Source organism: Cyprinus carpio, chromosome B1 (genome assembly GCF_018340385.1).
Source record: "Cyprinus carpio isolate SPL01 chromosome B1, ASM1834038v1, whole genome shotgun sequence".
NCBI classification, from domain to species: domain Eukaryota; kingdom Metazoa; phylum Chordata; class Actinopteri; order Cypriniformes; family Cyprinidae; genus Cyprinus; species Cyprinus carpio.
In genome coordinates, this window is record NC_056597.1 from 35,362,185 (window position 1) to 35,434,273 (window position 72,089).

At 35.7% G+C, this 72,089-nt stretch overlaps 3 protein-coding genes across 4 annotated transcripts in view; 1 reads left to right on the forward strand and 2 right to left on the reverse strand.

Moving 5' to 3' along the window:
* The window catches only part of LOC109066193 (GTPase IMAP family member 8-like), a 3,943-nt gene extending 3,196 nt beyond the window's left edge, over positions 1-747 (forward strand). The window contains exon 3 of the mRNA XM_042717270.1: positions 1-747. This exon is cut by the window's left edge and continues 647 nt beyond it. Coding sequence (XP_042573204.1) covers positions 1-312 — 312 coding nt within the window. The 3' untranslated portion in view covers positions 313-747.
* Positions 748-5,996: 5,249 nt separating this feature from the next.
* On the reverse strand, positions 5,997-45,031 carry LOC109066172 (adhesion G protein-coupled receptor E3-like). 2 transcript variants are annotated; one of them, XM_042717269.1, is made up of 16 exons: positions 44,813-45,031; positions 44,322-44,648; positions 23,292-23,669; positions 23,136-23,192; positions 18,011-18,042; positions 17,704-17,775; positions 17,375-17,564; positions 9,996-10,112; positions 9,459-9,640; positions 9,215-9,376; positions 8,934-9,140; positions 8,624-8,856; positions 8,418-8,484; positions 8,252-8,343; positions 8,003-8,165; positions 5,997-6,241 (listed from the first exon to the last, which is right to left on the reverse strand). In XM_042717269.1, exons 1-16 carry the CDS (start codon positions 44,850-44,852, stop codon positions 6,149-6,151), a joined length of 2,412 nt encoding a protein of 803 aa, XP_042573203.1. In that variant the 5' UTR covers positions 44,853-45,031; the 3' UTR covers positions 5,997-6,148. The 2 variants fall into 2 exon arrangements, with proteins under 2 accessions (XP_042573203.1, XP_042573202.1); XM_042717268.1 differs by having other exon boundaries at positions 23,292-23,690.
* A 12,814-nt stretch (positions 45,032-57,845) lies between these two features.
* The window catches only part of LOC109072811 (adhesion G protein-coupled receptor E3-like), a 15,494-nt gene continuing 1,250 nt past the window's right edge, over positions 57,846-72,089 (reverse strand). Inside the window, exons 2-7 of the mRNA XM_042716082.1 lie at positions 66,793-66,870; positions 66,460-66,649; positions 59,093-59,209; positions 58,757-58,938; positions 58,262-58,660; positions 57,846-58,184 (exon numbers count right to left, since the gene is read on the reverse strand). Coding sequence (XP_042572016.1) covers positions 57,948-58,184; positions 58,262-58,660; positions 58,757-58,938; positions 59,093-59,209; positions 66,460-66,649; positions 66,793-66,870 — 1,203 coding nt within the window. The 3' untranslated portion in view covers positions 57,846-57,947. The remainder of the gene's footprint in view (positions 58,185-58,261; positions 58,661-58,756; positions 58,939-59,092; positions 59,210-66,459; positions 66,650-66,792; positions 66,871-72,089) is intronic.

The following is a 72,089-nucleotide window of genomic DNA, read 5'->3' on the forward strand; positions in this document are numbered from 1 at the left end:
GAAGAAGAGAAGAGGAGGAGAGTAGAAGAGGAAAGAAGTAGGCTGCTGAATAAAGCTAAAGATGCAGTCTTAATGGGAACCGGTGTGGTAGTGGGTGCAGGAGCAGCAGTTGTAGTTAGTGGTGGGGCACTTAGTTCAGCTTTTATCTCAGGAGCAGCAGTTGCAGGATCTGCAGCTCTGGCCTCTGCTTTGCAAGGAGCGGCGCTATCTGAAGCAGTAATGGCAGGAGTAGTAGCTGCTGGAAATGCAGCACTGAACTCTGCTTCTGGTGGTGTTAATGGGAATGAGGAGAAAGTAAAATATGGTGAATAAAAAGTAAATTGAAAACGTTTCTTATGATCTTAATGATACTGTTTTTAGTCCTGTAACAACATTCAGTCCTGTTTAATAACAACAAAGGAAGTACAACATCACAGCGTGTCTCTTCTTTCAGCATTTCTGGTAGTGTACAATTGTAGTAGTGCACACTTTTTGAGTCAAACTAAAAGTAAAACAAAAAAGCCATAATTTCCCTATAGCCAGCCAATCTTAAATGTTAAAAATTCTGTTCACCTGCCAGAAATACAATGGATGTGATATCTGGCACTGAACATTTTCCACTGCATTTAAAGCAGTTCATGCATCCAGTTGTCATTTTATTCTTGCAGCAGAAAAAATTGAACTGGGAGCATTATCGGCTCTGAAGCGACTGTAGATAGACCTCAGAGGATTTAAAAAAACTAGTATAAATGGTATCAAGTAAATAAATAAAAAAAAAACAGAATATATATCCTGTTATATTATGACAGTGTTTACAATAGATTTGAGATTCAGAGTTTTACGCAATGATGTGTGATTTGGTAGTTTAAATATATGACATCTCTTTGTGTTAAAATAATATGATTTATTAATTATATTTTGAGTATTGTAATCAATTGTAAGCTATTATGATCAAAGTGATTTCCATCCAATCAATTCTGGACGCAACACATACTGTATTTAAGCAGAAAATATAAGATGAATACCATCTCGAGGTTAACTAAAAAATGTTATAAATGTTTAAGTTTCCTTCTTGGGTTCTAGCCAGGGCCATAGCTTTGGTTTGAGGGCCCCGGTGTAGGCTGTACCTGTAAATAGCACAAATCAATAAATAGAAGAAAGATACACATTAAACAATGTTTACGTTTTTTTTTTCAAGTTTGTAGGTGTCCAGCTACAGAAACTGAATAATCAAATGTAAAATAAAATTGCCTTCACTGTATAAATTAAACATAGATTAATTCTTGTTAAAACTACTAGTAATTCAGTAAAGAGCTGTGAGGGATTTTCTCCCATCTTATTTCTTGGATCAACATTAAGGCCGGGACACACCAAGCCGACTTCAAAGAACTAGCGGCGACAAAATCCGACACACCGCTCAGACTACAGCCGACTGTAAACTAACACGTGCGTTCTGTGCCTGCATCAGAGGAATTAACTGATCAGCAGTTAAAAGGAGAAACCAAAACAAAGATATACGAGATAAATGCAGATATACAAACGTAAACAAATCAGTGCTTACCATTTTGAATATCAATTATGTTGATAAAATATATTTAAAACCACTATATTATTATTTTTACTGTTATTTTATCAAAAAAATTCAGTCTTCTTTCAATGAATGAATGAATGAATGAATAAAAAAGTGTTAATTATTTCAAATATTTGACCGCCAGTGTGTATATAAAATAATGCATGTGATCTAAATAGCAAATTACATTTTTATTAGGCTATAATCAGGGGCGTCATACACTCATTATTAAACATTGCAAGTAATGCTACTGTAATGGGGTGGAGGGTAGCATTGGTAGTGGCTCTATATTAGGCTTGTTTGGGACTACAAATGTGTTTGGACTACAGATCCCATGAGTCCAAGTACTATAAAGAGGGAAATCAAACTTTTTGGTCTTTCTCTTTGTGAGACCATGTGTTAAGCAGGAGAAGCTGTGTGGTATGTTTCAGTGCTGTGTAATAATGAAACGAGTAGTAGCCTTGTGAACATTATTAAAGTAAATTGTGGAGGTAAGGGTTGTGACTCTCATGGTTCTGGTTAGTGTGTTCAGTTTTAACGTGTGTTTATTTATTTTTTATTGTGAACTTAAAGGAGATATACTAGTGGGTGCCTCAGAGAATTTAGTAGAGTTATTCATTAACACATTGATTTTAATTGAACTATTGGAGTATGTGAAGTTAGTTAGTTTTTTTTTTTTTTTTTTTTTTTTTTTTTTTACCTTTTGTATTACAAGTTGTGTGTTCTGTTTTATTGTTAAGTGTTTTTAATTCTAATATTCTAAAGGGGCAATCATGAATTGTATTTTCTTTGTTTTTACAGATGATGCATGATTGCCTTTTACTCTTATCTAAAATATTTGTCTCTATATTTTGTTTCAAAATATAACACTTAAAAAATAAACACATTAATAAACTTGAATTAATTTATTGATTGATATTTATTTGTGTTTTTGTTTTGTTTATTTGTGTTTTTTTTTTTAACCAACCAACGACAGAGGGGTTCCCATTCTCGTACACATGGTTGACTCTTTTAAGGTGATGGGGAGCAGTTTGTAGTGGTTTGAGTCAAGTGAGTGTTGGGGTTTTCTTTTACACTTGTAGTGTTATTTGGTTTTGTGCTGTGATTGAGCGTATTCTTTGCAGTGGAATTGCCATTGTATAGGATTGGGGAACCCTATGGTCTGTGGGTTAAACCTTTGTTTCTTTTGTTTCTTTGCCATTTCTTATTACCTTTTTGTGTTTAATAAATTTGTTTGTACTTGCAAGGAAACATGCTGTGGTTGTTGCCCTCGTTTTACATCTTCCCCATTAAGGCCTGGGGAGGGTTACATTACTATTCATTACTACTCATTTTCAAAAAAACATCTAAAAACTCATCTTTTTCGCCTGCACTTAACCAACTAATACTAGTACTTACCTTTTTTCTTTTCTATCATATTCACCAAAAAAAAAAAAACCCTGGCTACGTGTTCTGTACTAGACTAACTGAGACTTGTCATAGCACTTGTATACCGTTGTTGTTCTCGTTGATCTGATTGTTTCTACTGTTCTCATTTGTAAGTCGCTTTGGATAAAAGCGTCTGCTAAATGATTAAATGTAAATGTAAATTCATAACACTTTCGTTGCACAGAAAGAGGGCAAATAACATTTAGCCTACATTATCAAAGAACATTTTTACTGGCATTCTAGTTCGAGCACTCTCAAAAACTCCCATTAAAATCACTGAAGATGTTTACACCATTAAATTAATCTCTTAAAGATTCGTACACATTTGCACTTTGTTGTTTCTGATGAGAGAATTCACCAGAGAGAGATATTCAGTCAGTGAGGCAGTGAAGAAAACACCAGCATTTTAGCGATGATGACTCATCTGAACACCTCTGATTGGCCATTGCTATGGCATTTATATAGTGTCAAATCTCGTGCACATAAAAAACAAGACAAGAGCACATGACATAACATATCCCCACGCGGAAAACCATCCTCGCGAGAGCGCATTTTTGCATTGCGAGCGTTCTCCACTGTATCCGCACACAGAAAACCAAAAAAAAAGGCTCTCGCGAGAACGGTGCTAAGAAGCCCTTGCTTCACCACCTCTACACCCTCTTTCTTACCTTTTTAGGATATGTAGAACCTTCTTTCGCCAAAAAGAAGCTTTTGTGAAACAGAAAGGTTCTTCAGATGTTAAAGGTTCTTTATGGAACCATTTATACAAGAAGGTTCTTCTGTGGCATCGTGAAGCACCTTTATTTTTAAGAGTGAAGTTTCAGGAAAGCCACACATTTGTGAGTAATTCACATTCACACACTTTCTCTATCTCTTTAGCATTGTTTATTATTTTGTTTAATTAACATATTTTCTAACAGAAATCGTCCCCTTGGAATTATAAGGTTCTATCTAACATTTTTGTCAAAATTGAGTTATTCACATATTCTTATTCTGTAAACGTATTTACATTATGTGATAGATTTTTTTAATGTTGTGTACATTATGGGACTTTTTATTTAAAAAACAATAAGGTTCTATCTACACAGTCGAATGGAACACAAAAACTTTGAAGCTCAATATTTCAGAACTACTCAGAATGCAGATAGAACCTTATAATTCCAAGGGGACGAAATGCATTCAAATAGTACAGGAAAACACCAATGTGACCTGTACAAAAGCAAAATGCAGTTCACATTTCAATATAATATTCAAGCTAAGTAACAGATTAATTTTACACTGAAGTTATTAGCTGTTCATGTTCTTATTTTTATAGTTTAGTTTTAAATGTAAATTCACAATATCAATAAAACATGTGTCCCTCATTCCTGAAAATACATTTTGCTATTTATATACAGCACAATATTAAAGTAATGTACTGTAAAATGGGCCTTTATAGAAGAAACAGTCATTCGTTTGGAGCTTTCTGAGCTCAAAAAACAAAGATGTAATTGTAAAGTTATAAATGGTTACTCCCGCACAACTGCATGTTTCCATACAACTAATTTATTTCCCTCTACCATGCGCACATGAAATAGTTTTCTGGAGTTTTCAAATGTGATTGTTTTGAGAATTTAACAAAAACCAATAATAACAACAACCAATAATAAAAATAACACAAAAATATATATATATATATATATATATATATATATATATATATATATGTATATGTGTGTGTGTGTGTGTGTGTGTGTGTGTGTGTATATATACACAGCAAAATCCCCAGTGTTAATTTAACACTCTGAGTGTGGACTCATATAAACACCGAAGTAGTGTTAAAAGTAACACTGAAGCAGTGTTAAAGTTAATAAGATAATTAGGTGATTAATTGAGTGATGATTGACCATTATTGAAGACACCTGATGTTAACAAGCACAATCACCAAACGAGAAAATCACCATTTGTGTGTCACCATTATAGTGGTCAGTGTTTGCTTTAGTTGGGATCTTGACCCTTGACTTTTTAACATTAAATTTTGTTTGGCTGATATAACTGAGTTATAACAGACAGATAAGCTGAGAGTGAAAGTCATTAGGTGGTGATGATTATGTTTTAATGTAATCATTATGTGCCTTGAATCATTGAACTCATTCAGAGTCTTTTCTCTGAGTTATACTTACTTGATTGAATATAACAACTTTTGAAAAAGTCTGTATCTGCTATACATTTTGTAAGGGTCCCTTGCAAACTGTTCTGATTTCCTTTTCAAGATTCATTATTTTAGGCACACACAGACATCAAGAATCAGTGTATGAATCTCAACAACGGTGTCAAACAGCATATTCAGATAAACAGATCAACTCTGAACATCACAAAACTAAATACTAAAAAGTCACATAAAAACGGCAAAAATGATGAGTTTTTATTGGCTATTGTTGTGATGCTCACGCTGATTCTTGATGTCTGTGTGTCTAAAAAAAAATATATTTATTTATTATGTAGCTGTAACTTTTAAAAACATCTGTCTGTTTAGGCCAAAATGCAAGGTCTTGTATTTTTCATTTAACTTATGTAATAAATAAAGACAATCCAACTCAAGTATTCAGACCTAAAACATAACCAACAACACACAAAAAACCTAAAGTTAACCACTTAGTCTGTCTGTTATAACTCAGTTACCACAGCCACACAAAACCTAAAGTTAACCACTTAAGGGTCAAGATCCCAACTAAAGCTAATACTGACCACTATAATGGTGACACACAAATTGTGATTGTATTCTTTGGTGATTCTGCTTGTTAAAATCAGGTGTCTTCAATAATAGTCAATCATCACTCAATCAAACACCTAATTATCTCATTAACTTCAACACTGCTTCAGTGTTACTTTTAACACTACTTCGGTGTTTATATGAGTCCACACTCAGAGTGTTAAATTAACACTGGGGATTTTGCTGTGTGTATATATATATATATATATATATATGCAGAATGATCTGAAACAAAAAAAAAAATAAAACAAAAAAAAAAAAAAATAAAGAAGCTATAAAATAAGACACTGTAGAATAACATGTTTTTCTTTCATTTGCAGAATGATCTGAGACTATAACATTTAGCATACAAAAAAATATATTTTGTTATATAAAATCAGCTGTATATTAATGGCACTTGAGCAGAATTTACTTATTACTTATTCAGTGGTTATTACTCTAAATGTGATGGTGTGGTCCTCTGTGTTGTTTGACCAAAGACATCTGAAGAACTTCCTGTACTGCTGCCTGACCTGGAAAAGAATGAAACGAGAGGAGCTGAGTGACTTCATGATATCAGTTTAACCTCTGAAACTCATGAACCAGAATGGAGTTTGTTTGGAATAAACAGGTTAGAAAAAGTGGGTTTTAGATACTAGATCTCCATTTTTAGAAACAGGAGTGAGTATTCAAATATTCATGCTTTCCTTTACTTCCATAACCCTTGCGGGATGATAAAATGTCTTATTAGGACAAAATGAAGAAGGAAAAAATAAAATAAAAAAAGATTTTAAACTCTGATGCTATCTTTAGAAAACAGAGCCTATTTTTGAAGTAGTTTTAAAATTTAAAGTCATTTTAAATTTGAATTTTTAACAGTAGGAGTTTGAATAATTTTAATTAATTTGAACATTCCATCACAGGAAGAAAATGGAAGAGTATAGGACATTGCACACTAAGTCCAAAATTTTCGTATGCTCTCTTTCGTATTCGTTATCCTAAAAATTTGTCACGCACAGAAACCTTGCACATTGAGTCTGATGTGTATTCATTAATCCGTAGTGAAAAAATTCACAAAACAGTAATAAATGGAATCTTCAAGCAGTGAGGATGATTTTGTTGTCCACTCTCTTCTTAAAAAGAGATAAAGAAAAGAAAATATTGGGTCCATCCAATCCCAAAATATAGAGAGAAAGGTATTAAGGAGCCATGGGATTATAGCGGGCGATTCAAAGTTTACTTCAGGATGTCAGGGGCTCAGTTTGGTGCTTTGCCTGCCATACTAGACCCACATATTAAAAAGAAGACCACCAATTTCTGTGAACTCATTGTGCAAGGATCTTTACAGGGCTTTGTGCTGCGAGACAAAGTGGATCAACTCGACAGTCGCCATTCTGGATTTTATTGTTCGCTTGTACGGTGGCTCTGAAATGTCAAAACACCTTTCAAAATTCTTGCTACAGATGCGAAAAAAACCCGCAGAAAATCAAACCCAATCTGAATTTTTTTATGACAGACGAAAATTTCAGAGGCAGTGTGTGAACATGATTGACACAGCATGACACCATTTTTTAACATGCAAAAATTTGGGACTCAGTGTGCAATGGCTTTAACAGTTTAAACAAACTGCCTCTGACATTCCTCTCTAAGACCCTGTTTACAATAATGCCTCTTCATTTTAAAACGGCATTTTAGAATGAAAATGATCCTCGTCTACACTGGCGTTTTCACTGCGTTTCAGAAATGATCTCCGTCTACACCAGGGATCTCCAACCCTGCTCCTGGAGAACTACCATTTGCAGACTTCAGTTCCAAGCCTGCTCAAACACACCTGTCTGTAATTATCAAGTATCACTAAACACCTTGATTAGCTGGTTCAGGTGTGTTTGATTGGGGTTGGAGCTGAAATCTGCTGGACAGTAGCTCTCCAGGAGCAGGGTTGGAGACCCCTGGTCTGTACTATACACAACTGAAAATTCATGTCACATGACCATTCATACAGGTAAAACCATAGTTATGTAAATATAGATCCCCTATTATTTAAATGGTGGATGCGTCTGCCTGCTTGGAGCGGTCGAATGGGGAATCTACCTATACATATGTCTACAACAATAAGCATGATGTTATTGTTTACACGGTCGTCAAGGATACGCAGAGCGAATGTGAGCAGCCACACAATTGTTTTCCAAAGTCTCCGTTTTGGTCAGTTTACACTTAGTCACAGATCACCAAAATAAGAACAGGACCTCAGTGAAAACATCCAAATTACACATGTAAACTGAGTGGTGTCTGACCTTATTATTGAGGACACAGTAGATCAGGAAGATGAAGGTTCCCTGCTGGGAGTTCAAGATCAGGAAGATGATCTCCAGCACCTTACTGCCATTAATAAAGAAACCCAAAATCCAGGGGCAACCAAGAACCACACACTGAGCCAGTGTTTTAAACACCATAATCCTGCAGAGAAACAGAGAAAGAATTAGTGTTAATGTGCCTTTATTGACTATGTGATTTTCTATAGAGTGATTAAATAATAATGTTACTTGGTTTGCTTAATCTGTGAAACATCAGCATTGAGACTTTTGAAAGCAGAGTTCAGACTGATGATGATGTTGATGAAGAGAATTGTGTTTAACTGCAAAGTAGAAGAGTAATTAATCACCTTGATTTCCTTTTAATATAAATAAAAGTCATGAGAAATGTTTTTACCGCTAGTATGACACAAACAGGACCCAGAAAACTCCAGATGAAGCCTTTATCCATTTTAATCCAGCAGCTGTTTAGAGAAAAATCAATATAACTGAATGAATTTGTCAGAAATATTATTTCAGGTGTTGACTGGTGAAATATTGCAGATTTTAATCTTGTGTGTGACACTGATACAGCCTGTGTCTATATTTTATCAGATCACTCACTGTTTGCTGCCATAGCCTTCAGGAACCAGACCGACAGACACACACACCACAACCAGAGCAACCACATATCCAATCACACACAGGAATCCAGTGCTAAGCACCTTCCTCTTTTTGGAGCTGATCTGTGATAGGTTCTTCACACAGATGAAGAGCAGCACACCTTCAATGAACATCCACACAAAGGCGGAGAGAAAGAGGAAGTGCAGAAGGCCTGAGATCACGGCACACAACACCTGGAGATCATGAGAGATGGTTATGATGATTCTCAGTGCTGCTGTACTGAGCTGTAGGGCTCCTTCATCATTCTCACCTGCTGACGCCGTATGAGGCTCAGGAACTGCTGTGTGAGCAGCAACAGAAGGTGAGCCAGCAGAAGACTGATGCAGATGTTGATTCGAGCCACATTATTCACTAAAGGACTCCACTGACAAAGGGCAAAGGTCAACAGGGCCAAACTGAAGAACACCAACCCCACGATCACACACACCAAATTCAACAGATCCAGCAGCGGGTCACTCTGAGAAAACATGTCAGAGTTCATGAGAGCCAAATCTGTGCTTTTCTTCAGTGTTCACTAGAAATGTTCTGTACCTCTGTTGGGCGGCTGGTTTGCATGATGAGAGTGAATGTGGACAGATGAACACAGGAACACACAGTGTAGCTGCTGTTGGTCTCTAAAACAGAGCAACCATCTACAATCCACTTGCTGATATTCCAGTACACACAGGACAGAGAACCACTGGGATCAAACTCCTGAAAAAAAAAACACTAAATATTAGATGTTTTCAGATGTTCATCAGTTCTTAGGTTGGACAAACACATTTCAGTCTCTCACTCTGATGTGTCTGAAGGTGAAGTTGACTGGTTTGGTGAGTTTAGTATTGGTGGTTTTGGGAAGAGTAGCTGAGATCACAGTGGACATCATGGTTTTAATTGTGTCATTTGATGTGTAGAAGAAGTCTGACTTCAATAGATTCTCCATCGTGACGTAGCTCATGAAAGCCACAGCAGCTGATCCTGTGTGACAGAAACAGAGAAAGAAACTTACATTAAATACTATATCAGGGGTATCGAATGTCAGTCCTGGAGATCCGCAGCCCTACAGAGTTTTTCAACCCTAATCAAACACACCTGAACCAGCTAATCAAGGTCTGAAGCATTATTAGAAAGCTACAGGCAGGTGAGATTTGATTAGGGTTGGAGCTGAACTCTGCAGGGCTGCGGCTCTCCAGGACCGGAGTTCACCACCCCTGTACTATATGCTACAATAACAACAACAACAGCAACCAAAAAGTAAGTAAATGTGGTTTAGTGGTAATGGTATAATGTATCTTCCCACATCTTTTAAATCAAACTAAAACATTTCACATACTTTCAGTGTTGTTCTTGGATATCCCAATGAGATCGATGTCCACAGAAGAATTTGTCGTGTCAAGTCGAGGGATTTTATCTAAGGTGACCTTTGGTCCAACCATGAAGACTTGACCCTCTGATTAAACACAAACAAGCAGTTATGTGGTAATTAATTGTATGTACTATATATATATATATATATATATATATATATATATATATATATATATATATATATAAATATAAATATATATACACACACACACACACACACACACTTTATATATACAAATGAAAGTTCACTTAAATCATTTACTTTGCAAAGTACTTTGCAAAGGGAAATGTCTGATTTGGTTTTAACCATTCTAGTCTAATTTAATCTACTATTTGAATACATGTAAATGTAAAAAAATAAAAATAAAATAAATTCTCATTATTATTGTCTTTCCTGTGTGACCTAGTTTCTGTCTCCCCTTTGATTTCGCCATTTGATTCACCTGTGTCTCATTAATTATCATCATTTGCCCTCCTATTTAAGTTATAGTCAGTTCACTGTTTCTTGGTCCTGTATTGATGTTATGTTCTCTCTATGTGTGACGAGAGGTGATGAGCCTCTGCTGTGCGACAATCGGACGGTCGGATTAATTTCTGACATGTCAGAAATTTTGACACCCTTCATGAGGGTATCGCACAGTTGAAGTGGAACTATGTATGAACCGACTAAACTCAGTGTTTTTTTCCTTCACTGCATCTGCGTGAAAACAGAAATGAAACCATGGTGACATGGCATGTGATTTGGATTGAAACAATGGAGGCCACACTGTTCCGGTTATAGTGTGAGCAGTCAAGACGCAGCTTGACGATCGGGCCGTATAGTGTGAGCACATAAATCCTGTGCTTTGGCTTGACATTACATGTGATTTACTTGTGCAGTGAGAGTTGGTATTTACCAAAACGTTGCAAAAATCACACAGTGTATGCCCAGCCTAAGGCTGCGGCTGGAAGTCAGTTGTAGTTTTAGGCCCGGTCCACACTGAGACAATTTGGTATCACTTTATAATAACGTTCAGTTGTAAGTCATTAATAAGTGGTTAGTTAATGATGAACTAATCATTTACAAAAATATATAGATGATTAGCAAGTGACATGCTAACATTTTATATATGTTTTGTAAATGCTGTTACAAGTCATTTACAAGTGATTAGTAAATAATGAACTAATCATTTATGAAACATGACTATGTGTTCATAAATGATTAATAAGTGATATGTAAATTATTTATTAATGTTTTGTAGATTCAGTTATAAGTAATTTTCGAGTAATAAGATAATGATTAACTAATCGTTTAAATGACTATACGTATCATAAATGTTCAATAAATTGTTACTTTTTTGAATGTTTTGTAGATTCAGTTATAAATTATGTACAAGTGATTAGATAATGATAAACTAATAATTTACAAAACATGACTATACGTTTATAAATGATTATTAAGTTATAAGCCCGCAACAATTTACAAATCTGTCTTAAGTTATCTTTAAAAAAAATAGCGTATTATAAAAGGATCAAACAGATCCTTAGTAAATGGTTATGAAGTTACTAGTTAATATATTATTAATCACTGAAATGTCAATGTACCATTATCTCAATAAACAATTGTTAATCATGAACAAATGATGATCAAAACATTAGTAAATGATAAGTATATCATATTTTGATGCATCGTTAAGGTTGTAAGTTGGTTGGTTAAAACCCACGAAAATGCAATTATGCTAAAGCTATTTTTTTTAAGAATAATAAATTAATAGTTGTCAAATGAATAAACATTTTAAAATGACTTAAAGTAAGGGGATTGCAATGCGTTAAGTCCTTTCACTCATCAGTGCAGACTTGTGTTCTGTGTGGGATCTAGTGATGTGAACTGGTTTTACCTTCCACTGAAGCTCACATCAGGTGCACAGAGTTAAAGACTCAATGTGTTTCAGAGAAGACAGCTGTCTATACCCTCAACAGTCAGTACTTAGTACTCACTACAAAGTGTTCAACACCTGTTATAGATGATGTGTAAACGCATGAATAAATCATTTACAACCCTTTCTGCATCCCCTAATCTAGTGTAAACTATTCATCACTTGTAAATGTGTAACATATCATTTGTAGACCTTTCTTACCTGTTACACATTATTTGTATATGTACACAAGTCATTTATAACACTTTCTGCATCCCCTAATCTAAAGTGTAAACTATTCATCACTTCTAAATGTGTTACATATCATTTGTAGACCTTTCTTACCTGTTCCAATTATTTGTATATGTATACAAGTCATTTATAACACTTTCTGCATCCCCTAATCTAAAGTGTAAACTGTTCATCACTTCTAAATGTGTTACATATCATTTGCAGATCTTTATAAATTATGTACAAACTGCAGTTTGTAAATTTACCATGTATTTGCCATATGCAAAGGTTGTGGTATGTCTTTTAGTTACAGGATATACAAATCTATACAAATCCCTTATATGATAATTAAATTATAAATATTTTTTATGCAAATATATTTTACTATTATATAGATATATTTGAGCCCCTAACACATCCCTTATACACGACGTTTTAGCCACTTCACAAAAATAAAAAAGCAATATAGATATATTGACAGTGACTATTAATATACTATTGTATAAAAAGATCATTTTAAGCTCCCTACTCCACTCTATAATCTTAAACATAACCATTTTGACAATATACAAAGTGTAACAGGCAGATAAATGTACGTTAGTCACAATAATTTATTTAAAACATTACAAAAAGCAGTATAAAGAACAGATAAAACGATGCGTGTGCTACATTACCAGTGATCTGACAGCAAAACAATTTTGTGTGAGTTACAGAATGAAATTAAGTGTTTAACCACTACAAACATTCTCCTGATCTGCATTTCCATCCTTCAAAGCGTCGCGCCGCATCTCACTCAAAACAATTTGGCATGTCGCAAACAATCTATGGTGGTCGCAAATCACAAGTGACAGCCAATAAGGGAGAAAGGAGCAAGGTTTGACGTCAATGCCGCAAACCAGTGTCGCTGTGTAGGAGCGCCAATTTTGAAAGTTTTAATGGATGAGACGGCAGCTATGTACTGTTATTAATGTATAATGATTATATTACGGAAAACAAATCTTTTTCTCACACGGTGGTATCGTACGACTTCTGAAGACTTGGAATAAAATGCACAAAATAATGGACTACATTTATGGTGCGTTTTCATGTTATGGTGAGCAGCTGTCCCAAGGGAAACAAAATAAAAAATAAACAATTAAGTGCTGATTAAATGGTGACAGAGTGTTCATTTATTTATTTAAAAAAAAATTAAGTTCAAGCTTGGGTAAAGTGATGGAATGAGATGGATCATGTAACGGGAAGATCTGCAAGCGATATGTAACACATTTACAAGTGATGAATAGTTTACACTTTAGATTAGGGGATGCAGAAAGTGTTATAAATGACTTGTGTACATATACAAATAACTTGCAACAGGTAAGTAAGGTCTACAAATGATATGTAACACATTTACAAGTGATGAATAGTTTACACTTTAGATTAGGGGATGCAGAAAGGGTTGTAAATGATTTATTCATGCGTTTACACATATAACAGGTGTTGAACACTTTGTAGTGTTTACTAAGTACTGACTGGTGAGGGTATAGACAGCTGTCTTCTCTGACACACATGGAGTCTTTAACTCTGTGCACCTGATGTGAGCTTCAGTGGAAGGGGTTCACTTCATCACTAGATCCACACACTCCACACAGAACACAAGTCTGTGCTGATGAGTGAAAGGATGTAGCGTGAACCAGACAAATTAAAGATTAGATCGGGAGCCTGGTTGAAACATGAGCCGAATTCCACAGAAAGGCAGGATGTTGTAAATCAACTCCTAGCACCACAGTCTGATAACCAACCAACTCTTACAGAGAAACAGCTTTCAACATTAACACCATTAGAACAATTATTGACAATTTCAGTTCGAAGAAGAGACTGTCTAATTTGGGGCAAGTAATCGAAGAGATGGACAGTCTGACCCTCACATGTAAAGCCATGAGAGTAAACAAGATCGTTGGATTGACTTCCCCCCACCTAGCAGAACCAGACTGAAATTCCTAAGGAGACCGGTTAACCCCTCTGGTCTTCACAGGACATATCCTTACTCCCCAGAATGGCACAGAGAATGCCTTCCAATGCATAAATCCACCAAAATGAAATCAGAAAAGACTTCTAAATGGATATCAGTCCATTGCTTAACTCCATATCATACATGAACCCACACATTTGATTATAATGTTTCTAATCACTTATTGTGTGTCTTTTTAAATAACTCTTGAATAGCTTAAGGGATCATATTCATGTTTAGTATGTGTGTGTTCGAATCTTCTTGCTTGAAACGTTTCTGACCATCAGTTATTTGTCAAATGTATCATATTCTTGTTATAGGAATCATGTCCAAATTATACCCTGCAAGAGCGGGGAAAATTCGGACCATGTGCTTGATAAGATAACATATGATTTATGAATGGGTGGGACAAACAATGCAACACCCCGAGAAAAGACAATATCTAATTGGTCAAGACAACATTTGAGGTGTGGCCAAAATGCCAGTTTAAATACTCAGGACACCATCAAATTTTGCTTTTAGCTTTTAGCTTCCGTTTAGCTTTTGCTATCAGTCATGCTGGCTTTTAGCCTCTGCTTATAGCTTTAGCTGTTAGTCATGCTTTTAGTCATCACTTTTAGTGTTCTTTGAGCGCGGTTCCAGCGTGCTTCGGCCTGCACGCCTGCTGCTACTTAGCCACGATGAGAAGAAACACCACCTAGTCTCGTCAAACTTTACTTCTGTTCTTTTACTTTAGTTTCTTTTCTTTTCCGTTTGAGAGTTTCGTGTTCTGAGTTAAGTTTTGTAACACCGTGTCTCCGAGTCTGACCTCGAGTGCCCGTCTGAAACTTCAGCCAGCCCACAACTCCGCATCGCCCAACCACGGGCTTCCCAAGACGTCACTTCAACGACTACTGAACTTCCAGCCAATCAGCAACCTCGGGAAACCCCCTTTTCAACGACAACAAAGGGAACCCCGTTACACAGGCATCACAAGTAACGTACCTCCAGACTCTGATCTGTACTGGTGTTATCTAATATAATTTTAACCTCATTGATGAACTCAGTGCGAGGGTTAATTAAGTGATTGATGGTTGTTCATGTCTATGCAATTTCACATATTGCTGTAAACTTAGGATTTCACATTCTCATCCTCTTAAACTCATTCTTTCCTAACTTTCTATCTTCCTGCAACTTGTGTGAATGTGTGAGTGCGTGTGCTTATGTGTTAGAATAGTTTATATGTCTTAGATTTATCTAATAAAGCCTTATTCATATTGAAAAGAGAAGTATCTTGTGTTTTGTGCTCACAAGCTAATGTCTTAAACTGCCGATCTTGTTACTGTGCTAATTAATAGTGTTTTCACTATACTTTGGATATTAATATCCAGCGCAGATTTGATGTTAAACGGCTCGTTCAGTGAATCGCTGGCCGTTTCAGTGATCAGCCGTGAAACAGTGATTCTGTTCAAATTCCCTTTAAAATCTTAAATGATTCCCTTTGAGCTAAATTGACCTGTTTCCCTTACAGGATTTAACACAAGCCACTGGAATCACCTGACTAAGGCATTTATAAATGTTTATCAACTTCAAAACAAATGAATTACTCTTCTTAAAAATAGTGCTTTAACATACCTGCATGTTTGTGCTTTTGAACACGGACCAGCTAACAAATTTGCCAATAAATCATATACTGATCATTTACTAATGGTTTATTCATCATTTGTTCATGATTAACAATTGTTTATTGAGATACAAAACAATTTTGACATAAATACTTCAATGATTTATAAGTGATAAATAATGTATCAACTAATAACTTATAAACCATCTACTAATGATCCGTTTGATTTATTTCATGATTTGAACTTTTTTTAAGATAACTTACAACACATTTGTAAATTGTAAGCATACCACTCATTAATCATTTATGAACATATAGTCATGTTTTGTAAAATGATTTGTTCATCATTAACCAATAACTTATAAGTGACTTATAACTGAATTAATAAAACATTACTAAAATGTTAACTTATTATTTATTAATCATTTATGAATGTATAGTCATGTTTTGTAAATGATTAGCTCATCATTAACTAATAATTTATAAATGACTTATGACAGAACGTTATTATAAAGTGTTACCGACAATTTTTTATCGAATAGGTGTTTCATCCACACGGATCTGCTGTTTTCGGAAGGTGAAACTGCTATTTTTTGTAAGAGTGGATAAATCTGAAAACGCCGTCTTTGCGTTTTCGTGTGGATGGGGCCATCCGTATATTTTCTGAAACGATGATGTCATCACCCCACGTGTCGACCCTAGTCAGACACCGCTATGTGACGTAAGAGCAACGACAACAATGGTTTGTATACAGCGCGCAAGGTTTATGCGCATGCTCCAAGTCTTCTTCATTTTTAGTGTAGCTCTGTGGCAAAATTACAGGGCCACATATTGATCTGACATGTATACTACTTTGTTTTCAGTCGGTTTCACTGGTTTTGTGTGGATGCAGATATTTCTTGATAAAATGCCGTGTGGACGTGATTTTTTTTTTTTAGAATGAGGGAAAAAAAGATCGGACTGGGGTAAGCTCCGGCTTCGTGTGGACGTTGCCTTAAGGGGATAGTTGTGGATCTTGTGTGTAACATAATTCTTGAGTTTTTTCTTTCTTTCAGTGATTCTGCTTGTTAAGAGCAGATGTTCATCATTAATGCTCAATCATCACTTAATTAATCACTTAATTACTTCATTAACTTCAATACTGCTTCAGTGTTACTTTAAACACACTGCTGGTTGTTCCCATATAAAAATAGAGCCGTGTTAATTTAACACCAGGGATTTTGCTGTGTGTCTTGCAACTGTTGATTGTTTTGTGCTCAAGGCAGAAAATATTCAAAAAACACACTGTGGTCTCCACAAACCATTAACTTCTCACTGTAAGAGAATCTGTGTTTAATTTTGTAGTTTCTTTTTTTTCATGGTTTGTCATGAAACTACCTACCCACGCCGCCAAATAATTTGAAAGATGAATTTGCATCAAAATGCTGACCTTTGACATGCGAAAAAAAATAAATAAATTGCAGGCAGTGTTTCCTGCTCTTTTATAAGTTTATAACACAATTAATTAGTTACTGTAGCTGCATGTGTTGCTGTCTATCCCAACAATGCTCTCTAGACTAAATAAAGTAATTGACGTCATATATAATCTGAGTTTCATTATCAATAATAATTGTGTTTCCACTTACCTACAGCAGGAAGAGTAAAACTGACACTGTCACTTGTGTCTGTCGGCTTCACTAATGTAGAAATCAGTTTCTCACTGGTTTTTAACACAAGGTTTCCGTGGGAGGCTAGTTCAGCTTGGCTTGCTGTTGATAATGACTCTAAAATCTTCTCTGAAGCGTTGAAGGCCACAGTCAAAATGTTTGTCACAGTCTAATTTATTGATCAGAAAAATGCAGTCCGATACAGTTACTGTTCATGTAAATGTAAAGAAAGCCAGCACTGCTCTGTTTGTCATATATTATCTAAATTAGATATTCTTAATTTTATACATTTTCTCCTGAAGACTTACATTTAAAGGAAGCACTGTGATGTTCTCGATCTGCTCAAGCAGATTTTGAAAACATCCTCCAGGGGTCTGACTCTGAAATCACAACCGAGTTTTATACAGTAAATAAAACACACTCTGTGATTTTAATCATGCTTTGCAATATTAATAGCAAACAAATGTAAGTTTGTGCAAGTAACCATCAACAATAAATAGAAAAGCACATTCATATTTCAAATATCTGACAATGCACATCTTATGCCGTCTGTACTATTATTCATAGAAGCTGTGAGTCCAACTCTAAAACTTCAATTTCAGAAACTCAACTTACGTTGCATTCTTCTGGCAGCGTTATATTTATAACTGCAATGACAGAAATCAGCATGAAGACAATATTAATACAAAACAGCAAATGATATAGATGTCATTTGTGCAAAATTATTAAAGCACAGATTAAAAATAAATGATGCAACTTCACTATAAAACCCGACAAGTAACTTAACTCAAACCGTTTGAGTAAACAGATATGCTTAAAAACCTGACAAGTTAGGTTTACTCAAACCGTTTGAGGCAACCGATTGCCTTAAACCATTTAAGTTTTAAAATTAATACACTGTAAAACCTGACAAGTCACAGTAACTCAAACCGCTTGAGTAAACAGATTGCCTTTACTTAAACCATGTAAGTTTTAAAACTTTGCAATTATGTCATCAAGTGATTAATTAAGTGCTGATTGAGCTTTAGTGATGAACAGCTGCTGTTAACAAACAGAATCACCAGCTCCGCTTATTAATAACCAGACTGACTTTATTTCTGTCAGACGTCTACAGAAGATCTGATTGAGAATTAACTAAGGTTTACATGTTGATTTATTGTTTCATTTGAAGTAACCATGTTAGAGATCAGTGTTTGCTTTAGTTGGGCTCTTGACCAAAACCAAACCAAACTGTTTGGGAAATTCTTTATATTAACTGATTATCACAGAACCACTGACTCTTAGAATCACTTTTACTGTAATCAATCCAACTAATTACACAACACCTATTTCATCAGAGATTAGACTCCAAACAGTTCAATAATCAATGATTATCACCACCAATATACAGTATAACAACCAACATCTAGGTACAGGTTAGATAAAAAAAGCTAACCTGAATGCACTGTAAGTTGCTTTGGATAAAAGCAACTTCTAAGAGCGTGAGTGTGTGTATAACACCTGATGATATTTTCTCTGGGCTCTTGAGTTACAACAAATGGTTACAACAGCCAGAGAAAAAACTAAGACAGAAATCAAGGGTCAAGAGCCCAACTAAAGCAAACACTGATCTCTAACATGGTTACTTTAAATGAAAACAATAAATCAACATCTAAACCTTAGTTAATTCTCAATCAGATCTTCTGTAGACGTCTGACAGAAATAAAGTCAGTCTGGTTATTAATAAGTGGAGCTGGTGATGCTGTTTGTGGGGTTGTTTAATCAGATCTTGAGAGATTTAATGTATTTTATTTCAGTTTATTTTATCTAAGGCTGTGTCTGAAGTCAGTTGTAGTTCTTGTGTTTCTTTTCTTCAGTGATTATGTTTGGTAACAGCAGCTGTTCATCACTAATTCACAATTATCACTCAATTAATCACTTAATTATTTAATTGCAATGTATATCTTCTTTCAGTGAACTCAACTGAATTAAGTTCAGAGTACTCATAACTGTTAGTTTTAAAACTTAAATGGTTTAAGGCAATCGGTTTCCTCAAACGGTTTGAGTTAACATAACTTGTCAGGTTTTAGTGAGGCTGTGTCTGAAGTCAGTTGTAGTTCCTTTCTCTCTTTTCTTCAGTAATTCTGTTTGTTAACAGCAGGTGTTCATCACTAATGCTCAATTATCACACAATTAATCACTTAATTACTTAATTGCAATGTATATCTTCTTTCAGTGAACTCAACTGAATTAAGTTCAGAGTACTCATAACTGTTAAGTTTTAAAACTTAAATGGTTTAAGGCAATCGGTTTCCTCAAACGATTTGAGTAAACCCAACTTGTCATGTTTTTAAAGATATTTGCTTACACAAAAGGTTTGAGTTACGTTACTTGTCGGGTTTTACAGTGTGTTAGTTTTAAAACTTAAATGGTTTAAGGCAATCGGTTTCTTCAAACGGTTTGAGTAAACCTAACTTGTCAGGTTTTTAAGGATATCTGTTTACTCAAACGGTTTGAGTTAAGTTACTTGTCGGGTTTTACAGTGTAGTTGTGAGTACTCTGAACTTAATTCAGTTGAGTTCACTGAAAGAAGATATACATTGCAATTAAATAATTAAGTGATTAATTGAGTGATAATTGAGCATTAGTGATGAACACCTGCTGTTAACAAACAGAATTACTGAAGAAAATAAAGGAACTATACTGTAAAACCCGACAAGTAACTTAACTCAAATCGTTTGAGTAAACAGATTGCCTTGATTTAAACCATGTAAGTTTTAAAACTTTGCAATTAAGTAATTAAGTGATTAACTAAGTGCTGATTAAGCATTAGTGATGAACAGCTGCTGTTAACAAACAGAATCACTGAAGAAAACAGAAACACAACTGACTTCAGACACAGCCTTAGATGAAATCAACTGAAATAAAAAACAAAAAACCCAACAACATATTAAAAAACAACCACACAAACACCATCACCAGCTCCACTTATTAATAACCAGACTGACTTTATTTCTGTCAGACGTCTACAGAAGATCTGATTGAGAATTAACTAAGGTTTAGATGTTGATTTATGGTTTCATTTGAAGTAACCATGTTAGAGATCAGTGTTTGCTTTAGTTGGGTTCTTGACCCTTGATTTCTGTTTTAGTTTTTTCTCTGGCTGTTGTAACCATATGTTTCTAAAACATATTTGTTGTAATTCGAAAGCCCAGAGGAAATATCATCAGTTGTTTTATATATATACATGCACGCACTCACTCACACAATTAGAAGCTGTTTTTATCCAAAGTAACTTACAGTGCTTTCAAGCTAACATTTTTTACCTAATCTGTTCCTAGGTGTTCGTTGTTATACTGTATATTAATAATGATAATCATCAATTATTGAACTGTTCCGATGAAATAGGCGTTGAGTAATTAGTTGGATTGATTACAGTAATAGTGATTCTAAGAGCCAGTGGTTCTGTGATAATCAGTTAATATAAAGAACTTTCCAAACAGTTTGGTCCTCTAAGGTGTCCATTAGTCACACACAGATATAAATAATCAGCATATGAACCTCAACAATGGTGACCATAAAAATAAATAAATAATAAAAAATGCAGCAGAGCATGCTGGGAGCCATGGATGAGTTTTGTACTACAATAGTACCTAGCATGCATTGCAGGAAGGTTTTTTTTTTCGTCACCATTGTTGAGGTTCATATTCTGATTATTGATGTCTGTGTGTGACTAATTGCTGCCATAAAAGAAAGATGTATGCATACAAAGTGTTTGGAAAGTCCTTTATATTAACTCATTAGCTTTTATTTCAATCAACCAAATTAATTACACAACACCTATTTAGTCAGATTTTGGACTCTGAATCGCTCAATGATTGATGATACCTGATAATATTTTCTCTGGATTTTTGAGTTATAATAAAATATAACAAAACAACAAATTTAAAATAAACCAACAAAACAAAACACTGATTTCTAGCATAGTTACTTAAAATGAAAACATAAATCAACATCTAAACCTTAGTTAATTCTCAATAAGTTCTTCTGCAGAGGTCTGACAGAAATAAAGTCAGTCTGGTTATTAATAAGTGGAGCTGGTGATGCTGTTTGTTAACAGCAGCTGTTCATCACTAAAGCTCAATCAGCACTTAATTAATCACTTAATTACTTAATTGCAAAGTTTTAAAACTTACATGGTTTAAATCAAGGCAATCTGTTTACTCAAACGGTTTGAGTTAAGTTACTTGTCAGGTTTTACAGTGTACTTCTATAAATAATAACTCAATCTTAATAGATACTTGAGTAAAAAAAGTATCCAGTGAAAAATAAAAAATAAAATAATAATAATAATAAATATAATATTATATTAATATACTATTTTTATAATTAAAGTGACATTTATGTAAATTATTATATTATTAGCATATTAAGATATTTTTGCAACAAACAGAATAATAAAGTATTATTTCTGGCATATCACTGCATGTCTTTTGCTTTGTATAATAATGTAAAGTGTAAACAGCTACATTTGGCTTATTAGACGATTTCAGAAAGTACACCTGCAGAGTTTTGCGCTTGAATGCATTTCATGGGAACCACTGACACAGAGAAGAAAAGAGTAAAAACTCTCTGTGCTCACACTCATGACAAGACCCGGTTCTGGGGTGCTTCTGAAATGTGACGCAACAAAGCCTTGTTTACTAAAACCACGTGGCTTTAATGTGCCAGTTTGATGCATGTTCTGAACAACTGGTTCAAAACAAATGTTTTGTAAGGTTTCAAAGCTTCACAAAGCAGTGTTTCGAAAGCACACTTGATTTTGCTCCATCTCAGATCACATGCACAGAAAGCTGCCTGGGGAACAGCATCTCTTTCACAGCTCAATACACTTTTAACTATTTTCTTTTTTTCTTTTAGTATCAAGCACAAAGAAAACCCTGCACAATTAATTCCATATTGAAACTTATTTATTGTTTGTTGCACATTTTTGTTCCAACCCTGGTCTAGTGCATAATGTACAACTAAAAATATCTCTAGTTGTTACACCAAAAAATTACACATGAAACATATGTAATATGATTTCGTCTTGATTGTGATGTGCAAATCCTTCTTGTAATGTAGAATTCAAGGATAAATAAACAGAGAAAGCAGTGTAACCATTAGATCTCATGCTAACTGATAGTGGTGGCACCTGGAGGCAGATGTTTGTACTGCTAATGTTTTTTAATGTTTGTAATTTTCCTCCCTTTCCGTGTTGCCTCTTGTGGAGAAAAATAAAAGGTATTTGAAGAGAGAAAAAAAAATGAAGAGAGAAAAATATTAGAACTTAGGTTCAGGAAGGATCCTATACACTATACCCCCCCCCCACACACACACACACTTTGATTTTATTTTATTTTTTTCCCTTGTTGTGGTTAAGTGCTGCTTCCATATGAATGTGGATGAACAAAAACTAGTTTGTAGAAATTTAAGGTAAAACAAATAAATAAATAAATAAAAACAAAAAAACAAACAAAAGTAACACAAATCTAATATCACTCAGTCTCCATGCAGTCTTTTCAGAATCTGTGAACAATCATACCATCATACTCATGCATTGGAGATCCACTAAAATGGAAATGTCTGCAATGGTCTGCAGCTGTGCATTTCACACACTATTTAATCCCTCAACTTTACACAAACACACCTGTTCATTTCTACAGATCCACAAACATTCAGTCAAAACACAATCAACAGAGGAAACATCAGACTACATTACCAGCTGGGCTCGTCTCTGGTGTGACTGTTGTATGAGTGCTGCTGATGTTAGTAACAACTGAAAAAAATAAAGACTAATTACTAATAACTTATTAATGAATATTAATGAATCAGCAATTACACAAATAATAAAAAGAGCTGATGTAAATATAATTACCTGCACAGTATGCTAAAGGGCATTCATTGGGACGAACAAGCTCATAGACATAATAATTGCCTGGACAGGCTTTGACTTTCATGGGGTAAGACCCGTAATAGCAGCAGTAATTGATCCAGTGACCGCAGACATCTCGAGTGACGACTCCATCATGTACTGTTGGGTGTCCACCACGAATCCACAGTGGGGCAGCAGTGCCACAGCTGTACTGAGCAACACATGTGTCTGGGATCTGAGCGCTCAGACCGTTAATGAAGAGACGATACCAGCCACTCCAGGTGGCAGACTCGTCACACATGTTGGAATATGTATTACTGGTGGATCTCCATGGATCGTCCAGCACAGTGTAGTTGTAGCAGGGGTCAACAGAAGGATACGCTGCAAAAAATAAAAAATCATCTAAAAAAAAAAATTACATTTTCAGCTGTTAGAGGAAATGTCTGTTACATAGAAAATTACTGTTAAATTAAAGTCATAGATAATCTTATTTAAAAATACAGTGAAAACAGTAATGTCATTGTCATTTGGCTTAAACCACAAATATATATATATATATATATATATATATATATATATATATATATATATATATATATATATATATATATATATATATATATATATATATATATATCTCAAGCTGATGACGCTGCCGTGAGAGGTTTGGCACGACATGCAACGGCACCGTCGAAGTCTCTGTCTGGCCCGGGTGAAATAATTATAATGCTATATTTCTTCATTAAATAATTTATAAAGTAATTTGAAAACCTTGTTTGAGAAGTAACTTCACAAACAGCGGGAGTTAATTACAGATCGCTCTCTCTATTTCTCTCTCAAAATACACTAATGGATTCAAATCACCACACATCACGTCTGTCTATAAGCGAGCTACACAGGTGACAGGAATTGTCACTTGTACAGTTGAGGTAGTGTCACATCGTCACGAAAGTTTATGAATTGCATTACCTTTTGATTCTTGCCCGTATTTAACCATTTAGCGTTAGCGCTCCGTTTGCAGTGCGTATGCGGTGTGTATTTTTTTCTGCACTCATGTTAACAAATTGTTGACAGAAAACGTTCACACTGCACACAGTTGCGGCCCTGCAGCGCGTCTTCAGTAGTGTAGAGATCGTTTCCGCACTGAGTCTATTGCTGCACTACAAGCGCTGAATTAAAATAACAGCGCATTGTTACAGTGAGCAGATATTAGCTGTTTTTATGCTGAGATAATCAAAAGTTTCTCTAATCACAATCAAAGTAACTTTCTGTATTTACATGTCTAGGTTTTGCATAATCAATCCTGTGAAAAAAAAGTGCTGCTCTAATAGTTACTGTGAATTAATTTTAAACACAAAGGAAATTTTTTTTTTTTTTTTTTTTTTTTTTTTTTTTTTTAGTCAGACACACACAGACATCAAGAACCAGCATATGAATCTCAACAATGGTGGCAATCAACAAAACGTTTCATGCTGCAATGCATGCTGGGTTACACCATAGTAAAAACTCCCATCATGCACTGCAGTATGAAAAATTATTGTCACCACTGTTGAGGATCATATGATAAGTGTCCATGTCTAAAAGCCTGATTTAACCAAGTCTCTTTTTCAATATTGAAGCATTATTGCGGCATGTTTAATAAGGTTTTTTTTTTTAGTTTAGTGTTAGCTGAGTATAAATCAATAAACAAAAGATATACCTTTCATGATGTTCATTCATCATGCATTATAGGCAGAAAGTGTACAACCACATGCAGAATGCATAAACGCTTGCCATAAAACAACATTGTAATTGCTTGAAAGCAAATTACTTTGAGTTAACGAAAGGGTCAAGAGCTCAAGTAATGCAAACACTGATCTCCATGATGGTGGCATGATTTTAACCACTAAAACATCAACATCTGATCCTCTGTAATTCTCAGAAAGAGCAGGTGTTCATCAGTAATGCACAATCATCATTTAATTATTCACTTAATTATCTCATTAACTTTAACTCTCTGAGGACTTGGTATATGACTTGAAGACTTGCATGTGACTTGAAAGTCCCACCTCTGGTAAAAAGTGATTCTCTATATTTACTCAATAAAGTTGTGTCAAAAGATTACAAGCAATATTATTAATTAAATTTAACACATTTTAATTAATTAGAATTAACCATTCAAAATGAGTAGAATACATTACAAAATTAAGTAAAATTTACACAAAAATATTGATTTCATTGGACAAAAAAACAAACAAAAACACTATGCTAAAGAATACTATGAAACACCCTGCGAAAACATTATACACATGCACATGACGTCAACCTTTTTACAAATTCACATTTTTTGTTGCTTACATAGATTTGATACAGGCATCATGTTCAAAAGGTTGTGTCTTAAGGCCCCCAAAACAGATTTATTGAAGACACCTAAAGTTCACGAACAGAATCACTGAAGGAGAAAAGGGTAAATTATTGGTTACCATTATAGTGGTCAGTGTTTGCTTTAGTTGGGCTCTTGACCCTTAAAATTTTAAACAGATTGTTTTTGTTGTTACTGTAGTTGTGATACAGCAGCTAGACAAGCCAAGAAGGAAATTAGATCAGGTGGTGTTATTCGTTTTGACATCATCATTGAGAAGCACCCGCCTGCAGATTGAGCTGGGGCGGCGCTACATGTGCAGCCCCACCCCATACCTAATCTGATTGGCTTGATTGTCTTTCATAGACATACATGATAAGAAATATGTGTGTAGTTGGTGTAGGACAGAGTATGTTGATTAAAAAGCTGAAAATGCTGTGCAGTTTTATAAAGCCTTCATTATATTGCACAGAAGAAAAAAAAACATTAGTCTGTAACTCTCCATGTCTGTGAAATGATTGTTTTGTTAAATTAAGCTTAACAGACGAACAACCCACCACATTTAGTAAATTAATTGGGTTTATTATCCACAGTGGGAGGATCAGGCCTTTAGATAGAAAAATGAATTATGAATTAAATATTTTTTGAAATTTTATTATTTCATATCATCAGAATATGAGAAAGTATTGTTTTAATTTATATAACATGACATATTGTTACATATAATAATCTGTAATGCAGTTGATAAATGACACTGCAATAATGTGCAGAGGTGGATAGTCCAGGGGTCAGAAAGTAAAAGTCCTGCCATATGTTTATTCCACCCATGAACTCAGCAGCTGATTTCACCAGAGGAATGAAGTCATTCTTCCAAGTCACAAACAAGTCTCAAGTTAAATCCCAAGTCCTCAAAGAGTTAAAGTTAATGAGATAATTAACTGACTAATTAAATGAAGATTGTGCATTAGTGATGAACACCTACTGTTAACAATCAACATCACTGAAGAAAAGAGAAACACAAGAACTACAACTGACTTTAAGCACAGCCTTGGATGTAATCAATTGAAAAAAAAAAAAAAAAAAAAAAAAAAAAAAAAAAAAAAAAAAAAAAAAAAACTTTGCCACCGTAATTGTGGTCAGTATTTGCTTCAGTTGAGCTCTTGAGGCTTTTAACAGTTTTGAAAAATCTGCTTCTAAGCAAATGCATTACTGTTTCACAGCAAACATTTGTGCAATGCTGAAACAAATCTTGAACTAGCAGGTATCCGAAGCTTTTGATGACTGTATGATCTTGATTTGAATTTCTTTATTATTTTTCAAAAAAGAGTGATATTTCATTATACATTACCATTATAATACTTTAATATTAAGAAAAAAAACCCTGCTTAGGCATTTAGCCATGAACATTTATCATGTGATCCTCAACAGTGGTGAAAATAATTATTCATACTGCAGTGCATTATGGGAGTTTTTCATGTATTGCAACAAGAAGCATTTTGTTGATTGTCACCACTGTAGAGATTAATATGCTGGTTCTTGATATCTGTGTGTGTTTAAAAAGCACTTGAGTTCAAATTTCTGTATGTGTTACACAGATTTAAAATTCATTCTCTGTAAATATTAAAGCAGTACTTTTTTTGCGTGCTGTAGTTTCACTGGGATGACCATTCAAAATCTAAACTTATGTAACAAACGAACATTATTTTGAACATAATCACACCAGCTCATTGTGACTATGTGTTTATTGTAGATCACTGATCGCTCTTTTCTACAACACCACATACAAAGCTACAGAGTGAGGTCTAGCACAACAAGTTCAGCTGCTGAGTTCATGGGTGGAATAAACATATGGCAGGACTTTTACTTTCTGACCCCTGGACTATCCACCTCTGATAATGTGTCTGTGTGCCATTTCAATTTTTATGAAACTTGAATTTTCTTTACTATATTGCAGTTTTCCTCCCCTTTATTTCAGGAAAATGTGCTGCTCCTCATTATTTTAAAGTATAAAATATTGAGATAAACTTTATAAAGTATCATCTATTTATATTAAATTAATATATTAAATGGGTATCTTCTCCGATACCCATTTTACGACCATTATTGAGCCGATTCTTTTCAATCAGCTGGAATGAATCAGGACATTCTACAAACCCGATTCCAAAAAAGTTGGGACACTGTACAAATTGTGAATAAAAACAGAAAGCAATGATGTGGAAGTCAAGTTAACAATAAACAACTGCATTATAGTAAAGGCTTTGTAAAACTGCACAGTATTTTTAGCTTTTTAATCAACATACTCTGTCCTACACCAGTTACACAACACATTTCTTATCAAGTATGTCTATGAACGACGATCAAACCAATCAGAGTAGGTATGGCAGTCCCGCCCCAGGTGCAGCCCCGTCTTGATCTGCAGGCTGCACCCGGGTGTACTTATCAGCATTTGATATGGGTTTCTGAGTTGGGTGTGTTTCTTAGCAATAACAGGCATCCTGTAGTTGTACAACATAAGTTCTGGTATTTTCAGCACAATCAGAGAAATTCTTAGAAGCACTTTTGATCAATACCTTGTCAAAAAAAAAGAAAATAATCTCTCATTTAGGCACAAGGACATCAAGAATCAGCCTGAGAACCTAAACAATGGTGACCATCAAAAAGCATGTTGCACTGCATTCTGGGTGCCACCAATCAAAACTCATTTATGGCTCCCATCATGCTTTGCAGCATGAATAAATTATGAGTAATAGTTCTTTAGTAGCTTGTTTTGTGACGCTTACAGTTCATCTGAATATGCTGTTTGTCACCATTTTTGAGATTCATACGCTGGTTCTTGATGTCACTGTGTGCCAACAGAAGGCTCCCCTATCTTTGTTTTAATCAGAATTCTTAAACGTTCGATTATACTGAAAAGTAGAGGTGTGCGATACCGCTAGATTTGGTATCAATCCGATACCAAGTAAATACAGGGCCAGTATCGCCAATACTGATACTTTTAATAATTAAGGTGGATGCGTCTTCAACCTAAATCTAAATGAATTTTCATGACTTTTACTTTGTTTTTGTGATTTGCATTTTGGGTTATTAATCAGTACTACAAAAGCTTTTGTTCAGAAACAACTTTTGGTTACTTCTGTTTTATTTAAATAAACAAAGTTACAAAATGATTACTTCACAAATATAAAAAATGTAAAAACAAATTCTCTTTTCAAGTAGCATGTTAACAAAAAATGCTCCTCTTTCTCTCTGCTGCCATTCTCCGCCTCTGACTGACTGCTGTTAGAAAATGCGCGGCTGAGCGGCGCGCGCGCCTGACTGCTGGTGGTAGCGCTAGTGGTGAGTCACGTGACGGTACAACACAGGAGAGGGGGAGGAGAGCAGTGTCAAGCACGAGCAGCACTCTTGAGAGCTTGCTCTGCTCTGTGACAGCAGCAGCATTTTGACAAACATGGCCAGGTCGCAAAATGAGAGAAACTGAAACTTAAGTATCGATATTTTCACGCTGGTATCGATCAATACCGATACCAACGTTGGTATCGATATTAGTATCGATCTGCCCACCTCTACTGAAAACTCCAGGTCTTTTATTGTTGAATCACAGTGCTGCTATAATGAATGTTAATTTAACTCAGAGATCAGGCTCTAAATGAGTTCAGATATTCAAGTAAAACAAAGATTATGTAAAAGCATAACCAACACCACCTGATCATCTTTTCTCTTAGCTTGTCTAGCCGTTATAACTGAGTTAAAACAGTAACACAAAATGTAATATTACAACATCAAGGGTCAAGAGCCCAACTAAAGCAAACACTGACCACTATAATGGTAACCAATAATTTACCCTTTTTTCCTTCAGTGATTCTGTTTGTGAACTTTAGGTGTCTTCAATAACTCTTTTTTTGGGGCCTTAAGAAACAACCTTTTGAACATGATGCCTGTATCATATTTATGTAAGCAACAAAAACGTGAATTTGTAAAAATGGTGACGTCAATTGCATGCATATAATGTTTTCGAAGGGTGTTTCATGATCGCCAACTACTGGCCTGGCATGCATAACATAGTATTCTTTAGCATAGTGTTTTTTTGTTTGTTTGTTTTTTACAAGTACACCCAGCTGCAGCCTGCAGATCGAGGCAAGGCTGCATCTGGGGCGGGGCTGCACGTGTAGCCCCGCCCCTTACCTACTCTGATTGGTTCGATCGTCTTCAATAGACATACATGATAAGAAATGTGTGTGGTTGGTGTAGGACGGAGTATGTTGTTTAAAAAGCTAAAAACGCTGTTCAGTTTTACAAAGCCTTCATTATAATGTACAGTTGTTTATTGTTAACTTGTCTCACTATGTCTGATTTATTATATCACGAGATGTTAGCTGCTGCAAGTTTAATCTTCTGGACCAGTCAAATTCACAAATGAATCATTGGGACATTAAAAAGATCAAACTCAGTAAACAAATTATTAATGAAGCTTTCTATTCACAGACAAGCAGATATGAGCCTAGAATACGAACACAACACGTTTTATTACTCGTTAAGCATTTTCCTCCCATGACCTGCTTGTCTGTAAATAAAATGCTTTATTAAAAATGTTTACTGAGTTTGGTCTTTTTAAAACACGTTTTAATGCATAACGCCACGTTAAGCGTTTTCCTTTTAGGCCAATGGTTTTCCAAAATGGCTATCAGAAAAGATACAAATTTAATATATTAATTTAACATAAATAGATGATACTTTATAAAGTTTATCTCAATATTTGACCACAGTGGCTGTGAGACAACTGCACTAAAATAAGAGCACGATGATCATGAAATTATGTTCATTAATAGCAAGAGATTACAGGTATCTCCTTTTGGAATCATCATTGGCCGGTAGAAATAAAAGTTTCTTGATTTCTTCACTTTAAAATAATGAGGAGCAGCATATTTTCCTGAAATAAACGGGAGGAAAAAGTCTTTACTTTGCAATGTAGTAAAGAAAATTAAAGTTTTATAAAAATATGAATGGCACACAGCAGATACATGCGGTGTCATTTATCAACTGCATGACAGATATTTATATGTAACAATAATTGTCTTGTCATGCTTATAGAGTGTATAAAAACAGGGACATGCTATATAAATTAAAACAAAACTGATATATCCTTTTCATTTCCTATCTCATACTATGATGATATGAAATAATCAAATTTTCAAAAAATATTTAATTAATATTTAATTCTTCTATCTGAAGACCTAATCCTCCCTCTGTGGATAATCAACCCAATTCATTTATTAAATGTAGTGTGTTGTTCGTCCGTTAGCCTAAAGATCAGCTTAATTTAAGTAAACAATCATTTCAGGGACATGGCGAGTTACAAGGTTAATGTTTTATTTTTTTCTTCTCTGCATTATAATGAAGGCTTTGTAAAACGAGAAGCACCCGGCTGCAGCCTGCAGATCGAGGCGGGGCTGCATCCGGGGTGGGGCTGCACGTGTAGCCCCGCCCCATACCTACTCTGATTGGTTTGATCGTCTTTCATAGACATACATGATAGGAAATGTGTGAGTAGTTGCTGTAGGATGGAGTATGTTCTTTAAAAAGCTAAAATTGCTGTGCTCGAACCAATCAGAGTAGGTTTGGGGCGGGGCTACACGTGCAGCCCCACCCCAGATGCAGCCCCGCCTCGATCTGCAGGCTGCAGCCGGGTGTACTTGTGTAAAACTGCACGCCGTTTTTAGCTTTTTAAACAACATACTCCGTCCTACACCAACTACACACACATTTCCTATCATGTATGTCTATGAAAGACGATCGAACCAATCAGAGTAGGTAAGTGGCGGGGCGACACGTGCAGCCCCGCCTCGATCTGCAGGCTGCAGCCGGGTGCTTCTCGTTTTTTATCCAATGAAATCAATATTTTTGTGTACATTTTACTTAATTTTTTCATGTTATTCTACTCATTTTGAATGGTTAATTCTAATTAATTAAAATGTGTTAAATTTAATTAATAATATTGCTTGCAATCTTTTGACACAATTGTATTGAGTAAATATAGAGAATTACTTTTTACAGTTTACTTGTTATATATATATGTGTGTGTGTGTGTGTGTGTGTGTGTGTGTGTGTGTGTGTGTATGTGTGTCTGTTTATATAGGCTAAATAAAAAACATTTTTACATTTACTGCATTGGGCTAACTGAGACTTGTCATAGCATTTGCATTTTATTGCTTTTTTTGTTGGTTTTGATTGCTTCTTTTGTCCTCATTACATTTAGTCATTTTGCAGATGCTTTTATCCAAAGCGACTTACTAATAATTAATAATCTACTAAAAATTACCACTATACCAATAAATGTGCTCAGCGTTATTTCAAAGGACATTTAAAGTTTAAACCATCTCTGATTTTTTTTTATATAGTATTTTATTGTAAGCATATATTGTTATTGTACATAATATGTGATCCCTAAAAAAACTGTGTTCTTTAGCCCGGGAATGAATACACAGAAGTGACCGCATGTTGGATACAATATTCTAATGTTCCAAATATAATTGTTTGCGCTCTACTTTAACACTGAGTTTTGCTATAGGCCTAAACCATAAATATTTGACTGAAACTTGTTTATTAATATCGGTTTGCATGAACTTTAAATTTGAAATGTTTTAACTGTTGCCCCGCCTTCTACTTCTCAAAACTCGTACTTTCTATCATAGAACATACAAATAAATAGTATTTATTATGTCTATGCTTTCTATGGTATCTTGCTGAAAAACAGGAAGGAACATTGTGCTTTGCGAGTTACCCATTGCGTGTTGGTAGTTGCGTACCACAGTCTGCTTTGCCAATTGCGAAACGTGATTGGTAAATAGTTTGCCAGAATATACCCTGACCCAAACTTGACCCTTCCAGGCCACTTTCCTTCAGAGTTTAGCTCCAACCTTAATCAAACACACCTGAACCAGACAATCATTGTCTTCAAAACTACTAGAAGGCAGAGGTGGGACTTTCAAATCACAAGCAAGTCTTCAGCTACATTTACACTTGGCATTAACATGCCATCACCGTGATCTGATCAAGCAGGTTGGATCATCAGTTATCAGAACATGGCATGTTTACACTTGGCAACATCAACTGACTTTTCTATCTGCATAGCCAATCGGATTTGTCTTTCCCGAGCAATACTTAAATAAGTCTGCAAAGAATAGCCTGATGCAAAGTCAAGCTGAAGTGGTGGGTTTTCTTTTGAAAAGCATTTTCAGTCATGGGACATTTTACAAATCAAAGATAAGTGTAGGAGTCTCACTAGTCTCCAAATGGGTGTTCTCCATCTTCTTTTTCTGACAGTTTGCGAGAGAGGTGGCATTTTGTGTGATGCCGATCTGTGAATGCAGACACGATGGCTGGATTGCGTTTACATTAGACTGAGATCCGATCACAATGCGTCCATGACTACCTCTGGACCAGGGGTCCATTCTTCGTACGTCGCTTATTACATCCGAGATGAAATGTCACATCCAAGATGATATCATCGCACTTAAATGATTATTATTTTACATTATTGTCCCTGGATTAGTAGGGTACTCTTGTAATGAAGTAGCAGTGGCAGCAGAGATACTTTGAGTATCAGGGGCCCGTTTTTCGTATGTCGCTTATTACATCCGAGATGAAACGTCACATCCAAGATGATATCACCGCGCTTATTAAGATCTGGCTAATTTGGTTCTTCGAACGCACCTGTTGTTGATGATTAGTATGGCTGGATTGAGTTATCTGAGATAATTCAACAATGCAGCGATTGTCTAAAAGCAGTTATGTATTGATGCTTGAAACCATGATTAGCTATGCAGCGATTGGCTAGCGGCAAGATGGCAACCAAATTACATCATATAATTAAAAAAGACTCCTGACGAAAAACTTGACAAATTTCTGGACTTTTATAAGGAAACAGCCAAATGAGCAATACTAAAAGTTATAATAGATAAATGAAAAGTGCACCGTTTTTATTTTATATTAATTTACATTATTCCCAATTATTTATATTCATGATTTCTAATATTTGTACAGACGTTACATTTTTTATTTCAATGTAGTAATTAGCAATTCATTTAATTTTGTATTTGAACAGATTTATTACATGACAGCATTAATTTAAGTTTCTTAAGGGTCAAGCTCATGTTATCTCCTGCGCTCCATCAAGCCACTCCCATAATATGTGTCACCACTAAAATTAATGCACAACTCTTCATTATCTGTATAGCATATATGTAAGACTCGAATACAATTATGAAGTAGCTAATTATTTTATGACGAATAAATCTTTCAGTGAGTAAAACTGCCTGTGTTAAAGACTACATAACATTATTATATTGCCTTTAAATTATTTTTTAATTATTATTATTTTAAATTATTGTAAATTATTGTGTATAAAGCAGAGAGCTCAGTACTATACAGAAAACAGCTATTAGCTGTTTTGTGCAATAAGTTAGTAGTTGTGAGCTGGCCTGATTGCAATCGAAGTAACTTTTTTTTATCTTTAGGTTTTGTGTAATCATTCCTGTGAAATTACAGCATACAAACAAAGTGCTGTTGTAATAGTTACAGTGAATTAATTTTAAATATATGCAATGCATATAAAAATTTTTAGCCAAGTACTATTTAAAAACACACAGACATAAAAAACCAGCATATGAATCTTAACAACAGTGATAATCAACAAAATGTTTCATACTGCAATGCATGCTGGGTTACGCCATAGTAAAAACCTAGTGATGGCAAGCTTTTCAGCCAAGTGGTTCACAAAAGGGTTAATTTCTGGAGGCTTCATTTGCTCTCAATACCACCTGGTGGTAAAAGAGTGTAAAACAAGCAGATATATTACAGACAGAGGCAAGTACATCCAAGTAGATATAACTGCAGGCCGGAGATCTCCAAAATCCAAGTAGATATAACTGCAGGCCGGAGATCTCCAAAATGGGGCGTGAACTCCAAAATTGGGCAGAACCTCCAAAATGGGGTGGGGTCTCCTCGCGCAAAGACTTTAACCATTGGCTCTGGCTCCAGCCAATTGTTATTGACTTACATTTCAAAATAAAATTTTATAAATTAAACATTGTTTCTAGTTCATTTTATTTTCATAAAATAAAATATGCTATATAAATAAATATTCTCTGTGAGAGCAACCCCAAAGCTTGTGACCAGTGATGTTCGGACTGGAGTTTGAACCTCTGCTTAATGATATAAACGTGAATCACCCACGAGGTCTCCCGCGAGCCATCCCAGCGCAGCTCTAACGCTTTTTTCTCAGCAACGGGGGCATCCTGGGGCTCGAAATTTGCAGGGTAGAAAGGGGTAGTGACGCTGGGTGTAACTAAAAAGGTGCCATTGTCCGGCGAGGTCCAGTTGGGGAGTTATGGAATGATCTCATATCGCATAGTGTAGGAAACAACACTTTAATTGACACAACCAATAAAATCTTTAGAATCAGTTATGGGGCGGCGTTTGCACTTAAGTTGATTGGGGGGAAAAATTGTGCTTGCGTGTCATGTGCCTGTCTGTCAATGGGAGGAAGCCTATTTTGGAGCTCCCACCCCGTTTTGGAGTTCCCGCCCCCATTTGGAGATCTCCAGGCTGCAGTTATACCCTTCTCCCAAAATGGGGCGTGAACTCCAAAATTGGGCAGAACCTCCAAAATGGGGTGGGGTCTCCTCGCGCAAAGACTTTCACCATTGGCTCTGGCTCCAGCCAATTGTTACTGACTTACATTTCAAAATAAAATTTTATAAATTAAACATTGTTTCTAGTTCATTTTATTTTCATAAAATATGCTATATAAATAAATATTCTCTGTGAGAGCAACCCCAAAGCTTGTGGCCAGTGATGTTCGGACTGGAGTTTGAACCTCTGCTTAATGATATAAACGTGAATCACCCAAGAGGTCTCCCGCAAGCCGTCCCAGCGCAGCTCTAACGTTTTTTTCTCAGCAACGGGGGCATCCTGGGGCTCGAAATTTGCAGGGTAGAAAGGGGTAGTGACGCTGGGTGTAACTAAAAAGGTGCCATTGTCCGGCGAGGTCCAGTTGGGGAGTTATGGAATGATCTCATATCGCATAGTGTAGGAAACAACACTTTAATTAACAAAACCAATAAAATCTTTAGAATCAGTTATGGGGCGGCGTTTGCACTTAAGTTGATTGGGGGGAAAAATTGCGCTTGCGTGTCATGTGCCTGTCTGTCAATGGGAGGAAGCCACGCCCTATTTTGGAGCTCCCACCCCGTTTTGGAGTTCCCGCCCCCATTTGGAGATCTCCAGGCTGCAGTTATACCCTTCTCAGTACATCCGGCTGCAGCCTGCAGATAAATCTTTCAGTGAGTAAAACTGCCTGTGTTAAAGACTACATAACATTATTATATTGCCTTTAAATTATTTTTTAATTATTATTATTTTAAATTATTGTAAATTATTGTGTATAAAGCAGAGAGCTCAGTACTATACAGAAAACAGCTATTAGCTGTTTTGTGCAATAAGTTAGTAGTTGTGAGCTGGCCTGATTGCAATCGAAGTAACTTTTTTTATGTTTAGGTTTTGTGTAATCATTCCTGTGAAATTACAGCATACAAACAAAGTGCTGTTGTAATAGTTACAGTGAATTAATTTTAAATATATGCAATGCATATAAAATTTTTTAGCCAAGTACTATTTAAAAACACACAGACATAAAAAACCAGCATATGAATCTTAACAACAGTGATAATCAACAAAATGTTTCATACTGCAATGCATGCTGGGTTACGCCATAGTAAAAACTAGTGATGGCAAGCTTTTCAGCCAAGTGGTTCACAAAAGGGTTAATTTCTGGAGGCTTCATTTGCTCTCAATACCACCTGGTGGTAAAAGAGTGTAAAACAAGCAGATATATTACAGACAGAGGCAAGTACATCCAAGTAGATATAACTGCAGGCCGGAGATCTCCAAAATGCAAGTAGATATAACTGCAGGCCGGAGATCTCCAAAATGGGGCGTGAACTCCAAAATTGGGCAGAACCTCCAAAATGGGGTGGGGTCTCCTCGCGCAAATACTTTAACCATTGGCTCTGGCTCCAGCCAATTGTTATTGACTTACATTTCAAAATAAAATTTTATAAATGAAACATTGTTTCTAGTTCATTTTATTTTCATAAAATAAAATATGCTATATAAATAAATATTCTCTGTGAGAGCAACCCCAAAGCTTGTGGCCAGTGATGTTCGGACTGGAGTTTGAACCTCTGCTTAACCCTCTAAGCGCCAAAGTCGCAAAATTGCGACAAGACGTCATACTTAATAAAATAGACTGTAGTTCCTAATATGGTGTAATATCTCATTTGTATTCCCTACCACTAGATGGCAGACCTGTAGTACTTCGATTCTAGACCATCATTACCTCTTGTTCCTATTCAAAGTGTTCGAGGAAATAGCAGAGCAAGTGAGCTATCGTGTCATCGATGCAGAAGCAGTTCAGTTCATAGCGTGCGAGTAAATGGTGAGATTTATGACAGAAAATCACCAAATGGCTAATACAAATTTGTACCGTGAGGATGTATTGCAAATGTTATTCGCTGATTCTGACTCTGAAGGGGAATATTTGCCTTTTGGAAATGACGATCGGTCATCTAATGGTCGCGCTTCTCCCGGTACATCTTTGCAGCGCAATAGTGCCGCCGTACAAGGCGAGAGTGTTCACGAAGCACAAACAAATGATCATCTCGACCCTTTGCCCAATGGGGATGAGGGTGGCAGGGGTGAACGTGGTCATAGTGTCCATAGGAGAGCTGTTGCTGATCGCGAGCGCTCTAAAGGCCGCTGGCAGACAGTACAGGTGCGGTCAGTGAGTAGGTGCGCTCTGCGCTGTGCCATGCAATGAGAGGAACCATACTCTCAATAACTATAAACTGTGTCGCCTAGATACCTGATTGGTTAGATAGCTGGTCAACTGATAAAAAAAAAAGGGACATGCATTTTACCATGGCACAGTAATATAGTAATATTATATAATAAAATATTATAATATAATATTATTATTATATTATATTATAATAAAAAAAACTTGCAAATAATTTCAAACATCCATTCAATATCTATTATTTCCTGAATATTACTGATGAACTGATCAAAAAGTAGGCTACTGGTCACATGCGTTTTACTACTATATACACTGTAAAACCTGACAAGTCACAGTAACTCAAACCGTTTGAGTAAACAGATTGCCTTTACTTAAACCATGTAAGTTTTAAAACTTTGCAATTATGTAATCAAGTGATTAATTAAGTGCTGATTGAGCTTTAGTGATGAACAGCTGCTGTTAACAAACAGAATCACCAGCTCCACTTATTAATAACCAGACTGACTTTATTTCTGTCAGACGTCTACAGAAGATCTTATTGAGAATTAACTAAGGTTTAGATGTTGATTTATTGTTTCATTTGAAATAACCATGTTAGAGATCAGTGTTTGCTTTAGTTGGGCTCTTGACCCTTGATTTCTGTCTTAGATTATTTTATTTTTTTTGGACGTTGTAACCATGTGTTTTTGAAACATGTTTGTTATAACTCAAAAAACCCAGAAAAAATATGATCAGGTATTGGTTGTTATACAGCATATTGGTGATGATAATTATCAATTATGGAGCTGTTCTGAGTTCAAAATCTTACTAAATAGGCGTTCTATAGTTAGTTCAGTCAATTACAATGAAAGTCATTCAAAAAGTCAGTGGTTCTTTCATACTCAGTTAACATAAAGAATTTTCCAAACAGTTTGGTCTTCTATGGTGTCAATTAGTCACACACAGACATCAATAATCAGAATATGAACCTCAACAATGGTTACGAGAAAAAAAAAAAAAAACATGCTGCAATGCATGCTGGGTACTATTGTAATACAAAACTCATCCATGGCTCCCAGCATGCTCTGCTGCATTGTTTCTTTTTTTTTTTTATGGTCACCATTGTTGAGGTTCATATGCTGATTATTGATGTCTGTTTGTGACTAAATGACACCACAGAAAACCGAACTGTTTGGAAAGTTCTTTATATTAACAGATTAATCACAGAATCACTGGCTCTTAGAATCACTTTTACTGTAAACAATCCAACTAATTACAAAACACCTATTTCATCAGAGATTAGACTTCAAACAGTTCAATAATCAATGATTATCTTCACCAATATACAGTATAACACCAACATCTAGGAACAGGTTAGATAAAAAAAAGCTGACTTGAATGCACTGTAAGTTGCTTTGGATAAAAGCAGCTTCTAAGAGCGTGAGTGTGTGCATAACACCTGATGAAATTTTCTCTGGGCTTTTGAGTTACAACAAATGGTTACAACAGCCAAAGAAAAAATTAAGACAGAAATCAAGGGTCAAGAGCCCAACTAAAGCAAACACTGATCTCTAACATGGTTACTTCAAATGAAACAATAAATCAACATCTAAACCTTAGTTAATTCTCAATAAGATCTTCTGTAGACGTCTGACAGAAATAAAGTCAGTCTGGTTATTAATAAGTGGAGCTGGTGATGCTGTTTGTAGGGTTGTTTAATCAGATCTTGAGAGATTTAATGTATTTTATTTCAGTTTATTTTATCTAAGGCTGTGTCTGAAGTCAGTTGTAGTTCTTGTGTTTCTCTTTTCTTCAGTAATTCTGTTTGTTAACAGCAGCTGTTCATCACTAATTCACAATTATCACTCAATTAATCACTTAATTATTTAATTGCAATGTATATCTTCTTTCAGTGAACTCAACTGAATTAAGTTCAGAGTACTCATAACTGTTAAGTTTTAAAACTTAAATGGTTTAAGGCAATCGGTTTCCTCAAACGGTTTGAGTTAACACAACTTGACAGGTTTTAGTGAGGCTGTGTCTGAAGTCAGCTGTAGTTCCTTTCTCTCTTTTCTTCAGTAATTCTGTTTGTTAACAGCAGGTGTTCATCACTAATGCTCAATTATCACTCAGTTAATCACTTAATTACTTAATTGCAATGTATATCTTCTTTCAGTGAACTCAACTGAATTAAGTTCAAGAGTACTCATAACTGTTAAGTTTTAAAACTTAAATGGTTTAAGGCAATCGGTTTCCTCAAACGGTTTGAGTAAACCTAACTTCTCAGGTTTTTAAGGATATCTGTTTACTCAAACGGTTTGAGTTACTGTGACTTGTCAGGTTTTACAGTGTAGTGTAGTAATATAGTAATAATTTAGTTATTTTTTTTCCCTGTTTTATTGTTGGATTCCTCTTTTCTGATCATTTGGAATGAGGATAAAAACACACACACCAAAAAACATGCAAATAAGTTCAAAACATCAATTCAATATCTAATATTTCCAGAATATTATGAAATTCGAGATGGCCGCCCCCGGTGACGTCATAATATGCAAATTAGATGAGTATATTTACACCCCACATAAACTTTCGGCCATGCCCAACATTATTCTAATTCACAGTAGATTTCTATCTTTAAGCCCTTTCAAGCCACAAGCTTTTGAAATCTTGATGTAAAAATACAGCATTTTTTCCAAAAAACCCTGGCGCCTAAAGGGTTAATGATATAAACGTGAATCACCCAAGAGGTCTCCCGCAAGCCGTCCCAGCGCAGCTCTAACGTTTTTTTCTCAGCAACGGGGGCATCCTGGGGCTCGAAATTTGCAGGGTAGAAAGGGGTAGTGACGCTGGGTGTAACTAAAAAGGTGCCATTGTCCGGCGAGGTCCAGTTGGGGAGTTATGGAATGATCTCATATCGCATAGTGTAGGAAACAACACTTTAATTAACACAACCCATAAAATCTTTAGAATCAGTTATGGGGCGGCGTTTGCACTTAAGTTGATTGGGGAAACCACGACCTATCATGCATCTCACACCCCTTTCTGTAAATCCCACCAACACACGCACAACTCCAGACCTCACTTATATACCCTTCTCGTTTTTGCAGCCAGCCTCTAGCCGCCAGTTGACGAATTAACCCTTCTCAGTACATCCGACTGCAGCCTGCAGATCGAGGCGGGGCTGCACCTGGGGCGGGGTTGCACGTGCAGCCCCACCCCATACCTACTCTGATTGGTTCGATCATCTTTCATAGATATACTTGATAACAAATGTCTGTGTAGTTGGTGTAGGACGGAGTATGTTGTTTAAAAAGCTAAAAACACTGTGCAGTTTTACAAAGCCTTTACTATAATGCAGTTGTATATTGTTAACTTGACTCACTATGTCTGATTTATTGAATCACGAGATGTTAGCTGCTGCAAGTTTAATCTGGACCAGTCGAATTCACAAATTAATCATTGGGACATTCAAAAGTGTTTAATGTGAAAGTACGTGGCCTTATGCATTAAAACGGTGTTTTAAAAAGACCAAACTCAGTAAACAAATTATTAGAATCAGAATCAGAATCAGAATGAGCTTTATTGCCAGGTATGTTCACACATACGAGGAAACTCAGTAAACATTTTTAATAAAGCATTATATTCACAGACAAGCAGATATGAGCCCAGAATACGAACGCAACACGATTAATAAGGCATGAAGCATTTTCCTCCCATAGCCTGCTTGTCTGTAAATAAAATGCTTTATTAAAAATGTTTACTGAGTTTGGCCTTTTTAAAACACGTTTAATGCATTACACCACGTTAAGCGTTTTCCTTTTATTCTAATGGTTTTCTACGGGAGGAAAATGCTTAACGCGCAATTAAACGCATTGCGTTCTTATTCTGGACTGATCTGCTTGTCTGTGAATAGCATGCTTTATTATTAATGTGTTTACTGAGTTTGGTCTTTTTAAAACACCGTTTTAATGCATTAAGCCACGTTAAACTTAGAATGTCCCAAATCATTCCAGCTGATTGAAAATGATCAGCTCAATAATGATCATAAAATGGGTATCGGAGAAGATATCAATTTAATATATTCATTTAATATAAATAGATGATACTTTATAAAGTTTACCTCAATATTTGACTGCAGTGGTGGTGAGACAACTGCACTAAAATAAGAGCATGATGATCATGAAATTGCGTTTGTTACTATAGCAACAGATTACAGGTATGTCCTTTCAGAATCATCACGACCGGTAGAAATAAAAGTTTCTTGATTTCTTCACTTTAAAATAATGAGGAGCAGCATATTTTTTCTGAAATAAAGGGGAGGAAAAAGTCTGTGCTTTGCAATATAGTAAAGAAAAATTAAAGTTTCATAAAAATTGAAATGGCACACAGCAGACACATTATTGCAGTGTCATTTATCAACTGCAGGACAGATAATTATATGTAACAATGTTTGTCTTGTCATGTTATATAAATTAAAACAATACTGATACATCCTTTTAATTTCCTTACTCATAGGCTACTCTGATGATATGAAATAATCAAATTTTCAAAAATTATTTGATTCATGATAAATTCTTCTATCTGAAGACCTGATCCTCCCACTGTGGATAAACAACCCAATTAATTTACAAAATGTAGTTGGTTGTTCGTCTGTTAGCCTAAACATCAGCTTAATTTAACAAAACAATCATTTCAGGGACATGGCGAGTTACTGGCTAATGTTTTTTTTTTTTTTTTTTTTTTTTTTTTTGTCTGTGCATTATACTGAGGCTTTATAAAACTGCACAGCATTTTTAGCTTTTTAATCAACATAATCTGTCCTACACCAACTACGCACACATTTCTTATCATGTATGTCTATGAAAGATGATCAAACTAATCAGATTAGTTATGTCTGCAGATCTGCACGGGCAACCCCGCCCCAGGTGCAGCCCCACCTTGATCTGCAGGCTGCAGCCGTGTGCTTCTCGACAGAGGTGGACAGTCCAAATCAGAAAGTAAAAGTCCTGCCATATGTTTATTACACCCATGAACTCAGCAGCTGATTTCACCAGAGGTGGAACCAAGTCATTACTTTCAAATCACAATCAACTCTCAAGTCAAATCCCAAATTCTCAAAGAGTTAAAGTTAATAACATAATTAAGTGACTAATTAAATGATGATTGTGCATTACTGATGAACACCTGCTGTTACTGAGAATTATAGAGAATCAGATGTTGATGTTTTTATTGGTTAAACAATTGAAAAACAGTGTTATTCAGACACACACAGACATCAAGAACCAGCATGTGAATCTCAATAATGGTAACAATCAACAAAATGTTTCATGCTGCAATGCATGCTGGGTAACACCATAGTAAAAACTCCCATCATGCACTGTTGAATGAACAATTGTCACCACCTGTTGAGGATTGTATGATAAGTAAGGGATAATGTACATCCAGCCGGTTGTTATCTTAGAATAAACCCCGGGGTGATTAGGTATCAGCCTGAAGAGGTTTATTCTGAGATAACAACCGACTGGATGTACATTATCCTGCTTATTACATGGTAACTTGCCACATAAGTAAATAATTAGAAGTGAAATATTGATTTGAGTTGAAATATTTGAACGCAAAGCTTCTGTGAAGATAGCAGTTGCGAGTAAGTGGCAAATTCAAACTAGATGGATATTTAAGGGAAACGGTGCAGTCAAACCACTTATTACAGAACATTTCACCACAAAAATAATTAAGGCAATAAAAGAATTAAGACAAAAATCTTTTAAAACCTTACCAGTTTTTCAGTTCTCTTATAACACATTACAGTGTACAAAACAGTCATAGCAAAATGGCAGCAGCCACGTTTGTATGAAACAAGAGCAAGTTCGTGATACCAAGATGACATAAATAATTGTACACCATTTTGAATCGAGTTTTAATCTTTTATCAGCTAAACAAACACAAAGCTTCCACCAAGAAAAATAGTTCAAGCCAGAGTACAGCGCCGACTGCTGTTACCCGGATGAGCTGGTGTTATTAGCGTTTACCGGTTGTTATCGAGGGATAACATACCTCCGAATGTCACGACTGGCCAATCAGAATCAAGTATTCCACAGAGCCATGTAATGAGTGTCGATGTCTAAAAGCCTGAGCTGAAACAGTTTTTTTTTTTTGGTTCAATATCAAAGCATTACACTGGCATTTGTTTTTTAGGACCTTTTTTAACACTTCTGTAATAGCTGAATGTCAGTTAATAATCCAAAGAGAAAAACTATTTTATCATGCTCATTCAAATGATTTATAAGCATAAATCATAAGCTAATATAATACTTCAAGATTTTGATTCAGCAATACACAAACTTTTTCTGTGAAACAATATCACAATCGTTTGGAAACAAATTACTTGAAATCACTAAACGGTTCAAGAGACAAACTAAATCAAACCTTGACCACAATTATGCTGGCATCTTGTGTGTGTGTGTGAGAGAGAGAGTGTGTGTGTGTGTGTGTGTGTGTGTGTGTGTGTGTGTGTGTGTGTGTGTGTTTGTGTGTTTCAGTTGATTTCATCCAAGGCTGTGTCTGAAGTCAGATGTAGTTCTTGTGTTTCTCTTTTCTTCAGTGATGTTGATTGTTAACAGCAGCTGTTCATCACTTATACACAATCATCATTTAATTAGTCACTTTATCACCTCATTAACTTTAATTCTTTGAGGACTTCAGACTTGATTGTGACTTGAAAAGAATGACTTTGTTCTCCTCTGTTAAGAAGTTGTTTATTATGTTAGGAATTACATGTGTAAACCACAGTAATTACAGTCAGTGTTGAGTGTGTGATGTTGTGGAGATCATCACTGGTTTGAGGGTCTCAGTTACTCACCTGTTACAACATTCAGATTCACTTCAGTGTAGGCATCTTTAGCCAAAGAGATATCAACTGCACACTGGTATGTCCCAGAATCCTGTTCACTCAGATCTCTGATGGTCACAGTGAAAACTGCTGCTCTTGTGTCGTCATACATAGAGAATCTTCCAGAATCAACCCATTTTTCACCATTTTTTTTATCCGTCTTGATGAGGTCGGTGCATCCTGGATTCTGTCCTTTACAAAAATACTTTTCATTGTCTATATATCCTCTATCATATCTGCATGTGATGTTGACTCGTCCTCCTGAATATCCTGTCACACTGATGGAGCTCAACACACCTACAACAAACCAGCATCTTAATACAACAATAACATATTTATATGAGAATAAGATTTTCATATAGACTGATGAGATTTACTTTCAAATGTATAAGTTTATATAGAGTTATAAACTCTAAAAACTGTGCTGTTTTTAGTGATTTACTGTGAGTTCAGACTCTTACCAGGAATCATCAGCAGAGTGCAAGTCCAGATGATCTTCATTCTTCTCTCTTCTTCAGTGATCTCTGTAGATTCAGTTCTTCTGAAGCTCTCGATGTGTGTTCAGATGAGTTTTAGTGTTTCTTTCCTGGTTACGTGTTTAACATTAACTGCTGACCGTGACAGAGAGACACCCACTTCCTCTGAGAGAGAGAGATAATAATAAAAGAGAAGTGATGATGAAACATGTTTATGTGAACATGCAAGACTCATGGAGATGTAAAAATACAACTTTGTGTTCAAACGATTATTTGTGAGTTTTCGACAAAAATACGTATCTAGAACAGGGGTGGACAAACTGAGACACGCCTCGCTGCAGACTGCAGCGCGGTGACGTCGCGTACCTACGTCAGGTACACTGTAAAACCCCACAAGTTACTTAACTCAAACCGTTTGAGTAAACAGATTGCCTTGATTTAAACCATGTAAGTTTTAAAACTTTGAAATTAAGCAATTAAGTGATTAACTAATTGCTGATTGAGCATTAGTGATGAACATGGAGCTGTTCACAATCCAAAATCTGACTAAATAGGTGTTTTATAATTAGTTCAGTTGATTACAATGAAAGCAATTCAAAGAGCGAGTGGTTCTGTCATAATCAATTAATATAAATCATTTTCCAAATACCTTATGCACATATACCTTTTTTTTTTTTTTTTTTTTTTTTTTTTTTTTCTGTGGCAGCAATTAGTCACACACAGACATCAATAATCAGAATATGAACCTCAACAATGGTGACCAAAAAAAAAAAAAAAAAAAAAAACACATGCTGCAATGCATGCTGGGTACTATTGTAGTACAAAACTCATCCATGGCTCCCAGCATGCTCTGCTTGCATTTATTTTTTATTTTTTATTTTTATTTTTTTTATGGTCACCATTGTTGAGGTTCATATGCTGATTATTGATGTGTGTGTGTGTGAGACTAAATGACACCATAGAAGACCAAACTTTATGGAAAGTCTTTTAGATTAACTGATTATCACAGAACCACTAACTCTTTGAATCACTTTTACTGTAATCAATCCAACTAATTATACAACACCTATTTCATCAGAGATTAAACTCCAATCATTCAGTTATTGATGATTATCATCATCAATATACAGTATAACAACCAACACCTAGGTACAGGTTAGGTAAAAAATCTTGGCCTGAAGACACATGACTCTACCAGCAACACGCTGAACTCTGCACAGACATACAGCAAAGAGTGAAATGAGAAAATTAGGCAGGCGAATGCAAATTATATCCATTAACTAAATGGCCATCAAGTAGTTTATCTTTCAGAAAAAGATATAATCCGCAGACAGCCAATCAAAATGAACATGATTTACTTGCTACTATTCATAACACTTTCATTGTACAGAAAGAGGGCAAATAACATTTAGCCTACATTATCAAAGAACATTTTTACTGACATTCTAGTTCGAGCACTCTCAAAAGCTCCCATTAAAATCACTTAAGATGTTTACACTATTAAATTAATATCTTACAGATTCGTACGCACATTTACACTTTATTGTTTCTGATGAGAGAATTTGCCAGAAAGAGGTATTCAGACAGTAAGCGAGTGAAGAAAACACCAGCATTTTAGTGAAGACTCATATGAACACCTCTGATTGGCCAAAAACTAAAAAATGCTGCCTTCGGAGGACCCATTCCAAGGTAGGAAGGCATCAAGGCACATCCGAATTCAATGTTAGTTTCAGTTCCTGTCTCCTGAGATGCCTTCATCTGGCCAATTTTTGAATCAATCTTTGATATCCCACAATCCTGTGCATTCCATTATGTGACAGTTAAGCCAAAAAATAAAGATGGCATCTGAAAGTTGCAGTCGGTGGTCAGTTTGTGAGTAAATGTATGTTTTTGATCAACGTTTTCCACTCTTGTCATTTCTAGCGAGAAATTAATATTACAGTAATGAAATATCCACTTAGTTATCAGCAAAGCTCTCTATATTTTGCTGTAGATCATTAAACCGTTACTCTGCCTCAGAAGCCTGTCCAAAATCAGTTTCATGAGGTGCCTTCGTGCAAAAATGCTGCCTGCAAAGTCATTGCCTGATATGGCAGCGAGGCAGCAAGTTACCTGCCTAAGTTTTAGATGCAGCCAACATATCCTCACGTGGAAAACCATCCTTGCGAGAGTGCATTTTTGCATTGTGAGCATACTCAACTGTATCTACGCGTGGAAAACCAAACTCACGGGGACCATTTTTTCACTGTAAGCGCACAGAACAGTATCCACACGCAAAAATAAGCTCTTGCGAGAACGGCGCTGAGGAGCGCTTGCTTCACCGCCTCTACACTGTAAAAAATGATTCACTTTATTTACTCAATAAAATTGTTTAAAATTTTACATCCAATATTATTAATTAAATTTAACACATTAGAATTAATTAGAAATAATCAAATTAGATGCTTACAAGCAACCATTCAAAATGAGTAGAAGAACATGAAAAAATTAAGTAACATTTACACAAAAATATTGATTTCATTGAGAGAAAAAAAAACAACAACAACAACAAAAAACACTATGCTAAAGAATGCTATGTTATACATGTCAGGCCAGTAGTTGGCGATCATGAAAACACCAAGTGAAAACATTATATGCATGCACATGATGTCAGCCTTTTTACAAATTCACATTTTTGTTGCTTAAATAGATATGATACAGGCATCATGTTCAAAAGCTTGTGTCTTAAGGCCCCCAAAACAGAGTTATTGAAGACACCTAAAGTTCACAAACAGAATCACTGAAGGAGAAAAGGGTAAATTTATAGGGTTACCATTACAGTGGTCAGTGTTTGCTTTAGTTGGGCTCTTGACCCTTGACTTTTTAATATTACATTTTGTATGGCTGTTGGAACTGAATTATAACAGCTAGACATGCTAAGAGTAAAGAAGATCAGGTGGTGTTGGTTATGATTTTACATAATCATTGTTTGGCCTGAGTATTACAAGTAGAGCTTGTTCTCGGAGTTAAATTAGCATTCAATATTGCAGCCCCTGTAATTCAACAATAAAATACCCAAAATTTTCTGTAAAATCCAGAGTTTAAGAATTCTGATTAAGAAAAAAATTGTAGTGGGAGAGGGAAAACTTATTTTAGGCACACAGTGACATCAAGAACCAGCGTATGAATCTCAAGAATGGTGACAAACAGCATATTCAGATTAACAGATGAACTGTAAGCATCACAAAACAAGCTACTAAAAATTGAGTTTTGATTGGTGGAACCCAGAATGCAGTGCAACATGCTTTTTGATGGTCACCATTGTTGAGGTTCTCAGCCTGATTCTTGATGTCTGTGTGCCTAAATGAAAAAAAAAAAATCTTTAAATCTTTTTTTTTTTTAATGTTGTGATCAGAAGTGCTTCTAAGAATCTCTCTGATTATGCTGAAAATATCAGCCCTTACACTGTTCAGCTAAAGGACGCCTGTTGCTGATAAGATACAACCAACTCAGAAATCTAGATCAAAATGATGTCAAAAACACCCAACACCACCTGATCTTATTCTTCTTTGGCTTGTCTAACTGCTGTATTACAATTAAAGCAACCAAAAAAATTTGTTTAAAAGTTTAAGGGTCAAGAGCTCAACTAAAGCAAACACTGACCACCATAATGGTAACCAAAATGTAGATTATTCTACTTCAGTGATTCTGTTAGTTAACATCAGGTGTCTTCAATACCTCTGTTTTGGGGGCTTGAAAACATAAGCTTTTGAACACAATGCCTGTATCATCTCCATGTAAGCAACAAAAAACATGAATTTGTGAATTACATTTTTGGGCTGTGTTTCTTAATCACCAACTACTGGCCTGGTATGCATAACATAGTATTCATTAGCATAGTGTTTTGTTTTTCTTTCTCAAAGATTTTTTTTTTTTTTTAAACTTTACTTATTTTTTTTTGTGCTATTTGACTCATTTTGAATTGTTAATTTCTAAACATTTCATTTGATTAATTCTAATGAATTCTTATGTGTTAAATTTAATTAATAATATTGCTTGTAATCTGTTGCCACAATTTTAATAAGTAAATATAGTGTATTATTTTTAACAGTGCACACCAACTACGCACACATTTCCTATCATGTATGCCTATGAAAGATGATCGAACCAATCAGAGTAGGTATGGGGTGGGTTAAAGTGCAACCCCACCTCTATATGCAGGCTGCAGCCAGGTGCTTCTCGTTTTTTGTCCAACAAAACCAATATTTTTGTATACATTTTACTTATTTTTTTTCATGTTATTTTACTCATTTTGAATGATTGCTTGTAAGTATCTCATTTTATTAATTCTAATTAATTCTAATGTGTTAAATTTAATTAATAATATTGCTTGTAATCTGTTGCCACAATTTTATTGAGTAAATATAGAGTATCACTTTTTACAGTGTACGCTCTCTTTCTTACCTTTTTATGATATGCAGAGGCATAGCAATGGGGCAGGCAAGGCAGGCAAATGCCTGGGGCCCCGCATTTTAAGTTTTGTCATATATTCTGTTGAATCCTTCCTCGGTTATAGCGTGATCTTAGATCCTTCTTTACTGCTGTTTTCATGCTTGAAACTGACATTAGCTTTATGTATATCAGCAAGTGAACGAGTTGCAATAAAGCTCATGTAAAAAATTTTTTGTTTAGTAGTGTATTTGCAGTCTGTGCGTTTCTCTTTGCGAGACACGAATAATATCTTTTGTGTAACAGTTAACCTAATGTATTCAAGTACAATATTGAACAGAGAAAAATATTTATCATTTTTAATTAATTAGGCTGTAAAAAAATGGGAATGTTAAAATATTTAAGGTACAGTTGTTGTATGACAACCTAGCCAGTATTATTTGCTCATGGAAACAATGATGAATAAAATGTTTTATATTTGGTTTGGAGTGGAATAGAGTGTGGGCAGAAACATAAATTGGTGCCTGCTTACCGTTTTCCAGTTTCCTCTTTTCTTCCTTGTAAGGCCAAGCCAGCAGAGGGAGCCCTCGCCCGAGCCACTCCGTCTGCTTCCTCTGCTTCCACTTCCTGTTTGACTTCCATATAAACTCAAACCTACAGTACATGTGCTATTCGCGAAGTATTGCCAGTTCATCTGCCTTACCAAGCATTATCTCTGTTCCTGATTGCTTACCTGTTTATAATCCTGCCTGACTTCTTGACGGTATTTGTACTCTGCCCTTTTGTTCTGACATCTGATTGGACTGATATTTGTGTTTGGACTCAGTGCTTGCCTCTTCACTACTGTCTCTGCTACTGCCCCTGTGGATGACGAATGATCGGCTTGCCTCTCTGGTTTTAACCCTCTGCCTGTTAATCGATATCTGTTTAAAGCCTTGACCTTTAATAAACTTCTGCACATGGATTCTAACCAAACTCCAGCGTCTCTGTTACAGAATACTTCGTCTACTATGAATCCAGTGGAAGTGTCGAATCTGCAAATCGCATTCTCATACCAAGCAGAAATGCTCCAGAAATACCAGAAACAATTCATCAAACTGCATACCATCATTGAACACCTGATGCACTATATTCTATCTCTCCCTCCACCCACTGTGAAGACCGTAAGTTTTGCTCTTCCTGAGAAATTCAACAGTACTGCTGAGCAATGCAAGGGCTTCATTTGCCAAGTACAAGTTTATCTGGAGAACCAAAGAGAGATATTCGAATCAGAGAGAAAAGGTGTGCTTTCATCATGACACTATTGACTGGCAGAGCTATCGAATGGGCAGCAGCCAATTGGGACTCGGATTCACGCCTAAGGAATTCAGTGACATACTTCATTCAGCAAATACGTGAAGTGTTTGAATACCCTCATGGCGGAAAGGATGTGTCGACACAGCTCATCAACCTTACACAAGGTAATCGCTCCACTGCAGAGTTTGCCATTGAAATCAGAATGCTCGCTGCACAGAGTGGATGGAATGTTGTCGCTTTAAAGGCTATGTTTCAGAAGAGTCTCAACTGCGATCTTCAGGCCGAACTTGCTTGCAAGGGTGAGGAATCCCCCTTCTCTGACTTCATCATGCTCGCCATCAGGATTGATAACCTCATGAGACAGGCTCCTAAAAGGAAAAGTGGAAAGTCTGGACAAACCAACGATCTCACACACAAACCTATCCAAATGAATAACCCATAAAAACCAACACAAACCAACAATCTCACAACTATAAGAGAGTAGCCTATCCTAATGACGATGACATCCACGACTGTGTTTCTACTGCGGTGAATCAGGCCACCGCTGTTTAGGATGCCCCCACAAGCTTCAAACCAATCCCTGGGAAAGTATTGAACACTTTGCTCTTCTAAGTAACAAGTCATTCACACTCCCCGTTACCTTAATAATTGATACTCTCTCTCTCTCTCGACCTCACAGCAATGATTGACTCTAGAGCCACCCTGAATCTCATCCACCAGGATATTGTGACCAAATATCAAATCCCTACACAAATGTGCACCCCACCTATCCAAGTCAAGGCTATCGATGGGGCACTGATTGGAAAGGGCATCACTCACCAGACTAAGACACTCACCCTCCAAGTTGGCACCCTTCATAAGGAAACCATCTCCTTCTACATCACTGACTCTTCCAAACACAAACTTGTCCTAGGATATCCATGTCTCTCTACTCATGACCCTGAACTATCATGGCATCAAGGTCAATTAACACGCTGGTCATTTTTCTGTTTGAGTCACTGTATCACTGCAAAACCCTAATCATGTCTCGCAACCAGTGTGGAAAGCGCAGATACACACACAAAGGTGTATAATAATAAATAAATTTAAAAGCTAAATAAATTTGTGGTTGCATACATCGACTATATCCTCGTCTTTTCCAAGAGCGAACATGAGCACATTTCCCATGTCAGGACAGTCCTCTCTCAACTCTTAGAGAATGAACTGTATATCAAAGCAGAAAAATGTGAGTTTCACGTTACTCAAACTTCCTTCCTGGGCTACCACATCAGCTCACAGGGCATCAAGATGAATGACCTAAAGGTTCAAGCAGTCACTGAATGGCCACAACCTCGAACCATCAAGGATCTGCAGAGGTTCCTGGGCTTTGCCAATTTCTACAGGAGGTTTATCCGAAATTATAGCATGGTTGCTTCTTCTCCCACCTCACTCCTCAAGAATAAACCATCAAAGCTGGTTTGGACATCGGAAGCTAACAACGCTTTCCATGCACTGAAAGAATCCCTTTCAAGTGATAACAGACCACAAGAATCTTGAATATATCAAGAGTGCAAAACGACTTAACCCCCGGCAAGCCCGTTGGGCATTATTTTTCACACGCTTTAATTTTACAGTAACTTATCGACCTGGCAGCAAGAATGGCAAAGCTGACACTCTTTCCAGACAGTATGACCTACCCACAGAGCACCACATCTCCGTTCCCATCCTACCCAGCTCTGTCATCCTATCACCAATCTCCTGGGATATCATGGAAGAACTAAGAGAAGCCCAACAACAAAACCCTTCACCCACAAACACCCCACCAGGCAAGCATTATTTTCTTCAAGCTTTAAGACTTTGAATCATGCAATGGGTTCATACTTCTCTCTGCTCCGGTCATCCTGGTATCTCTCGAACTCTCCAACTCATACAGAACTCTTTCTGGTGGAATAATATGGCACGAGACATCACAAACTATGTCAAGTCCTCTCAGATCTGTGCTCAGTCAAAAAACCCAAAAGAACTACCTTCAGGTCTACTTAAGCCATTACCCATTCCCCAAAGACCATGGTCTCATCTGTCTATCGACTTTGTCACTGACCTACCTTCATCCAATAATAACACTATGATCCTGGTTATCATCGACTGTTTCTCCAAGTCCTGCCATCTCATCCCACTACCCAAACTACCCACTGCCATGGAAACTGCTCAAACCCTCTTCCAACACGTCTTTAGGATATATGGACTACCAGAGGACACAGTCTCAGGTCTGGAGAGCCTTCTGCAATCAATTAGACATCAACGTCAGTTTAACTTCAGGATATCACCCACAAGCCAACGGACAAGTAGAACGACTCAACCAGGAGATTTTCAAGCCAACCGACGACGTCGGCCACAGCCTCCCTACCAACCAGGACAATGAGTCTGGCTCTCCACAAAGGATATAAAGTTGCGGCTACCAAGCAGGAAGCTCGGTCCCACACAGCAAAAATCCAGAGTGAAATTAACTCTGCTGGGAGTACATGTGAGACCACACTCAAGAGTGTGAAAGTGTTAAAATAGGAGTGTTAAATTAACACTGAAGCGGAGTTAAAGTTAATGAGATAATTAAGTGATTAACTGAGTGATGATTGACCATTATTGACGAGACCAGATGATAAGAAGCAGAATCAACAAAGACAAAAATCACATTTTTTTTATGTCACCATTATAGTGGTCAGTGTTTGCTTTAGTTGGGCTCTTGACGCTTACGTTTTTAAAGTTAGATTTGGTTTGGCTGTTATAACTCAGTTGTAATAGAGAGACGAGCAAAAATAAAAACATGATCATGCGATATTAATTATGTTTTTACATAATAAATATTTGACCTGAATCACTGAACTTATTTAAAGCCTAAAACATCAGGTCTAAACATTAGAAATCAAACTACTAAAAGTAGCATTGAAAACAAAAATAGAGTAGTAAGAATAAAGGAAATTACTAAGACAATTCAGCTAATAATTTATTCATGCCGCAGTGCATCATGGGAGCCATTGATGAATTTTGATAGGTGGCACCCAGAATGCACTGCGACATGCTTTTTTGATTGTCACCGTCGTTGAGGTTCACAGGTTGATTCTTGATGTTTGCATGTCTAAATGAAAGACTCTTTTGAAAGATTTTTGAACAAACAACTTTCAATGAAATTCCACAGATTGTATTTAAAATGCTGGTAATCCTATGCTGAAGAATCATTCAGCTGCAATAATCAACAATGTAAATTTAACTCAGTGATTCAGGAAAAACAATATTTTTTGTTTGCCCGTCTGTTTTATCACTCCATTACAACAGCCAAGCAAAATCTGACTTTAAAATTTTAAGGGTCAAGAGCACAACTAAAGCAAACACTGAACACTATAATGGTGACATTAAAATAGTGATTTTCATCTTTGTTGATTCTGCTCGTTAACATCAGGTCTCGTCAATAATGGTCAATCATCACTCAATTAATCACTTAATTATCTCATTAACTTTAACTCTGATTCAGTGTTAATTTAACACTTCTATTTTAACACTTTCACACTCTTGAGTGTGGTCTCACATGTACTCCCAGCAGAGTTAATTTCACTCTGGATTTTTTTGCTGTGCAGGTATGTTGGCCCTTTCAATATACTAAGACCGATCAATGGGAGCTTCCTGCTAACTATCGTATCTCTCCCTCTTTCCATGTGTCCTTCCTCAAACCCATCCACCTGGGAGCTGGCCCCGGCCATGAAGTCCCAGAACCACCACTAACACTGGACCTGGATGGAACTCCTGCATACAGGGTGAATGTGTTACTGGACTTGAGACGAAGAGGGGGTCATTTCCAGTATCTGGTGGACTGGGATGGCTATGGACCTGAGGAGAGGTCATGGGTAGCCACCCGGGACATTCTGGATCCATCATCATCGAAGTGTTTCATCGAGCCAGACCCAACCGCACAGCACCTAGACCACGGGGACTTCCATGTCGAGCCCCAGGAGTCGCTCCTAGAGGAGGGGGTTCTGTAACGCCAAGCCAGCAGAGGGAGCCCTCGCCTAAGTACTGACTGTGCTCCACTTCGTCTGCTTCCACTTCCTGTTTGACTTCCATATTAACTCAGACCTGGACATGTACTATTCGCGAAGTATTGCCAGTTCATCTGCCTTACCAAGCGTTATCCTACCTCTGTTCCTGATTGCTTACCTGTTTATGATCCTGCCTGATTTCTTGACTCACTGTACTTATACTCTGCCCTTTTGTTCTGACGCCTGATTGGACTGATATTTGTGTTTGGACTCATTGCCTCCCTCTCCACTATTGTCTGTGCTGCTGCCCCTTTGGATGACGAATGATCGGCTTGCCTCTCTGGTTTTGACCCTCTGCCTTTTAATCGACATCTGTTTATAGCCTTGACCTTTAATAAGCTTCTGCAAATGAATTCTAACCAAACTCCAGCATCTCTGTTACACTTTCCTTTTTTTTTACTTCAGGCTGCCTGACAGATCTGTCCTCTTCTTTGTTTAACGTGCATGTTTATATATAGATATATATAATTGATATATACATCAATAAAATACTCTCTTAAAAGTAAAGGTGCTCAAAAGGTTCTTCATAGCGATTGCTTAAAAGAACCATTTTTGTTTGCTTAAAGAACTATCACTTTCTTACCTTTTTATGATATAACCTTCTTTCACCAAAAATAAGCTTTTGTGAAACAGAAAGGTTCTTCAGATGTTAAAGGTTCTTTATGGAACCATTTAAACAAAAAGGTTATTCAATGGCATTGTGAAGCACCTTTATTTTTAAGAGTGAAGTTTCAGGAAAGCCACACATTTGTGAGTAATTCACATTCCCACACTTTCTCTATCTCTTTAGCATTGTTTATGTTTTTGTTTATTAACATATTTGCTAACAGAAATGCATTCAGAAATAGTACAGTAAAACACCAATGTGACCTGTACAAAAGCAAAATGCTATTCACATTAATACAATATTCATGCTAAGTAACAGATTAATTTTACACTGAAGTCATTAGCTGTTGATTTTCTTATTTTTATAGTTTTAAATGTAAATTCACAATTCCCTCATTCGTGAAAATACATTTTGCTATTCATATATAGTACAGTACAATATTAAAGTAATGTACTGTAAAATGGCCCTTTATAGAATAAACATTCATTCAGAGCTTTCTGAGCTAAAAAAAAAAACAGATGTAATTGTAAAGTTATAAATCGTTACTCCCACACAACTGTATGTTTCCATACAAGTAATTTAGTTCCCTTTACCATGCGCACATGAAATAGTTTTCTAGAGTTTTCAAATATGTTTTGAGAATTGAACAAATGTGCTTTTTACCCTCCACCAATAATAATAATAATAATAATAATAATAATAATAATAATAATTCAATAATACTAAAAAAAAATAAAATAAAGTCTAAATAAAACAGTTCAGCAGTGAAACAGCTCTACAACAATAAAACATTGTAGAATAACATGTTTTTCTTTCATTTGCAGAAATGATCTGAGACTATAACATTTGGCATACAAAAACATAGATTTTGTTATATAAAATCAGCTGTATAATAATGGCACTTGAGCAGAATTTATTACTTATTCAGTGGTTATTACTCTGAACGTGATGCTGTGGCCCTCTGTGTTGTTTGAGCAAAGACATCTGAAGAACTTCCTGTACTGCTGCCTGACCTGGAAAAGAATGAGACGAGAGGAGATGAGTGACTTCATGAGATCAATTTAACCTCTAAAACTCATGAACCAGAATGGAGTTTGTTTGGAATAAACAGGTTAGAAAAAAGTGCCTTTTAGATACTAGATCTGCATTTTTAGAAACAGGAGTGAGTATTCAAATAATCATGCTTTCCTTTAGTTCCATAACCTATTCCTTATGATAAAATGTCTTATTAGGACAAAATGAAGAAGAAGGAAAAAAAAAAGATTTTAAACTCTGATGCTATCTTTAGAAAACAGAGCCTAAAATTTTGAAGTAGTTTTAAAAGCTTGGAGACCAAAGGCATTCTCTGTCATTTTAAATTTTAATTTTTAACAGTTGGAGTTTGAATAGTTTTAATTAATTTGAACATTCCATCACAGTGTGTAATTTCCTTTACTCTTCCATTTCCTTCCTGAGTCCAAAATTTTCGGATCTACTTTTTCGTATTCGTTATCCTAAAAATTTGTCCTGCACAGAAACCTTGCACACTGAGTCCGATGTATATTCATCAATCCGTAGCGAAAAAATTTGCAAAACAGTAATAAATGGAGTCTTCAAGCAGTGAGGATGATTTTGTTGTCCTCTTGCTTCTTAAAAAGAGAAAAAGAAAAGAAAATATTGGGTCCATTCAATCCCAAAATATAGAGAGCAAGGTATTAATGAGCAGAGGGATTATCGCGGGCGATTCAAAGTTTACTTCAGGATGTCAGTGGCTCAGCTTGACGCTTTGCCCGCCATACTAGAGCCACATATTAAAAAAAGACCACCAATGTCTGTGAACTCAGTGTGCAAGGATCTTTACAGGGCTTTGTGCTCCGAGACGAAGTGGATCAACTTGACAGTCGCCATTCTGGATTTTATTGTTCACTTGTACGGTGGCTCTAAATTGTCAAAACACGGTCGTCAAGGATACGCAGAGTGAATGTGAGCAGCCACACAATTGTTTTCCAAAGTCTCCATTTTGGTCAGTTTAAATTTAGTTACAGATCACCAAAATAAGAACAAGACCTCAGTGAAAACATCCAAATTACACATGTTAACTGAGTGGTGTCTGACCTTATTATTGAGGACACAGTAGATCAGGAAGATGAAGGTTCCCTGCTGGGAGTTCAAGATCAGGAAGAGGATCTCCAGCACCTTACTGTCATTAGTGAAGAAACCCAGAATCCAAGGGCAACCAAGAACCACAAACTGAGCCAGTGTTTTGAATACCATAATCCTGCAGAGAAACAGAGAAATAATGACTGTTAATGTGTCTTTATTGACTATTTGGTTTTTCTATAGAGTGATTAAATAATAATGTTACTTGGTTTGCTTAATCTGTGAAACTTCAGCATTGAGATTTTTGAAAGCTGAGTTCAGACTGATGACGATGTTGATGAAGAGAATTGTGTTTGGCTGCAAAGTACAAGAGTAATTAATCACCCTGTTTTCTTTTTAATATAAATAAAAGTCATGAGAAATGAGAAAGGTGTTTACTGCTAGTATGACACAAACAGGACCCAGAAAACTCCAGATGAAGCCTTTATCCAGTTTAATCCAGCAGCTGTTTAGAGAAAAATCAATATAATAACTGAATAAATTTGTCAGAAATACTATTTCAGGTGTTGACTGGTGAAATATTGCAGATTTTAATCTTGTGCGTAACACTGATACAGCCTGTGTCTATATTTTATCAGATCACTCACTGTTCGTTGCCGTAGCCTTCAGGAACCAGACCGACAGACACACACACCACAACCAGAGCAACCACATATCCAATCACACACAGGAATCCACTGCTAAGCACTGCCCTCTTTTTAGAGCTGATCTGTGATAGGTTCTTCACACAGATGAAGAGCAGCACACCTTCAATGAACATCCACACAAAGCCGGAGAGAAAGAGGAAGTGCAGAAGGCCTGCGATCGCGGCACACAACACCTGGAGATCATGAGAGATGGTTATGATGATTCTCAGTGATGCTGTGCTGAGCTGTAGGGCTCCTTCATTATTCTCACCTGCTGACTCAGTATGAGGCTCAGGAACTGCTGTGTGAGCAGGAACAGAAGGTGAGCCAGCAGAAGACTGATGCAGATGTTGATTCGAGCCACATTATTCACTAAAGGACTCCACTGACAAAGGGCAAAGGTCAACAGGGCCAAACTGAAGAACACCAGCCCCACGATCACACACACCAAATTCAACAGATCCAGCAGTGAGTCACTCTGAGAAAACATGTCAGTTCTGTTCTGTACCTCTGACTGACGGCTGGTTTGCATGATGAGAGCGAATGTAGACAGATGAACACAGGAACACACAGTGTAGCTGCTGTTAGTTCTTAAAACAGAACAACCATCTACAATCCACTCTCTGTTATTCCAGTACACACAGGACAGGGAACCATTGGGATCAAACTCCTGAAAAAGATGAAGAAAATATCAGAACACTGAATAGTAGTTGTTTTCAGATGTTCATCAGTTGTCAGGTTGGACAAACACATTTCAGTGTCTCACTCTGATGTGTCTGAAGGTGAAGTTGACTGGTTTGGTGAGTTTAGTGTTGGTGGTTTTGGGAAGAGTAACTGAGATCACAGTGGACATCATGGTTTTAATTGTGCCATTTGATGTGTTAAAAAAGTCTGGCTTCAGTAGATTCTCCATCGTGACGTAACTCATGAAAGCCACAGCAGCTGATCCTGTGTGACAGAAACAGAAAAAGAAACTTACATTAATACTATAGCCTATGCTACAATAACAACAGCAACCAAAAAGTAAGTAAATGTGGTTTAGTGGTAATGGTATAATGTTTCTTCCCACATTTTTTAAATCAAACTAAAACATTTGACATACTTTCAGTGTTGTTCTTGGATATCCCAATGAGATCGATGTCCACAGAAGAATTTGTCGTGTCAAGTCGAGGGATTTTATTTAAGGTGACCTGTGGTCCAACCATGAAGACTTGACCCTCTGATTAAGGACAAACAAGCAGTTACATGCTATTTAATTGTATGTAAATGATGTAAGTGAACTTTCATTTATATATATATATATATATATATACATATATATATATATATATATATAGCAAAAAATCCAGAGTGAAATTAACTCTATATATATACACAGCAAAAAATCCAGAGTGAAATTAACTCTGCTGGGAGTACATGTGAGACCACACTCAAGAGTGTGAAAGTGTTAAAATAGGAGTGTTAAATTAACACTGAAGCGGAGTTAAAGTTAATGATATAATTAAGTGATTAACTGAGTGATGATTGACCATTATTGACGAGACCTGATGTTAACAAGCAGAATCAACAAAGACAAAAATCACATTTTTTATGTCACCATTATAGTGGTCAGTGTTTGCTTTAGTTGGGCTCTTGACTCTTACCTTTTTAAAGTCAACAACCAGAAGACATATGGACTTAAATTATGTTCTTGGGCACAATACGCAAGCTAACATGCAGTACAATCTAAATATATACACGTTTTAATATATATATTTCTAAGCATCCTCAATAAGAGCCATTTTTTAAGAGTACACATGTGCATAAAAGCCTAAGGGAACCCTGGAGTATGATGTAAGAGGGAACCCGCAATGAATCAAACATCAAAAAAAGCAAAATGACAAGGACCAAAAATAGTAAATTAGTCATCAGGTACCATGTTGAACACTATGTCAGCATCTCAGAGATATCAAATCAATTCATTAGCAGAAGTTATTACTCAACCACATGCATGTGACGTCATTAACAATGGCCCTTTATTGTTGAACTAATGTGGTTCAAACGATGGAGATGCGACTGTGTTGGAGAAACAGCCATGACTAGCAAGTGTTACGCACCCCTGTTAGGCCGGGCATACACTGTATGATTTGCGTCCAATTATGAGCCGAATTCTGACTTGTGCAACTTTTTTTTAAGTCAAGACAAATTTCAGCTCTGTCTTGTGTCTTTTGAAGTGTAGTGTACAGGGGGTGACGAGAGGTGATAAGCCTCTCCTGATCAGCAATCGGACGATCGGATGAATTTCTGACATGTCAGAAATTTTGGACACCCCTAATAAGGGTATCACACAGTTGAAGCGGAACTACACTCTAAAAAAATGCTGGGTTATTTTGACCAGAGGTGGGTAGTCCAGGGGCCAAAAAGTAAAAGTCTAGACATATTTTTGCTCCACCCATGAGCTTAGCAGCTGGTTTCTCCAGAGGAGGAACCAAGTCATTTCTTTCAAGTCACAAACGAGTCTCAAGTCAAATCGCAAGTCAAAAAGTTAAAAGTTAATGAGATAATTAAGTGTCTATTTAAATGATGATTGTGCTTTAGTGATGAACACCTGCTGTTATTGAGAATTACAGAAGATCAGATGTTGATGTTTTAATGGTTAAAATGCTGCAACCATCATGGAGATCAGTGTTTGCTTCAGTTGGACTCTTGACCCTTGACTCTCTCTACATGTGGTGTTGTACAAGGATGAAATATTAGCTGTTTATATATGATGAAATAAACCTCACGAGCTGGTCTGATTTCACTCAGAATGACTTTATTTCATCTATAACGTTTAGGTTTTACACTAAGAACTCTGTGAAACTACAGCGAAGTGTGTTGTTCTAAGAAATATAGTGAATGAACATATATATATATATATATACATACATATATATATATATATATATATATATATATATATATGTGTGTGTGTGTGTGTGTGTGTTTGTGTGTGTTTCATTCACTATATTATAGTGAATATAGAATATAGAAACTATATAGAAATATAGTGAATGAACATATATATATATATATACATACATATATATATATATATATATATATATATATATATATATATATATGTGTGTGTGTGTGTGTGTGTGTGTGTGTGTGTGTGTGTGTGTGTGTGTGTGTGTGTGTGTGTGTTCATTCACTATATTTCTTAGAACAACACACTTCGCTGTAGTTTCACAGAGTTCTTAGTGTAAAACCTAAACGTTACAGATGAAACAAAGTCACTCTGAGTGAAACCAGACCAACTCGTGAGGTTTATTTAATCATATATAAACAGCTAATATATAATATAATATAATAAAATAAAATAAAATATACACAACAAATTCTTTAACTACTATGCTACTTAGACACACTCAGACATCAAGAACCAGTATAGGAATCTCAACAATGGTGACAATCAACAAAATGCTTCATGATGCAATGCATGCTGGGTAACACCATAGTAAAAACTCCGATCATGCACTGCAGTATGAAAAAATATTGTCACCACTGTTGAGGATCGTATGATAAGTGTTCATGTCTAAAAGCCTGAGCCAATAAATCTTGTTTATTTTTGTTCAATATTGACACATTAATGTGACATTTGTTTAATAGCCTTTTTTTTTTTTTTTTGCAGCTCTACAGTATCTGAATGTCAGTTAATAAACCAAAGAGAGAGACCACTTTATGATGTTCACTCATCATGAGTTATTCGCAGAAATTGCAAGCTACTCTGCTACTTCAAGCTCTTGACTCAGCAATGCACAAATGTTTGCTGTGAAACAATATTGCAACCACTTAGAAACAGACTACTTTGAATCATTAAAAGGGTCAAGAGACTAATTAAAGCAAACCTTGACCACAGTTATGGTGGCATCTTGTGTGTGTTAAAAAACAAAACAAAAAAATCAGTTGCTTTCATCTAAGGCTGTGGCTGAAGTCAGTTATAGTTCTTGTGTTTCACTTTTCTTCAATGATGTTGATTGTTAACAGTAGATGTTCATCACTAATGTGCAATCATCATTTAATTAATCACTTAATTATCTAATTAACTTTAACTCTTTGAGGACTTGGGATTTAATTTGAGACTTGCTTGTGATTTGAAAGGAATGTCTTGGTTCTCCTCTGTTTAAAACAGCTTGCTGAGTTCATGGGTGGAATAAAGATATAGCAGGACTTTTACTTTCTGACCCCTGGACTTTATACCTCTGCCAACCACTGGGTCAAAACAACCCAACCTTTTTAACCCAGCGCTGGGTTATATTTAACCCAGCATTTTTTAGAGTGGAACCGACTAAACTCAGTGTTTTTTCCCTTCACTGCATCTGCATGAAAACAGAAATGAAACCATGGTGACATGGCATGTGATTTGGATTGAAGCAATGGAGGTTACACTGTTTCAGTTATAGTGTGAGCAGTCAAAACGCAGCTTGACAATTGGGCCGTATAGTGTGGTCCGTGTACCTTCGTATAATTAGTTTTTTGATTTAATATTGAAATATGAAAAATTTAAAAACTGCACATTTTTCGTTTTTAATTTGTCCAAACAAAACGAAAAATAAAGAATTTAGCTTATTTTTTTTTTTTTTCGTTTTTACGTTCAGGGACAGAAAATGAATAAACAACTTGAATATTCGATCTCTACATGTGGGCGGGAAATTAAAACGCCCCTCTCCGCTGATTGGTCGACCAAACATTACAACATAATAAGAGTCCTAAACATAAGAGTCCTTCTACGGTCCATCTCTTTAACACTGTGAACAACTCTGAATACATGAAACATCATTGTAGCCCCCCTTTAACGGGTTTATTTCTACTACATTTTATCTCATTCTCTTCATCAAACAGCCATTTTTAAGAATAGCTTGACACAAACCGTACCGAGGCAGAGCCATTTGGTCCTTTGGAACACCGCCTGTTTATTAGTATCCACCTATCAAAATCTGTCTGGCAAAGCTGAGCGACCTGAAGCAGGGAGAATGTAGCAGCCTATAGCGAAGCGCAGACCGCTATGAATTTATGTGAACATGTAGTCATAACTTTTGTTTTAGACAATATGCTGCATTGTGGACTATAGAGGAACTTAAATAATATGACATATGAAAAGAAATTAGCACATCTATTCTTTTTTCTATTTTGAGTTTTATTCATAGAGCACTTTATACATATTTCGGAAATCATATGTTGTTATCCCACTGGCATGGGACTATTTGTTCGTCAGAGCGCTTGTTTCAGTGATTGAATTTAGTGAAATGGGAATTCGACGTCATGAAGGTAAACTCATTTGAGTTATAAGAACATATCCCAACCCTGAAATAACACTTCGAACAATAAACCAGAGATCAGTGTCAAAAATTAACTTTCCCATAAGAGGCACCTGATTTTCAGGTTTTGTTTACAGTTTTTTTTTTTTTTTTACCTTTTACCTTTTGTATGTCATCTTTAATGTTAAATTCTTACTTCAAAAAAATTGAATAATGTGACAATAGGCTGTTACCAATTAAATCAGTATCCAGAGATATAGAACCTGCATCTGAAGATGCTTTTAGATGTATTTACAGTTTAATGCTGATCAGACGGCTGTACGTGCATTTACATAGCAATTACAAATGTATAAAGAAATAAGATTAATGTTTTATACAACATTTTTAATACAGAAATGTGAACAAAATGAAATTATTTGAAATGAAATGAAAATGAAACTTGAATTATGAATGTAATATCACCACTAGGTGGCGGTATTTCATTGTGTTAATAAAGGAGCCTTTTATTCAATCTATTCGTTCAAAATGCTTCATTAATTCAGAAATAAAATCAAGTGGCAGTCTATAATAATTGGTCAGTGAATTGTTGTCTATAAAAATGGGTCTTTCAAAGACTGATTCAAGGAACGATACACCACTCTATGCACCTACAGGGAGTCAGTCACACATGTGGTCATTCTATCAGTTAGCTGGCCAACACCCAATATTAATTAAATAAACTCAGCATATTGTCTAAAAGTACCTATGTTCGCATAAATTAATAGTGGTCTGTGCTTGTCTAATACATTCTCCCCGCGCTGCAGTGCACAAAGGTGTGCCAAAGATGTATAGGTAGTTGTGAGTGCAGGTACGAAGTAAATTAATATTTATGAGATAAACTAAATGTTTCACTGTTAGGTTGCAGAATTTATGCATACACAAAAGAAAGCTCTGTAGGCTCTGCCTCTGTACGGTTTGTGTCAAGCCATTCGTTAATCTGGGCTTTCTCCATAACGATTGATCTAAGACCTTAAGAGCATTTTCTACGAGTCATTTTACGGTTGTTCGCTATTGTTTCACGTGCGTTTCCCAAAAATGCACTTAACAATAGCACATAGCTGTGCCTTAAATGCTACTTAGGAGTCGCTATCCGTTTGTCAAGTACTGAAATGTCACCTTATAGAATGGCTCGTAATTGTAGTACACGCTCGTTTATTTAAATGTTAACCTAATAATGCTGTGTTCCAGACAACTAAGATATAATAACAATTATATTATATTATTATGGTGTAGTCTATAATATTATACTTTACATAATAATAATAAAAATAATAATAATAGAAAGAGAAAGAGAGAGGGAGAGAGAGAGAGAGAGAGAGAGAGAGAGAGAGAGACGTTATTTCCAGATCCAATACATGGCTGTATTTCGTGTACGTCAGCAAGTCTTTGACAGATTTTTTTTCCCCCAGTCTTTGAAGCATGTTTCCTACGTTACTTATTTTATTAGTTTTTTTTGTTCAATCATTCAATTTAGATGTATTGCTATTATTTTCTGCCCTTTTTAATGATTTCATTTATAAAAATAAAAGTACAATCAAATCATTATATTGTAATCACATTGCACTTGAATAAAGTTAAAGGTGTAATCTGCCGACTGTCCTGCAGGTAACCGCATAAATCTGTTCTTATGATGCACTTAGGGCTTTATTATTACTCCAGAGCACTCATAGATCTATGATTAATTTCAAGTGCTACTTAAGTTACGATGCGTTTGAGAAACAGACCGTAATATTAAGATCAGTAGTACAATCGTTTTTATGAGCTTTTGGGAGACACATCACTGACTATCTGATGAAGAGAAAGAGATACAATGTAGTAGAATTAATCACGTTAAGAATCTGTAGAAGCATAGGACTCTTATTATGTTGTAATGTTTGGTTGACCAGAGATGGGCGTTTCATTCCCGCCCACATGTAGTGATCCAATATTCAAGTTGTTTATTCTTTTTCTGTCCCTGAACATAAAAACAAAAAATTAAGCCAAATTCTTGATTTTTTGTTTTGTTTTAATAAAAAAAAAAAAAACGAATTATACGAAGGTACATGGACCATTTTTCACAATACAATATCAAATCATAAAACCAACAATACGAATCTAAAAGAACCATAGTGTGAGGCGAGCACATAAATCCTGTGCTTTGGCTTGACATCACATGCGATTTACTCGTGCAGTGAGAGTTGGTATTTAACAAAACATTGCTAAAATCACATGTAAGCCCGGCCTAAGGCTGTGGTTGGAAGTCAGTTGTAGTTATAAGGGGATAGTTGTGGATCTTGTGTTTAACATAGTTCTTGAGTTTTTTTCTTTCTTTCAGTGATTCTGCTTGTTAACAGCAGGTGTTCATCACTAATGCACAATCATCACTCAATTAATCACTTAATTACCACATTAACTTCAATACTGCTTCAGTGTTACTTTTAACACACTGCTGGTTGTTCCCATATAAAAATAGAGCCATGTTAATTTAACACCAGGGATTTTGCTGTGTTTCTTGCAACTGTTGATTGCTTTGTGCTCAATATTCAAAATATTCAAAAAACAGAAAATATTCAAAAAACACAATGTGGTCTCCACAAACCATGAACTTCTCACTGTAAGGGAACCTGTGTTTAATTTTGTAGTAAATTTTTTTCATGGTTTGTCATAAAACTACCTGCCCATGTCGCCATCTAATATGATAAGCTTCTACCATATGAAAGATGAATTTGCATCAAAATGCTGACCTTTGACATCTGTAACAAAAAATGCAGGCAGTGTTTCCTGCTCTTTTATAAGTTTATGACACAATTAATTAGTTACTGTAGGGTGACCAAACGTGCCATTTTCCCAGGACACGTCCTGGCCAGGATTTCTATATTGCCTAAAATATCCACGTTTTTTTTTTTTTTTTTTTTTTTTTTTTTAATCCACGATCATTACCTTCATTAAGTATGAAAACAGGAAACCAAAGCCAAATGCTGGATATTTTAGGCAACATAGAAATCCTGGCCAGGGCATGTCCTGGGAAAATGGCACATTTGGTCACCCCAAGTTACTGTAGCTGCATGTGTTGCTGTCTGTCCCACCGCTGCTCTCTAGACTAAATAAAGTCACTGACATCATATATAATCTAAGTTTCATTATCAACAATAATTGTGTTTCCACTTACCTACAGCAGGAAGAGTAAAACTGACTCTGTCACTTGTGACTGTTGGCTTCACTAATGTAGAAATGAGTTTCTCACTAGTTTTTAACACACAGTTTCCATAGGAGGCTAGTTCAGCTTGGCTTGCTGATGATGATGACTCTACAATCTTCTCTGAAGCGTTGAAGGCCACAGTCAAAATGTTTGTCACAGTCTAATTTATTGATCAGAAAAAATGCAGTTCAATACAGTTACTGTTCATGTAAATGTCAAGACAGCCAGACAGCACTGCTATGTCTGTCATATATTATCTAAATTTGATTTTATTAATTTATAAATGTTCTCCTGAGGACTTACATTCAAAGGAAGCACTTTAGCTGTGATGTTCTTGATCTGTTCAAAACGATTTTGAAAACATCCTCCAGGGGTCTGATTCTGAAATCACAACCGAGTTTTATACAGTAAATTAAACACACTCTGTGGTTTTAATAATGTTTTGCAATATCAATAGCAAACAAATGTAAGTTTGTGCATGTAACCATCAACAATAAATAGAAAAGAACATTCATATTTCAAATATCTGCCAATGCACATCTCATGCTGTCTGTAAAAAATTATTCACTTTATTTACTCAATAAAATTGTTTAAAATTTTACGTCCAATATTATTAATTAAATTTAACACGTTAGAATTAATTAGAAATAATCAAATTAGATGCTTACAAGCAAACATTCAAAATGAGTAGAACATGAAAAAATTAAGTAGAATTTACACAAAAATATTGATTTCATTGAAAAAAAAAAAATATATATGCTAAAGAATACTATGTTATACATGCCAGGTCAGTAGTTGGAGATCATAAAACACCCTATGAAAACATTATATGCATGGACATGACGTCAACTTTTTTACAAATTCACATTTTTGTTGCTTACATAGATATGATACAGGCATCATGTTCAGAAGTTTGTGTCTTCAGTCCCCCAAAACAGTTATTGAAGAACCCTAAAGTTCACAAACAGAAAAGGGTAAATTTATAGGGTTACCATTATAGTGACCCTTGACCCTTGTAGAGGTGACCTATATGTCACCTCTTGACCCTTGACTTTTTAACATTACATTTTGTATGGCTGTTGGAACTGAATTATAACAGCTAGACATGCTAAGAGTAAAGATGATCAGGTGGTGTTGGTTATGATTTTACATAATCATTGTTTGGACTGAGTGTTATAAATAGAGCTTGTTCTCTGAGTTAAATTAACATTCAATATAGAAGACCCTAAATTTTCTGTAAAATCCAGAGTTTAAGAATTCTGATTAAGAAAAAATGTGTAGTGGGAAAGGGAAACTTTTTAGGAACACAGTGACATCAAGAACCAGCGTATGAATCTCAAGAATGGTGACAAACAGCATATTCAGATTAACAGATGAACTGTAAGCATCACAAAACAAGCTACTAAAAATTGCATAAAAAAGTAAAAAGAAAATAAAATATTAAGAATAAATCTAACACAATTCATCTCATAATTTATTCATGCCGCAAAGCATGATGGGTATGGAATTACATTTGGTTCAATAAAAATGAACGTAACTTTATAAAACTGAACGTAACTTTTTCAGAACTATCAAAAATATGCCATTACAAAAGAAGAAAAACACAACGAAAATGAAAAAAAATGAACTCAGTCGCACAAATTTAACAGGCTCTTCAAATATGGTTCATTCTTTGTTAATGTTTTTCAAAGATTAGTTTTCGCTAATCGTGGATTCTGAATGCATTGCCACAGATTTCGCTTACGCTTCCCAGTTTTTCGTTTGGTGTTTTGACACAAACCTCTCGTGGGGGCAGGCTTAACAGTGATCTACTCTGATTGGATAATGAGCTTTTGATGGACAGGTGCTCTCTGACCGGGAAGTACAGATGCCACTCAGTGGCGCGCATATTGGAAAGCTCTCGCGGTGATTAAATCTGGTCTCTACCACAAAAAAATCTTTTTCACAGACAAAGTGAAAGAAATGTATTTTAAGCTCATACACAGGTTCTACCATGTAAAGAAGTTTATACAAAGATTTAAATCTGACATTGATTTTACAAGCTCTTTTTGTTCGAGTTCTGAAGAAACTATACACTTATTTTGGTCATGTCACTACACTCTGGGACGATATTGGTGTGTTTGTCAAGTGTAAGATTTTGCCAGGCTTCTCAGTACATATGTAAAACATTATATTTGGGTATTATGACTCTGACCCCACAAACGAAAATATCAGTTTTGTTATTCATTTAAATTTTTTCCTAAACAAATTTCACATTCACAAATGCAAATTCTCCAACTGTAAACCTGTCTTCTCTGTTTTGCTAAAAGAAATGGAAAACTATTTGAATGTAATCTCAGTATCTACTAATAAGACAAGACTATAGTGACTGTTAGAATTTGCTCTGCCTTTGATCTCCTTGTGTAATTTTGTTTAGATTTTGGCCCTCTTTTTCTTTAGTTCTATTTTATTCTTTATTGTTTTTTTTTCCTTTCTTTTTTTGTGGTTGATATTATGTGATGTATGTTTATACTTTTGTATGTTTTTGTTCTGTGCATTAATGAAAAAAGAAAAAGAAAAAAAAGCTCTCGCGGTGATTTGTATGCAATACATTGTGCCTTGTATTACTAAGTATGTAAATAATATTTGACCTTCAATCGTCTCAGTCTGTAAAGATGAGCTCTCAGGAGAGACACGGAGCGGCATCATCTTCCTCCTCCACTTGTCCTTCAAGGCAGCTTGAAGTAAGCTTGTGTTACTGAAGTTACCAATAACATCGATACAAGTTTTATTCATGTTACAGTGTGCAGCAGTTCGTTGCGGGTTATTATTGTCATTCAGTAACACAAGCTTACTTCAAGCTGCCTTGAAGGACAAGAGCTCATCTTTACAGACTGAGACAGTCGAAGCCCAAATATTATTTACATATTTAGTAATACAAATCACCGCGAGAGCTTTCCAATATGCACGCCACTGAGTGAAGTCTGTACTTCCCGGTCAGAGAGCTCCTGTCCATCAAAAGCTCACTATCCAATCAGAGTAGATCACTGTTAAGCCCGCCCCCACGAGAGGTTTGTGTCAAAACACCAAACGAAAAACTGGGAAGCGTAAGCCAAATCTGTGGCAATGCATTCAGAATCCACGATTAGCGAAAACGATTCTTTGAAAAACATTAACAAAGAATGAAGCATATTTGAAGAGCCTGTTAAATTTGTGCGACTGAGTTCATTTTTTTCATTTTCTTTGTGTTTTTCTTCTTTTGTAATGGCATATTTTTGATAGTTTCTGAAAAAGTTACATTCAGTTTTATAAAGTTTCGTTCATTTTTATAGAAGCAAATGTAATTCCATAGATGGGAGCCATAAATGAGTTTTGATTGGTGGCACCCAGAATGCAGTGCAACATGCTTTGTTACGGTCACCATTGTTGAGGTTCTCAGCCTGATTCTTGATGTCTGTGTGCCTAAATGAATGAATTTTTATTTTAATGTTTTGATCAGAAATGCTTCTAAGAATCTCTCTGATTATGCTGAAAATACCAGACCTTATACTGTACAGCCAAAGGATGTCTGTTGTTGAAAAGACACAACCAACTCAGAAATCCTGATCAAATGATGTCAAAACACATAAAGCCACCTTATCTTATTCTTTATTGGCTTCTCTAACCGCTGTATCACAATTACAGAAACCAACAAAATTGTTTAAAAGTTTAAGGGTCAAGAGCCCAACTAAAGCAAACACTGACCACCGTAATGGTAACCAAAATGTAGATTATTCTCCTTCAGTGATTCTGTTTGTTAACATCAGATGTCTTAAATAACTCTGTTTTGGGGGCTTGAAAACATAAGCTTTTGAACATGATGCCTGTATCATCTCCATGTAAGCAACAAAAACATGAATTTGTGAATTACATTTTTGCGCTGTGTTTCTTAATCGCCAACTACTGGCCTGGTATGCATAACATAGTATTCATTAGCATAGTGTTTTGTTTTTATGTGTTAAATTGAATTAATAACATTGCTTGTAATCTGTTGCCACAATTTTATTAAGTGAATATTTTAACAGTGTACACCAACTACGCACACATCTCCTATCATGTATGCCTATGAAAGACGATCGAACCAATCAGAGTAGGTATGGGGCGGGTTAACATGTGCAACCCCTCCTCTATATGCAGGCTGCAGCCAGGTGCTTCTCGTTTTTTGTCTAACAAAACCAATATTTTTGTATACATTTTACTTATTTTTTTCATGTTATTTTACTCATTTTGAATGATTGCTTGTAAGCATCTCATTTGATTAATTCTAATTCATTCTAATGTGTTAAATTTGATTAATAATATTGCTTGTAATCTGTTGCCACAATTTTATTGAGTAAATATTGAGTATCACTTTTTACAGTGTAGAAGCTGTGAGTCCAACTCTAAAACTTCAATTTCAGAAACTCAACTTACGTTGCATTCTTCCGGCAGCGTTATATCTCTAACTGCAATGACAGAAATCAACATGAAGTCAATATTAAAACAAAACAGCAAATGATATAGATGTCATTTGTGCAAAATTATTAAAGCACAGATTAAAAATAAATGATTAATGTGTCCATGATTTTTTATCTAAAAAATGTTTTGTCCTCTCCCAATAATTTTTCTCTCTCCTAAAAAAAGACTTTGATTATTTATTATTATTATTATCAGCTCCAATTTACACTCCCGTTTATACTACAGTTCCTCCCAGTGAAAGCTGCACAGATTATCATACAGCCATAAATAGATGCATTTCTAGGACTTAAAAGGTCTCTGTGGCAAAAGCAAAAGTACCCAGTGAAATGTTTCAAAATGAACAAGCACTTTTGGCTAGTGCAACAAGAAAAACTATTATTTTATTAACTTTGATAAGCTGTACAACAATAGTGTTCAAATTGTCTCTGTTTTTTTTTTTTTTTTTTTTTTTTTCTGCAGAAAGCTGTTTTCAAGTGATGTGCATTACATGGTGGAAATACTGAGGAAAATAATAAAATTTTCACAATATATATGTAGTGTTTTAAGTTATTAATAAAGAACAGATGTTGGCAGAATATCCAAAAGTATGAGTACTTCTATAAATAATAACTCAAGTAAAAGTAATAATCGTAATAGATACTTGAGTAAAAAAAAGTATCCAGTGAAAAATAATAATAATAATAATTAATATAATATATTATTAATATACTATTTTTATAATTAAAGTAACATTTATTTAAATGATTATATTATTAGCATATTTAGATATTTGTGCAACAAACATAGAATAATAAAGTATTATTTCAGGCATATCATTGCATGTCATTTGCTTTGTATAATAATGTAAAGTGTAATCAGCTACATTTGGTTTATTAGATGATATCAGAAAGTAAACCTGCAGAGTCTTATGCTCGAATGCATTTCATGGGAACCACTGACACAGAGAAGAAAAGAGTGAAAACTGTCTTTGCTCACACTCATGACCAGACCCGGTTCCGTGATGCTTCTGAAATGCACATTTTAACATAGATTTACATAGCTATTGTTATCACTGTCAATCACTGATCGAGAATAAATCCTATATAAATATGCTGATGTCCTTCCTGAGACTTTGCAGTGTATGT

What these genes read in the sequence shown, in the direction of transcription:
- LOC109066172 (XM_042717268.1), bottom strand. Translation starts at nt 44,852, where the DNA reads ATGAAGATCATCTGGACTTGCACTCTGCTGATGATTCCTG. An exon ending in CCCTTTAGCATACTGTGCAG is followed by an intron (nt 23,193 to 23,291) that starts GTAATTATATTT and finishes TATTTTTTTCAG; the next exon opens with TTGTTACTAACATCAGCAGC. An exon ending in ACTGTGTCCTCAATAATAAG is followed by an intron (nt 6,242 to 8,002) that starts GTCAGACACCAC and finishes ATTCTTTTCCAG; the next exon opens with GTCAGGCAGCAGTACAGGAA.